At 40.5% G+C, this 67,888-nt stretch overlaps 12 protein-coding genes across 20 annotated transcripts in view; 5 read left to right on the forward strand and 7 right to left on the reverse strand.

Moving 5' to 3' along the window:
* Positions 1-1,401, forward strand: part of LOC104442352 (cyclin-dependent kinase F-4) — an 8,372-nt gene extending 6,971 nt beyond the window's left edge. Inside the window, exons 17-19 of the mRNA XM_010055755.3 lie at positions 216-247; positions 653-728; positions 1,021-1,401. Coding sequence (XP_010054057.1) covers positions 216-247; positions 653-728; positions 1,021-1,235 — 323 coding nt within the window. The 3' untranslated portion in view covers positions 1,236-1,401. The remainder of the gene's footprint in view (positions 1-215; positions 248-652; positions 729-1,020) is intronic.
* A 3,553-nt stretch (positions 1,402-4,954) lies between these two features.
* On the reverse strand, positions 4,955-9,984 carry LOC104442351 (probable methyltransferase PMT21). Of its 4 annotated transcripts, none has more exons than XM_010055753.3 (8): positions 9,658-9,984; positions 8,002-8,309; positions 7,761-7,909; positions 7,469-7,664; positions 7,033-7,243; positions 6,127-6,799; positions 5,957-6,034; positions 4,955-5,679 (listed from the first exon to the last, which is right to left on the reverse strand). In XM_010055753.3, exons 2-8 carry the CDS (start codon positions 8,284-8,286, stop codon positions 5,457-5,459), a joined length of 1,815 nt encoding a protein of 604 aa, XP_010054055.2. In that variant the 5' UTR covers positions 8,287-8,309; positions 9,658-9,984; the 3' UTR covers positions 4,955-5,456. The 4 variants fall into 4 exon arrangements, with proteins under 4 accessions (XP_010054055.2, XP_039163290.1, XP_039163289.1 ...); XM_039307356.1 differs by lacking the exon at positions 9,658-9,984 and adding an exon at positions 8,890-9,068; XM_039307355.1 differs by lacking the exon at positions 9,658-9,984 and adding an exon at positions 8,612-8,852.
* A 6,558-nt stretch (positions 9,985-16,542) lies between these two features.
* LOC104442348 lies at positions 16,543-18,830 on the forward strand. 2 transcript variants are annotated; one of them, XM_010055751.3, is made up of 4 exons: positions 16,543-16,666; positions 17,248-17,412; positions 17,524-17,817; positions 18,108-18,830. In XM_010055751.3, exons 2-4 carry the CDS (start codon positions 17,272-17,274, stop codon positions 18,741-18,743), a joined length of 1,071 nt encoding a protein of 356 aa, XP_010054053.2. In that variant the 5' UTR covers positions 16,543-16,666; positions 17,248-17,271; the 3' UTR covers positions 18,744-18,830. The 2 variants fall into 2 exon arrangements, with proteins under 2 accessions (XP_010054053.2, XP_039161796.1); XM_039305862.1 differs by lacking the exon at positions 16,543-16,666 and adding an exon at positions 16,673-17,075.
* A 123-nt stretch (positions 18,831-18,953) lies between these two features.
* LOC104442349 (replication protein A 70 kDa DNA-binding subunit A) lies at positions 18,954-23,192 on the reverse strand. Its single transcript, XM_010055752.3, has 2 exons — positions 22,692-23,192; positions 18,954-21,822 (listed from the first exon to the last, which is right to left on the reverse strand). Exons 1-2 carry the CDS (start codon positions 23,021-23,023, stop codon positions 19,440-19,442), a joined length of 2,715 nt encoding a protein of 904 aa, XP_010054054.2. The 5' UTR covers positions 23,024-23,192; the 3' UTR covers positions 18,954-19,439.
* A 1,356-nt stretch (positions 23,193-24,548) lies between these two features.
* Positions 24,549-25,594, forward strand: LOC104442347 (ylmG homolog protein 1-2, chloroplastic). Its single transcript, XM_010055750.3, has one exon. It carries the CDS (start codon positions 24,611-24,613, stop codon positions 25,355-25,357), a length of 747 nt encoding a protein of 248 aa, XP_010054052.2. The 5' UTR covers positions 24,549-24,610; the 3' UTR covers positions 25,358-25,594.
* Positions 25,595-28,175: 2,581 nt separating this feature from the next.
* On the reverse strand, positions 28,176-35,778 carry LOC104442346 (protein CYCLOPS). Of its 3 annotated transcripts, none has more exons than XM_010055749.3 (11): positions 34,701-35,778; positions 33,240-33,295; positions 32,661-32,798; positions 32,408-32,456; positions 32,281-32,333; positions 31,454-31,995; positions 30,576-30,625; positions 30,454-30,499; positions 30,137-30,185; positions 29,013-29,141; positions 28,176-28,615 (listed from the first exon to the last, which is right to left on the reverse strand). In XM_010055749.3, the coding sequence occupies exons 1-11, from the start codon at positions 34,884-34,886 to the stop codon at positions 28,504-28,506; spliced, it is 1,410 nt and encodes a 469-aa protein (XP_010054051.2). In that variant the 5' UTR covers positions 34,887-35,778; the 3' UTR covers positions 28,176-28,503. The 3 variants fall into 3 exon arrangements, with proteins under 3 accessions (XP_010054051.2, XP_039160375.1, XP_010054049.2); XM_039304441.1 differs by having other exon boundaries at positions 30,576-30,619; positions 31,304-31,995; XM_010055747.3 differs by having other exon boundaries at positions 31,304-31,995; positions 34,701-35,777.
* Positions 35,779-39,277: 3,499 nt separating this feature from the next.
* On the reverse strand, positions 39,278-41,825 carry LOC104442345 (putative ankyrin repeat protein RF_0381). Its single transcript, XM_010055746.3, has 2 exons — positions 41,590-41,825; positions 39,278-40,201 (listed from the first exon to the last, which is right to left on the reverse strand). Exons 1-2 carry the CDS (start codon positions 41,736-41,738, stop codon positions 39,601-39,603), a joined length of 750 nt encoding a protein of 249 aa, XP_010054048.1. The 5' UTR covers positions 41,739-41,825; the 3' UTR covers positions 39,278-39,600.
* A 191-nt stretch (positions 41,826-42,016) lies between these two features.
* On the forward strand, positions 42,017-43,634 carry LOC104442344 (probable ribosomal protein S11, mitochondrial). The gene is given in 3 exon segments (XM_010055743.3): positions 42,017-42,234; positions 42,704-43,132; positions 43,135-43,634. Coding segments are annotated over 3 exon segments (777 nt in total). The 5' UTR covers positions 42,017-42,095; the 3' UTR covers positions 43,344-43,634.
* Positions 43,635-44,596: 962 nt separating this feature from the next.
* On the reverse strand, positions 44,597-49,869 carry LOC104442343 (probable polyamine transporter At1g31830). Of its 2 annotated transcripts, none has more exons than XM_010055741.3 (2): positions 49,515-49,869; positions 44,597-46,516 (listed from the first exon to the last, which is right to left on the reverse strand). In XM_010055741.3, the coding sequence occupies exons 1-2, from the start codon at positions 49,671-49,673 to the stop codon at positions 45,053-45,055; spliced, it is 1,623 nt and encodes a 540-aa protein (XP_010054043.2). In that variant the 5' UTR covers positions 49,674-49,869; the 3' UTR covers positions 44,597-45,052. The 2 variants fall into 2 exon arrangements, with proteins under 2 accessions (XP_010054043.2, XP_010054044.2); XM_010055742.3 differs by lacking the exon at positions 49,515-49,869 and adding an exon at positions 47,135-47,335.
* Positions 49,870-54,829: 4,960 nt separating this feature from the next.
* On the forward strand, positions 54,830-57,213 carry LOC104442341 (60S ribosomal protein L13-2). Its single transcript, XM_010055740.3, has 5 exons — positions 54,830-54,917; positions 55,689-55,804; positions 55,919-56,052; positions 56,532-56,690; positions 56,792-57,213. Exons 2-5 carry the CDS (start codon positions 55,699-55,701, stop codon positions 57,011-57,013), a joined length of 621 nt encoding a protein of 206 aa, XP_010054042.1. The 5' UTR covers positions 54,830-54,917; positions 55,689-55,698; the 3' UTR covers positions 57,014-57,213.
* Positions 57,214-57,869: 656 nt separating this feature from the next.
* LOC120290276 (wall-associated receptor kinase-like 10) lies at positions 57,870-58,564 on the reverse strand. Its single transcript, XM_039306147.1, has 2 exons — positions 58,435-58,564; positions 57,870-58,306 (listed from the first exon to the last, which is right to left on the reverse strand). Exons 1-2 carry the CDS (start codon positions 58,562-58,564, stop codon positions 57,870-57,872), a joined length of 567 nt encoding a protein of 188 aa, XP_039162081.1.
* Positions 58,565-64,738: 6,174 nt separating this feature from the next.
* Positions 64,739-67,888, reverse strand: part of LOC104442340 — a 5,009-nt gene continuing 1,859 nt past the window's right edge. Inside the window, exons 2-4 of one of the 2 annotated variants that reach the window (XM_010055739.3) lie at positions 66,671-66,726; positions 66,388-66,577; positions 64,739-65,648 (exon numbers count right to left, since the gene is read on the reverse strand). In XM_010055739.3, the coding sequence (XP_010054041.1) occupies positions 65,295-65,648; positions 66,388-66,577; positions 66,671-66,726 (600 nt within the window). In that variant the 3' untranslated portion in view covers positions 64,739-65,294. Of the gene's footprint in view, positions 65,649-66,387; positions 66,581-66,670; positions 66,727-67,888 lie in introns of both variants that reach the window. The other variant, XM_010055738.3, reaches the window with a different exon arrangement.

The following is a 67,888-nucleotide window of genomic DNA, read 5'->3' on the forward strand; positions in this document are numbered from 1 at the left end:
CAGTTTCATCTATTTTTTCCTTTGCATCTGCGTAATTGTTTAATGTCTTAACATAGAAGATATCAAAAGTTGGTTGCCTGGAGGATTATTCTCTGAATTTTTGCTCGTAAGAGTATTGAATAAACGATTTTTTATGGAGATGAATATGCACATCTGTTTTAGTTTAGATTTGACACGGTATATATTACCTCACTTCATTCCCTTTGCTATTGCAGGTGTAGAAAGGAAGCTAAATATGGGCAGTGAGGTGCGAATCTATTACCTGTTTTAATTTTTATGTAGAATTTCGGTGTCCTCGGTTGAGAGTTCCTTAAGTGGAAAGGCAGTCATCTCCTGTGGGGTTTATTCATGGTTTCTGCTTGTCCTTTCCAGTCTACACGTGACAGACAACCTTCAAGAGACCACTAAGACTTGCTTCATTTAGCTAGGCCCGATCACTGAAATTATAGAGAAGAAGTAGCACTTGTTCATTCATTATATTTAAGTAAATTTTGAACCATGCTCTCTCTCTCTCTCTCTCACTCGCGCACACACACATGAGATAGGATACATGTACAATAATTAGGATATCAAAAATACATTGTCCCAAGAATATTAGCCAGTCGGATTCATCTGTACTTAGATCTGAGCATCTGTTATTTTCTTTGTTTAGAAGGATGCAAATCACAAGTTATCAAGTACCTCCATCAAACAACCAAAATATCGCCCACCAGGGAAGAACAGCCCATGTAAGTATTTTTCTAGGTGCCCTTTCCTTCTATGGTTTTTTTTCACTTATGCATTTTTCAGAAGCAAGCTTGATTAATTTGCTAGTCCTGTAAGGAGTGAGCGTGAGTTCTGTCAATTCAGGCGGACATACTATTGAGAATGCATGGTGTTGTATGTTCAATATTCACAGTTAAATTAGTAAATGCTGATGGTTTCTTTGACATACTGTCTATGATGACATGGATGTGAGGTTGCCTTGTCATAAGCGGGTGTTTCTTGAGTCTTGACTTTGGATGCTACATGAATTGTCAGCCTCCATAAACAAGGGTGGAACAGCAAGTGCAGTCACGGGTGCAGCACAAAAGATGGGAAACTTGTCTCTCAGTTCCCGAAAGGATTGTGCCATACCACGTGTGCCCCACCCTATGAAGGCCGGAGGATGGCGTGGCGAGCCTGGGGACATGTTGCGCAGGAAGCCAAACGAGATTCCACCTGGCCGTGCCTTTTCGCGGAAAGTCACAGGATAAGATGGTTAGCTTCTTTAAGGGTGTTCCAGTATCCAAATAACTAAAGATGTTTTGATGGCTGTACCGTGTGAGGTTGATAAATGATTTGGCCAAATGCTTCTCTGGTTATATATATATGTGAATTGACTGCGCTTTGCTTTTATTTTAGTGTGTTCTCTCTCCTGGACGTGTATCTTAACCGCCCGTGTTTATTGTCGAGTTTCCATTATGTTTCTAACAACGTGGGGTGATAAACTGTTCGTATCTAGACCAACTTAATTCCAATATATACCGATCCAATGATAGCGGTGGCCAGTTTCAGGCGACTTGGGTTTTCTGATCTAGAACTTGGAACTGATCCTCTCGTAATGTGGCTGATCGGTTCTAGGATGAGTCGATTCTCACTGGCTATTAACACGTGGCTTCTACATGTACAAGCTTTCAAAATGAATTACGCCTTTGCTTTTGGGAACGAATAGTTTTAGTCATTGGCTGTGACGAAACTAGTCGCTGTATTATTTTCAACAGAACCTTGACTATTTCCGTCGCATTTTTTCTGAAATCACAATGGGACCAACTATTAATCAGTGATTCCTACATTTATAGGGTGCCCAACTAGAGTCGCCTCCCATTGAGATTAACTGCACTTATTCGATAATGTCATCTAGGGCATCCTCATTGTTACTTCACGGACGTATCTTGGGCTACTTACTAAAAAACTTCACGGACGTCTCTAGGGCTACTTACTACAAAACGTCAAAAATAGTTAAAATAATTTTATTCATGACCTTAACCAATCATCTAAACGGCGAAATGTTATAGCAGTTCATGGGAATTCTTCCCATCTCAACCCTTGAATTTCTAGTGGCTCTAAAATAAGCTTCTCCAACTTTTTCTGATAAACCTTTCAAAATTAACTATAAAGACTTATACACGGACTTATAATGTATCAAAAAGAGAAAATTGTCAAAAAAAAATTCAACTTATTATATAGTGGTCAATTTAGTTTTAAACATTTTAATTTTACTAATTCAGTCCTAAGTTTTTTAACTATGCAAATTTAATTTTAAACCTTTTAGCGAATTGCCAAATAATCCTAAACCTTTTAATAAATTGTTCAATTTAGTCATTTTGACTAATTTTGGCCAAACAATGCTAACATTATAGCCCACTTAGCGCTGACCTTTTATGCCAACCTTTTTACATGGTGCAGTTGGCGTTAATGTAATTTTTTTTTTAATTTTTAAAAAATATCCCAAATATATTTTTTTCTTTTCTTTTTCTTCTCTTTGGTTTCCTCTTTTTACATAGGGTCGGAGGGACCGTCTCTTCGGCCCCTAGGCAAAGCCTGCGAAGTCCTCAACAGTCATGGGTGAGAGTCACAGCTCTCATTGTGGTTGATGAAGGCATGGCAAGCCCTTGTTGCGGAGGCAAGGGTCGCTACGCCCTTGCCTCACCAAATCTGGCAAGGGCATTGCAAGCCCTCGCCCAAGTCGTCACAAGCCATGAGAAGAGTGTAGTGGCCCTCACCTACCCTTGTTGTGGGCTTGTGGCAAACAAGGGCCTAGGCAAGGGTTGCTAACTCCTTCACCTTGTGTAAAAAGAGAAAAAGAAATGAAAAGAAAAAAAAAAAATTAATAAAAAGATTGATTTTCTAAAGAAAATTAAAAGAATATCTACGTCTACACTAGTTGTGCCTCATAAGATGGCTAGCATTAATTGGACCACCACTTCAGCTATATCCAGCCAAAATTAGCCGGAATAACTAAATTGACAATTTATTAAAAGATTTAGAATTAGTTTGGCAAATTGTACTAAATTGGCACAATCAACGGGTTTAGGGCTGAAATGGCAAGTTATCAAAATGTTTGTGATTAAATTAGCAAAGTTAAAAAGTTTAGTACTTAATTGAATATCAAACAATAAGTTTAACACTTTTTGGGCAATTTTCCCTCTTTGATACACATTATAAGTAAGTGGGGACGTGAACCCTTGGAGTGCCAAAAGTTGGCACTTAAGTGACAAAAGTTACAAAATGTACATTTAAGTGCCAAAATGGAGCAAAATGGATCATTTGAGTGCCAATTCGGTCAAAATCTAGCCAAAATGCCGACGTGGCATTTTTCCAACGAACCGAGCCCAAAATGATGCTGTTTTGCGCACGTGTGGCCAAATAATGCAAAAACGTCGTTTTGGGCTGAGGTAATAAAAAATAATATAAAATTAAATAAATTTAATTTAAAATTAGATTTAGTTAAAATATTAAAAAATAATAAATTTAAAATTAAATTTAGTTAAAATATTAATTTTTTTAAATTAATAAAATTTAAAAAATTATTAAAAAATTAATTTTAGCTTTTTAATATTTTAACTAAATTTAATTTTAAAATTTTAAAATTAAAATTTAATTTTAAAATTTTAATTTTAATATTTTAACTAAATCTAATTTTAAATTTAATTTATTTAATTTTTATATTATTTTTTACCACGTCAGCCCAAAGCAACGCCGTTTTTGCATTATTTGGCCACGTCGGCGCACAAAAACGCGTCGTTTTGGTTCACTTCACCGGAAATTCGTCGGAAAAATGTCACATCGGCCTTTTGGTCGAATTTTGGTCGGAGTGGTACTTAAGTGATCCGTTTTTCTTCGAATGTGTCACTTAAGTGTACTTTATAACTTTTGGCACTTAAGTATTCATTTGTGCCAACTTTTGACATTTAAAGCGTTCTTTTGCCTAAGTACGTGTTACACAAGTCTTTATAGTTAATATTGATGGTTTTATCAGGAAAAAAATTGGAGAAGCTTGTTTTATAGCCACTTGAAATTCAAGGGTTGAGATGAATGGGAAGAATTCCCTAAATATTTTGCCATTTAGAAAATTGGAGAAGCTTGTTTTCGCCATTTAGGTGAATGGGAAGAATTCCCATAAATTGCTATAATATTCGATTTAGATTAGAATTCAAACAACATTTATATGTAAAAGTTGATCTCATTGAATTCATTCCACTAACAATTTGGTGAGATTTTCGCACAAGTCGTGATGATGTCAAATTTACGAAAATCAAGAGAGACGCATCATCGCCGAGCTAGAACAATGCCAGCTTCTTCTTAAGATAAAGACACTCCCTACCACGCATCAACTCCGAGGGCTTTCGTATGCGAGTCCCCTCGTTATATTGCGTATTTAATGGCAAAGCCAAAATGCAATGAATTTTAGAATCATGATCGATTCCCTCCACAGGTGGAATGGGCAAACCTTATTACCCTATGACAAAACGTTCTATTGGAGTTATCAAACTTCTATGTATCAAATTACCAATTGGTTTGGAGTTACTCATTAGCATTTTTCTCTCGACAAGATTATTAACTGCTTTCTAGCCGTCCACGGCCGTCAGCAAGTAGAGCTCAATAATCTGGAGGTGGCGGCCATGGTTGAGCTTGAAGCAACTGAAAGCGGCCATGGCTATCGGCATCAAGGCCACGACTCGGCTAGATTTGGAGGCTCAGCCTCCGGCGCGGTGGTGTTCAAGGGTGGCAAGCAGCTAGCGCATTGAATGGCATATCAAAGGATGGGAAAGAGGAGATAGGAAGAATATTAAGGCATGTAAAGAAGCGGTGCATGTTTCGAAGGAGAGTAGAATTATCTCAAACAAAAGGGGAGAAAAAAGGGGGCAGGAAATTAACTAGCCAGGAGATGCATTACAATAAAGAAGAGCATAGCAAAATAAACATGCAGCACTGAACATCAACACAAGTCATTAAAGAATATAAATTCTAATGACTGATTGAACTGGAGAGATACAAGCTATGAGGTTGAATTTCTCAACCTTTACACATCTTTAAACATCCTCCGATTTCGGACAGTATTTATTTGCCAGCGAATCGAAGGATGGGGAAAAGAAAAGGGAGCAAAATTAGCAGGACGAGAAACGAAAAACGAAGAATACAAGCTGAAATTTCTCTTAAATATATAATCCCCCATATTAAAGGGCCAACTATAGATTAACAAAATCACAAATATTGATTTGTTGACTATTATTGGACTTTAGAATTTGACTGTTAAGGGTTTCTTCACCGGTGAGAAGAATAATCTAAATCTCTCTGTACTGTGTACTGTGTATGGCATTGAATCATATCCTAAACACTTCAACCTTGAGAGAATGCTCAGGCCCTCTTAATGGAAGTCCTGCCAATTTGCTTCAAATCGAACTTCATAATACTTTCCTTCTCTTTTTGGTCTTTTACCTTGAATTGGAGCCAGAAGAATACCAGAGTTTCTTTTGGCATATCAGTAGTTTCTCTTTCTGGACTCTGTCTTCAGTGTCTTCTTTGCGGCAACTCCATCTCATTCCCTTCGCTAGTGTCGCAATACCATCCACGAAGTAGCTGGATTCCCGGATGATCGCATACCCCTCCGGACGCAGGATCCGATCCATCTCCAGAAGGACGTACTTCATCTCACATCTGCAAATGTATGCGGTGTAAGTGCATGAAATACAAACGGTGCTCATCAGCTCTCTACATAGCTTTGGCAGCAGGAGCTATGTCATCTTGAGTTAAATGTCACAACGTTCGACTGACTCTCAAGACTGTGAAATGACAAGATCCTACAGATCACTTGTTCATCATATTTTGCAGGCCATTTTAAATGTTGATAGATTAAATTGTTGTAGTTATAGCCAATCAGCCTGGTCAAGCAAATGAACAACAAAAACTTACTAATTTCCGACAGAGGGCATACCTGTGGCTTTCTGCAGTAAAAAGACCATCAAGGTGAAGAAGATCATAGGTTCGAGGGTATGTCGAAAAGGCTTCACACCTGTCAAATAAAACACAAAACTGATTAACGTTTGAAAGCTAATATGCGATTTAAGTATGGGTTGCAAAGAACGTCTCAGCTTCATAACATACCAGTCGTGGTAAGCTCCAATTAGCCCTCGATCATAAACCACAGCAAGTGTGTTTGCTGAATATGATGAGACCACATTCATGACCCACAATGGATCATCAGTCAGAGCAGCCGCAAAACCTCCATAGCCAGCATTCATGTCCATGACATTTCTTACCTTGTCGGTGCCAATAGCTGGAAGCAACTTCTTGTAATGCTTTACCCCCACCTTCCATTTGCTATCATCATGTTTGAAACTACTGCTCATTCCATGAACGTCTGAAACACGTTCTGGTGCAGCCTGTAACCTCTCAGGCCATTTAGGTAACGATCCCAAAGCTGACTTCTTTAGCTTCGGGTTCGGGACCACGACACAACTTCGAAGTGGAGTGTACCAAGCCGCATCAGGCTCAAGGCTGTCATCACATTTTGGTGGGTATGCATCTGGATCAGCAAGCTTATCGTAGCAACTGTTGTCTGAAGCTTTCTGCCACACGGCAATGTCGTCCTTTTTGCTGTACAATTTGAAGCACATCGAAGACAGCAAATCCTGCAATTTCTCGTAATCTGATTTCTGCTCTTCCACTGTCGTGTTCCATCCTCTCCACCTGTGTTCATAGTTGACAGGGGGACCAGACAGGACCCAGAATCCTCCAGGACGTAGTATCCGGTGCACTTCTAGGAGGTAAATTCCACCTGAAAGTTCTCATGATGGTGAGAAATGCAGTGACAATGAACACAATGAGTTAAAGGATGCTTGGCATCTGGATATGAAGTTTTCAAGCTTGCAGTCCAAAGTTGGGTTTAGCGATGTCAGCTAGCAATCGCACTTCCTAACAATTCCACTGATTCTATGGCCAAGGCTCAACAAAAGGGGAAGTACTCTCAAGCTATACATTCTGAAATACAATCTAAGATATGGAGTTTACCAAATTCTGTCCATGGAATAAGGCATCTCGAGCAATGAGCCATATCAAATGAGTTTGAAGGGAAAGGAAGACGTTGAGTAGATATGATGCCAAGTATAGCTGGAATTCCACGTTCCAGTGCAAACTGGACTTGAGCTTCATGATTATCTCTCGGCGCAAGAGAAACGGTAAGAATGCCACGATCTAACAGATCACCTCCCCAGCTTGCAACCTAGGAAGCACAACCATATATATTAAGATAAACAGAACGAGAATGTAAGTCTACCATTTGTATAATCAAGGACACAAATCTCTGAGGAACCACTATTTAGGTAATCATTTCTCTTATGGTGCAGAATTGAATGATTATTGCACTCAAATAGTCAATGAGGGACTAATGATCCATCAATGAACAACTTATTCCACTTTGAAACAAGAAAAAACAGTGCAGACTTACCCCACACCCAGTATCTATGGCAGTTCGGATGGTCCCGTCCGTCATTTCGGGGATCAGATCTTGCATCAAGTCAACGTATGCACTGACCCCCCTCGGGAACATAGTACCCCCGCCAGGAAAAAAGAACTTGTCCCCTTGTTTCCTCAACCAGTTCTGGTTGGATTTTTGCTTGTTGATCCAGTCGTATGGTACATTTCTTCAGCCATATCCAGAGAGGAAAATTAGACAATGCAGATTCTCATTTGGACCAAATTATTTCCTTCCCTAATCATAGAATGGAAAATCGCAGTACCTGTACCAACACACATCTCTGCTCTTCGGCCATCTGATGGGGGGCTTGTAACCATCTGGTGGTGGAACCAAACACTCCTTCCTTTCAAAAATTGGAGGGCAGTGGCGTTCCATGAAAGTAAGGCGATGAGTGCCGTACTTCTTCCACCTCTGCAATATATATATATATATATCATAAGCTATCAATTTGACGAGAAGACAATGCGACAAAATGTCACCATGATCCAAAGACTAATCGATACCCTTGGATCGGTGCACGGAGTATAATCTTGGTAGTCACTGCTGCATTCAGGGAACGAAACAGATTTAATCTGTAGAGGGGAAGCTAATGACCCCTTAGGAGATGCATCTGACTTCGCAACATCTTGGACTTCAACGGACTCGAACCTGTCCTTCCCAGAGCAAAAAATTCCCCCTAAATAAAAGGAAAGACCACATAGCACAACGAGCAAAATCGTCAAGGGAACGACCCTGGTCTTCTTGTCCGATGGCGTCCATGGTTTCCCATCCTTATCCTTGTACTTCATGGCCACAGACGTCTAAAAATTACCTGCACAAATGCAAACATTACTTGCATGCCAAGTAGGTCTTTTTTATTCAAACAGAATCTCAGTTCCAATGCTTCATCCCAAACTATACTGAATGCACTTTCTTCTATATAAGCTCAGTCTTAGTTCCCAAGTACGAGCTTCAGGCCAAATAGATCCAGCTTCTTAACTAAATGTTACTGCTTGAAACTTGAATACGGCCGGCATAAATTCGACTATTATCGAAATTTCATTTTCGAATAACTTACCATCAGAAAACTAGATATTGAACAGTACAAGAACTAGTTTAAGTTGCCAAAATTACAGTGCAGAGGATTGGAAGCCAGAAATTTGCTGGCAGACATTTTAGACACTGCGCAATCACTAATCCAATGTGGGCAAAAGTTACAAGCTTGCATCATCCAGCCAGAGAAAAGAACATCAACAAACCCAGAGAAAAACGCGTATTTCACTGCAGATCTCACAGTTAACATCATCGATCACTCAACACACCGCAAAAAGAAAGAAAGTAGAAAAGGACTGTGCTTGCAAGATCTGAGAGCACCATCTAACAAGAGATGTCGTTACTTTCCATGTCAGTACCTTTACGTCTCTATCAACATTCTCTTTTGGCTCTCTTTTCACACCTACCATGTAAAGCAAAAGAGAGATGGGAATATGGAAATTTGCTATGCAACTCATTCATTGCTTGAAACTCAAGATAAGTTCGATGCCATCAGGCAACTCCAATAGTCTTTTGTCGACTACCTAGTTCATTATCGCCCTGAACATCAGTGGCCAAATGACCCATCAATCAAGGCAAGAAAAGCAAACGCATGGAAAAAAAGGCGCACATAATTCCAAGCCGTCCCCATCAAACACGCCCCGGAATTCAACGAAGCTTCAGCGTGAAGACGAGAAATTAGCGGAGGAGAACTATAAACGAACATAAAGGAAAGAAAAACAAGAACATAAAAAAAAAAAAAAAAAAAAAAAGTAAAAATCAAGAAATGAGATGCAATCCAAGGCCAATGTACCGCGAGCTAATTCGGGCTACACGTGAATTCGACAATGTCTTCCCAGTTTGCTAATATTCGGAGGGACAATGTGTCCTGACGATGACAAGCTATATGCTAAGCCCTCGGGCAAATCTGAATTCTTTGGATGTTCTTGGGATCAGATCCGACAGTCAACCGGCACGCGAACGGGATTGCGAGGGACGCGGGAACCATGTCGAGGGGGAAATCACGTAACCGCAAAGCGGCAGGGCGCGACGCAGGAAGCACGGCGGAAAAAGAGAGTGCAGAACAGAACAGAACAAGACGATGTAGTCGGATAAACGAACGAAAGAGAGGGAGAATGAGATCGCACCTCCCGCCGAATCCTCTTCCCGTATCGGGCCGGTAAAATTCCCAAGATCTCGCAACGGACGTTAGTCGGAAGAGAGAAAGAAGAAGAAGAAGCAGAGCAGCTAAGGAAGAAGACGAAGGACGTGCATGAAAATGAAAATGGAATGGAACGGAACTGATCTCTCTCCCTCCCTCTCTCCCTCTCTCCCTCTCACTCACTGGCTCTCTCTATACGGTCGACCTTAGAGCTAAAAAAAATGCTTAAATAAACTCCATCTCGCCATGTCTCTTTTCGCTTAGCTGTCTCCCTCTGTGTCTCTGCAACAGTTGAGGGTGGGTGGGTAAGTTCCTGTGGAAATCCAGGGATCCGACGTTATAACGGGGACGACCCTCCTCCACTCCTCCCCATTCAATTCCGCAGCCGACACCGGTTCGCGTTTCGCATTTGTCTCTCTCTGCCCCCAGCCAATCCGCGGCCGCCGCGTAAGGGGGCCCTGAATTAATTGATTTTCTTGTTTATTTATACGTTCGCCATTGCATATTGAGCAGCATCTCATTTACGGCGCAAAATATACTTTGGACTCTAGAAATTCAACGGGGGATGGCGAAGTTTGGCACCGATAATCGTGCATCTTCTCTCCCTTTTCTCCACTGTCGAATTTGCATATTACGGTATTCTGGATAATTCAATTGGAGCTGTCGTTGACCTGGAGTAATTAGCATTTAAAAAAGGAAAATACGGTGTGGTATATATGTGGTTTGATGGAGTCAAAGCGGATGAAATGGTCGTAACTCTCGTTCCGATTCTCTGGGGGTACTTTCAGATCTTGAAATCTCCATTCGATGGAACGAGATCTCCTTTTTTTTTCAAGTTTTGGAATTTGCCATTCATAACGAATTTAGAGATATCATCACTTATTTATTTATGAATTTTGGTAGTAACAAAATTTTCAATAGGCATGCGGCCCTTCCGGTAAAGGGCTTCGGGGGTGGGGCCGGAAAGTACTAGGTTTGGAGTTCAATCTACCGTACCAAATGCACTATTAATGTAGTTGCACCGTCCCCATCAATTTTATTATCGTCCGATCCATCAAAATTTGCAGATACATAAGAGGTATTATTCCATAATCAAGCAATTTTGGACATCGTTTGGGTTTGTTATTGTCTTAGAAAGGTTTGTGTTTTTTATGGTATACTAGATGAAGTTGTGAACTTGCTATGCTTAACCATCACGAATTGTTTGTGCATATGATGGATATCTTCTCTTAATGATTAAGTTGGTAGTCGTTTAGCCTACTCAATGTAAAATGTTTTGAATCATTCATTACCCATGGCATGACATAAATAGTCTACCCGAAATTGTAAACTCTCTTTATTGTGTTTCTCCACGAGTATCCAAAAATAATCGTTATAATGTTACATTAATTATGGCTGTTCTTCTTGTTGTTTATGGACTGAGAGCTCCTTTTGATTGCTCTATCGAAATCTCATGATCACTGCCTAAGGCTGGTTGATGCAAGCTATTATTTCCTAGGACTGACATGAATTGATGATGGATGGGGGCATGAAGTGAAAGGAAAGCAATGATCAAAGAATCCCCCCGCCGACAAAGGGATTGCGCACTGAACGTGGTAGCACGATAATGGCCTCCTATTCAACATAAAAAACCAATTTAAATATGATTATCCATCATGTCTTACCCAGCTCACGAAAATAATTCAATCTTTTACCTATGGACTTATATTTTACCAACGTAGGACGTGAATTTTCTCGTAAAATCAAAGGGGCGAGATAAACTATTGATCTTAACTTTCGTCACTAACGAGCTTATAGTAGGTAAAGATATGGATTCATGACATCATTAATCGACCGGTGACAAGCAAAATACTATAGTATCTATTGGCTTACCCGGCCAAAGACGACAAAGGAATAATCAGACCGGAGGGCAAGTTGTGGGGTGGAGGATGCATGCCACTAATCACGGAGCTGTCTTGGTGTTTACTTTTCAACATTTTATATAATTGCTTCGTGTGAAAAGACATTGGAGGAACGACAACGCCATGCACGTCCTCGTCTCCCATTAAATTATCAATTTTTCCGGCCGTCGGCTATTAAAATATTGAATTCAGGAAAATCCACTTCACCGACATGCGTCTGTTTTTTGACTCTTCTTTTTACCAGGTAAAAGCGATCAATTTCGACCGGCGAAATCTTTTTTTTTTTAAATTTAAGTATTTCATCCACATACTCGCGTTTTAGAGATTTCAAAGGCGAAAATAGTGTTTCTGGGGTCAATTTTACTATTTGAAATGGGCGCCTGCCGTTGAAAATATGGACACAATTAGGGTCAAGCCGACAAGAGAGAATGATATTTCTTTATGTGCAGATTTGTCCCGAATTTTGCGTATATTAGAGGGTTAGGAATTTCTACAATTTCACATTCTTCATCCATTTGGCTAATCACCCTTCAATCGCTTTAATTTTAATTTTTTATTTTTTGTCAGGGTGGTCTGATTTTTTATAGGATTTTTAGCCGGCAATCTCTCCTCTGAGTGAACTTCTATTTTCCTTTTTGTAAAACATATAAATCAATTACATCTTAATTTGCATCCCCCTAGTGAAGCGATTTCCATTCCAGACTCAACGATTTTTTTTTAATTTTTTTTTATAAATTAGTTTAATGCGGATATGTCTGGTTGCGAGCTGTCGGTTATCTCCAATCAAGAGTTTGAGATATGAAGTGAAGCTTAAGGGAGAGGAAAGAAGAGATGCTTTATTTGGAAGTCTCGGAAAAGAGGGGTTTGACAATGATGACTTAGTTTGTGCAGAGTTTATCTCGATCTAGAGTTAGCTAATTTGGCATAAACAATGTAGACTTTGACTTTCATTTGATGGTTTCAAGATATTCAAATATTGATCAGCAAAGTTGCATATAATTTCTTTTCTTTTTATTTTAGAAATAGAAGTTAATAGCAAGAAAAGATCTCCACCAAAGAGATCCGGCACAACACAATAGACGTCAATAGTACATATCCAAACATAAAAACTTTTAAATCCGAAAAATAATAACTCGGATTTATGATATTTATGTGAAAAAATTCATATGCTCTTGGAAAAAGTGACCAAATTTATTTCCTCTCCATGTACAATTTCATTTATTTCGAGTGTCATTTTAGATGAGCAATGAATTGATGGTGACTTTTTCTCTTTACTTAGAGTCAGACAATTTGGCAAAGACGACACAGACTTTGGTTTTCATTTGATGCGAAGCACACTAGAACTTTCAAGTTATTCAGATATTGACAGATAAAGTTGCATGTAATTTCCCTTTTGATCTTTGAAATAGAAGTTAATAGCAAGAAAATATCTTCACCAAATAGATCCGGCGCAACAAAATAGACACTGACAAAAGATATCCAAACTAAAAAACTTTGTATTTTCAAAAAATAATAACTCGACTTTAATCTTATGAAATCTATGGGAAAGAATTCATATGCTCTTGAAAAAGGTCACCAGATTTATTCCTCTGCACGTACAAAGTGTCATTTTAGTCGAGCAATGAATTGATGGCGGCCTTTTCCCGTTAGTCGTCCGATTCATTTAATTCCGCAAAGAACTCGATTCAGAAAATGCATTAAAAAGGCGGGGAACCGTCAGCATGGACCGACAAATTCTCAATTATGGAACATCAAAATCATTCAAGCATGCAAAAGGACAACGCGGTGGAAGAGCGATCGAGATTGATAATTTCGTCGAAATTGGTACACAATTACGACCCAAAAGAAAACGTGGAAAAAAAAATTCGAAAAATCAAAAGGTGGGGGGCAAAAGAAAAGGGGTACTAGGGGGGCAGATCTTAACGCGTTATGAAGATGCATTACGTGAAGTCACGTAGTGAAGGATCGCGGGGATAACATGCATCGGGTCCTTGAAAAGGAGAAGCGCACATGGCCTGCGCCTTCCATGTGATGGAGATGAAGATGGGAAGAAGGAAGGAAGGACGGGTCTCTTCAATAATTGAATCGGCGTGCCGACTGTGACCTCTGCCTACTTCCTGCATTCCTTGATCCAAAGGAGACGACCGCCAACATGCATGCCAGCCTCCCGGTAAAGCGATCGAAGGAATAGGGCTGAAAAAACTTGGTTCGGGGTTCGTTTTTTACGAGCATCGCCTATACATGTACATAAAAGAGAGGAGTGAGACCAAAAAAAAAAAAAAAAAAATTAACTTTTTCTGACTGTGTTAGAATGAAATTTATGGGACAATTATCGAGCATGTGGTTTGTGTGCTCGAGAGTCGTGCGGTGTAGTTTAATAAGAATAATGGAGTCGGCTATGTGGGATCAGTTGTGAGTTAAGGACTTGATTGCACGATTTTCATTTTAACATTGAGGACTTGATTGTCCGATGGGTCAATTCTTTGGGAATTTCGCCGTACTTATTTTGACTTTAGAATAACAAATTGGACTTTATCTCTCAAGGCATATGTTACATAGTTTTGTCTCGGTAGTTTTCTTTCTTTCTCTCTTTCTTTCTTTCTCAGAAATTGGGATTGCTTGCTGTTCCTTCCTTGAACTTGTGCTTTTTTTGGTTTTGGTCAAAAGTACCTTTAGCATTCATTTACTTAGGCAAGTTTGGAGAAATTTCATCAAAAGCATCGGCGCATAATAAATCAAACCGAGCTATCGGGAGGGTTTGTTACCCAATTCCTAGGAAGATACTTCTCTCTTTGGGCTTTTGCGAGCCAGTCGGCAGACCGGTTGGCCTCTCTGCTGCAATGGGCCAAAGAAAGGCCCTGGAAGTGTTTTATTTTCCCCTTGATTCGGTCCACGATCGGTGCCACTTCCCAACTGAAGTCTGTCGCATTCAACACTCCTTGCACGAGCATCTTGCAGTCAGAAAGTATTTGAAGTCTTCGGTTAGATCTGGTGGAGAAGTAGTCTAGGGTTTCCAAAAGAGCGAGGGCCTCTGCCTGTTCCGCCGAGGATGCCGCAACCGTCTTTGTGCTTTTGCTGGATCAAAATGAGCCTCCAATAATCCGCATCGAAGCCCATTTACGTCAAAGCAATGATCGGGAGCACGTTTTGGGCCGTGTGTTGGGCTTGAACTTGGCCCATTTGAACCCCCTAGCTGACGAGGAATCTTATCCGTCTTTGATTCGAATATTAGATGAGTGTCACTTCATATCATCGATCATTGATGTGATGAATAGCATAATCGACACAATTTTGACGCGCGAAGCAATTGCCTTTCCCGTTAACGAGCGTTGAGAGCATAGGTTTAACTTAAATTTTGACTATTTTTTACCTATTGATTGGAAAACAATTATAATTGAAACGCACGGAGTATATATAATGAACAACAATTCCGAAATCAAATTGTTTTAGCATGATCAACCTGTGCTACAAGATTGTGATTATGACACTCATCGAGATTTTGTAAATGCATTTTTGTAAATTTTATAGTGTTTCCATTATGAAATGATATGGCGGACTCATTTCTAATTTTCTTAATTATAGCATGATGCGAGGTAGATTATGATTATTCAGCTAGGATATATTTATGCATCAATATTTTTTTATGAACAAAAAAATGTCCACTACAACATATTTTAGGGTTAATACCCTCAAAAACCCCAAACTAATACACTTGTAATAAATTTATCTCAAACTATTTTTTGGACCACCAAAAACCCAAAATTGGTATACTTTTGATAAATTTATCCCAAACTGATACACTTGTGACAAATTTACCCTATATTAGTTTTCATTAAATTTTACCGCTAAATTACTAAATTAAATTACACGTGACAGTTGATTGGTATATCAATTTGAGATTCTACACTTCGTTTGTCACAGTTTACAATTTTTTTGATTTTTTTGTGGTATTAAGATGGTATATTTGTCACAAATTTACTAGTTTGAGGTTTTTTAACGATTGAATAAATTAGTTTGTGATAAACTTGTCATAAATGTACCAGTTTATGGTTTTTTATGATCAGTCGGAGTAAACTTATCACAAGTATACCGGTTTGGGATTTTTCATGGTCAAAAAAATAAATTGGGATAAATTTGTCACGGATGTATCAGTTTAAAGTTTTTCAGGGTATTAATCCTATATTTTATGCATGATTATTTTTTTAGTTTTTCTTCTGTTTACGGTGCAACAAATGGTGACGTGCAAAACCGCCACTAATGGTATTTGATATTTTCCTTGGGAGCAAGTGGCTCAAATTCATTTCCCCGTTTTTGGATCATAACATGTCGCACAAAACAAAACAAAAATTCGAGGAAATAATAATAATAAATGCCTGTGATATGCATGCAACATTATAGGGGAAAAAAAAAACCAAACCTCATGTTCGGTGTACAATTTCCACTGTGAAATTAGCATAAAAAGAATCACCATTCCTTTCACTTTTATAATTCCATTTTGGTATTTAATTTTAATTGAATCGTTACTTTCTTATTTATAAGTAAAAGAGGGCTCACTTAAACATGTAGAGAAAAATAAGAATAAATCAATGTAATGTATATGAGAAAGATCAAAAATTAAAATTTTATTTCACCGAAAATTTCATAATAAAAAAATATTTTTCATAAAATTATTTTGAAGGAAAATTGTTAATTTTTATGTGTCGGATGAGCTAGGTAACATGATTTCCTTCTATAAAATAATTGATTTTTCATTATCCAAATATGGAAAGGATGGATAATAATTTCTCAGGAATAATTTTCCTTATAAAAAAAGGGTCGAAGAAACTTTGTGGTAATCGATGTGAGATATCTTTCCCTCCAAAGAATTATGATTATTGAATTAAAAGGACTATAATAAATTAAAGTAGTAGGTGTTGGGTGATCCACGTGTCCCTCAGCAGTTGACTGACTGACTGAAAATTCCAATAAGACCCCTCGGGGCCTTTCGCCCTCCTCCTCCTCCGTCCGTGTCGCCCACACGTTCTTTCCGGCTCTTTCTCGGGATTCTCGGAATTTTCCCGGCCGCGCGAGAAAATTCTCCTCCCCTTTTTCCAGGTAAAATTCTCTCTCCCCCGATCGCTTGCCTGAATTGCGATTCCGCTTCGATCCGACCGTGCCCTCGCTTCGTATCGAACCGTCCGTCCGTCTTCAGAGCCGAAAGCAATCATTTTTATGTCTCATTCGGCATCGAGAGCTGGGACTTTTGCTCGAGCTCTGTTCAAATTCCCACGCGCGGATGTGTGATAGGAGGGATTGACATTAGATGGCAAGTTCACAGGATTGAAAGCTGGCTGGCTATTGTGGGGGAGAGGGAGGGAGGGACTTGCTGTGGATACATGGGGTTCCTTGGCTTTATGTACAATGGGAGGTCGAAGCCATTTGGAGTCAGCGAAGCATTGCTTATGTTATTTCTTGATGTGCTGATGCTAATTCCCAGCATACATGCAGTTTGAATTTTGCTGCTGTAATTTGTTCCGATGTCCTTAGTTGGCTTGACTTGTGAAACTTGCTTCGTTCGGCTGCTCTGACTGTGCTAAACGTTGCCTAATAATCGATTGAAGTGGCCGCAGTTTCATGCCCCGAATGTGATTGATTATATTTCTTAACGACAGCCCAGTCTTATTTTCCTTCTGCAGGCGAGTTTGCTGGTGTGAGCAGGGATGGAACTCTTGTTTAAGGGTCTCGATGAGCGCGCGCCTGATTGTGCCTTTGATGAGAAGGCCTTTCAGAGATGCCCCTTTCTGAGGAACATAAACAAACCGACGTGCTTTTCCTTTTCATTTCTAGATCCCCCTCAACCTGTAAGCCGTTCATCTTCTGTCTGGATATCATGCACTAACATCCTTGGTTTTCTCTATCTGACAATTGCGCCGTAGAGTGACGGCTTTTCTTATGTTTGGCTATATACTCAGGTACAGGGTGCCAAAGGTCCAATTTTTGAAGATGGTCCAGGTTTCGACATGGCTTTTAAGCTCTTCCATGGAAAGAATGGAGTTGTCCCGCTCACCGAGAGTCCTCACTTTCCTAACGCCCAACCTATTGCTGAGCCCACACCTCAATTCAATCCCTTAGCAGCAAAAGCAGCGACCATCAGTCTGTCTGCTTTTGGCCCAGGGGGCCCGTTCAGCTTCGGTTCCTTTTCTGATAAATGGAAGAAACAGAAGAAGCGGGTTGATTCGTCCGACAAGAAAGGACCCTCTTCTGAGGTAGTATACCTTTCTCTGTTAAGCTTCTATTTCAAGCATCGGAAGTTTAACCTGATGATAATATTCAACATATTGGTAAAGAGTTGTAGAATTAAAAAGTGAGTTACAACTCTGTTAATAGACAACTTTTGAAAGATACCGATAGTCTCTGTATGTTAAAACTGTGGTCTTAATTTTTCTTCAGAGCTCACGGGCATTTCTCCATTATTTTGAACCTCAGAAACATGTGAAAGTATCATGTTTCATTGTTGTTATTAAAGGCTTGCTCATGCTTCGAGTTTCTTTTCCAGAAAGGAAATCCAACCAATCACGAGGCACATGGAAACGAATGGCTGCAGACAGGCAATTGCCCAATAGCTAAGTCATTCAGAGCCGTCAGTGGTGTCCTTCCACTGGTTGCAAAGGCACTTCAGCCACCGCCAGGTATAAAGTTCAAATGCCCCCCGGCAGTAGTCGCTGCAAGAGCGGCCCTTGCTCGGACAGCCTTGGTTAAGACATTACGTCCTCAACCCCTGCCTTCAAAGATGCTAGTAATTGCACTCTTGGGCATGGCAGCCAACGTGCCTTTAGGTGTGTGGAGGGAGCACACAGAGAAGTTTTCTCTATCATGGTTTGCAGCAGTTCATGCGGCTGTACCCTTCATCGCCATGTTGAGAAAATCAGTCGTGATGCCAAAATCAGCTATGGCATTAACGATTGCGGCCTCCATTTTAGGCCAAGTTATTGGGTCTAGAGCTGAACGGATCAGGATGAAAGCTGCTGCTCAAAGGGTGGTGGCTCCGTGTGTAACAGTTGATGGCATTGCTCACTGCGGTACAAACCAGGCAGATGTTTCCAGCATCAACTGTAGTACACAAGGAATGATGAGAAACTCACCTCCGGCAGAAGCTCGTGGTACAGCTTCGGCATCTAGTGTTTGTTACTAGTAGTTTCTGTTCATTATAAAGATCTGTGAAGAACAGCTAAGAATAATCATCCATGCAGCATTTTAATATAGATTTATTTGGGTACCCTATGGTAGACGATCACAATTATCCTGCTATCTTTCGGTTGCTGCAATCAGCGATCGGTACGTTTCTTCTTCTGGAATAAATAATAACAGTACGTGTAATTCTACTGAGTCAAGCATTTTGGTATATTACTTAACAGATCATTCATATGCTTTAGCTTGGCTTGATGATGGTACCAATTTTTTAAAAGCCAAGAAACGTCGGACACGAATATAAACAGAACCCAACAATATCTGATGAAAATACTGGGGGAAAGTATAAAAAGAAAAATAGACGAGCCGACACTTTACAACGTACACCAGTACGGTTATCAAACAAAAGTCCGCGAAAGGTAGCACCTATGCATCATGATAAAGGCGAAGCACTCATACCGCTCCTTTATAGACTTGAGAATCTGGAAAGGGCAGAACTTCTCATGAAATGAAACGAGAGTTGCTTATTCCAACCCTTCCCCCAAAATATTTCTCATCACCACCGCACGGGGCATCCTCCTGCATCATATTCTCTCCACGAAACATGGGGAACTGTGAAGAACGCTTTCCCCATCCGCTCACATCCAAAAGAACAGGATAAGAAATGTTTTAAGCAAGAGCTGACTCCTTTACATTACTCTCAAAACCCACCAACCCTTTCCCTGGAAACCATGCCGTACCTCCCAGGTGTTGCGGCACTGCTTCCGTAGGCAGGTGGAACCCCACTTAGCCCAGGACAGTCTCTCGCCCAGTGACCAGTTTGATTGCACTTGTAGCATGTATCACCAGAACCTCCAGGTGTTGCGGCACTGCTTCCATAGGCAGGTGGAACCCCACTTAGCCCAGGACAGTCTCTCGCCCAGTGCCCAGTTTGATTGCACTTATAGCATGTATCACCAGAACCTCCAGGTGCTCTATTCATGTATGCCCCTCCTCCCATCGTCTGAGAAGGGCCGCTCATGATGCTTGGGCAATTTCCGGAGCTATGGCCACTTCTCCCACAGCTGGTGCAGCTTGAATTCATATCAAGTGGGCCAGTCGTGGAAAGTCTAGCACCATTATACTGGTTTCCATTTTGAACCGCCGAAGTATAGCTCACCGGTGACCTATAACCTCCCGTACCAGCATTATTTCCCATGGAATGGTTTCCCACAAAAGATGAAGATTGCATACTCTCAGCATTCCCTGTTAAAGTACTTTTCATCCCGGAGTTTGAAACTATGTTCTCCGACCTGACGTCGGAAGAACCAGACCCATCTGCTCTGTTCTTCTCCAATAAATCCAGAAGAAACCTGGCCTCTGATGAGAAATTTACCTTGTCTGCTTTGACAACAGTCGACTTCACGCGTTGTTCATCACTAAAGATCTCCTCCTTCACTTTCAACTTGAATATGAATTTGGTGAAGAAAACCTTGCGAATGATTTCTCCAAACCTCTCATCTTCATTCTCAGTTCTCAGATAGAACAACTCCTTTGCAGACACACCCATTATTTCCTCACCACACTCCTGGAATGCGGTCACCCATGCTTGCCCAGTGTGGTCCTGAATCTGGATCTGGAGAATGTACCTGTAGTCGCATTCATCAACACAGCGGTCGCATCTATCACACCGCCATTTCCCATCGCCATTGTTTGTAACTTTCTTGTTGCATTGGCGATCTCCAATTACAATGGGACAGGCTGTGTAACAGAAATTATCCAACTTTATATATGCAATATTGGCAGAAATTGTAATCCAATCTGGCTTCTCAGAAGTCCCTAGCTTTTCATCTTTGATCTGACATACAGTTTTTCTTGCATCTGTCCTGCCCATGCTTGTCATTTCTCTTGATATGGATACTGTAGGGGCAGTTTTACCTTCCCGCTCAAACCACTCCTTGAGCCTGCGAGCCTCTTCGATGTCAGGCTCTATAAATAACTGGCTAGTAGAAATGGTACCCACTGCCTTCCCATTAAATTCACTGATTCTACCAGATTTCACCGCCAGTACGGGATACTGTCCAGAGTCGCACAGAATTTGCAGCCTTTGTCCTTCTGCATTACAAAAGCTCCCCCACAAAGTCAATTCAACACTTCGGCCAGACTCATCTTTCAAATGAAGGGTTCTTTTCTGAGTTTCAGAACCATTTTTCTTCATTATGGAAGTGACGGGATTTATAGAGTGAACAACACCAATCACGTCAACGATACTGTTGCTTTCCATGCCTTCAACATCACTAATGGGATGAAAATGAAACTGCTGCCTCGGAATTTGGTTATCATCCTCAATACATGGCTGTACGATCGAGGTGGTCTCCAGATATATCTCATGATCATTTCGGAGGTGATTGAAATTCTTCTGAGCAGGTTTCAAAGTACCTCTGGAAATTAAGTACACCTTGCCTGTTTCAATCTGGTTGTAGAACTGGTCAGCAACAGCATTAAAGCACGTCACACGAATCTCCCCACCATCCGAATCAAGAAGATCAAAAGAAAACACTTTTCCATCACCACGTGGATTGTTGTAATGCCTAAGCTCACCCTTTGCAGTCACTCTGGCCTTAACTGTCCACCTGTTCTGGTAAGGGTTGAGGGCAGCTATTGGAATTATCCTAGGAGGAGCTTCATTCTTTGCTATAGGTCCTCGATTCATGTACATTGGTGGTGGTTGCTGATATGATGGCCGAGGCTGGTGGGCATAGGTATTCACAGGTGAACGTTGAAATTCATTGGTATTATTGTGGAAACCCATGTTCTGATTAGTATAGGACCCACCAAACTGAGCTGACCTAGGGACACCAGGTTCTGTGTTTGAGTACACCGGCGCAATGGGAGCAGCATTGCCATAAGAAGGAGCAGCGCTTGTTGCAGGATACCTTCCCTGATCAATATTACTCGAGTAAGAACCAACATGCGTGTTTTGTAAAGAGGGCGTGGGCAAACTTGGTTTTGCCGCTTCACTTCCAGGAACTTTCGCCATTACAGGTTCTCCAATAAGATCTTGCTTGTCGAGTACGACGTCCAAGTCAACAATAACAATAATCCTGCTTGCACAAATCAGAGTGAACGTGAGGACTAATTTAACAAAAATGAAATACAGCTGAAGAACTCACGTACACCAAAAGCAAATAAACTTTTGTCACTTGAATAAAGTGATAATAGCAGCAATGTGGATGAAGACAGTGACAACAACCACAGCAATTAATTGCCCAATTTCCTTCAAACAATACTCTAAGGGCACAAACACTTAAGCTCCCCCCATTTTTCTTCATCTCTCTGCAACATCTAAAAAAAAACACATGCAAAAGGCTTCAAGGGGATCAACTTAAGTTGCTACTACATCCAGACAGAGCATTCAATCACAATAACTCATAGCGTACCTTGTTTATCTACTAAATATCTGATCTTCCAAATTTATCATCGATAATTTTTCTAATCCATAATCAATAACTTCCCTTGCCCTAGACCAATTGCCATGAAAACAAAGTAATCCGCATACCAAAACACCCTGTAAGTACAGTTGAGAATTCAATGGATAGCAGACCAGTTGAAATTCCAACACCTATCGATTCAAAATAAGGTAATGAAAAGGCCCCTAATAACTTAATTAACCATTAGATGCCCGATCACACCAACCTCAAAAACGTATTTAACCCAGAAAAGCCATCGCTTCAACGATCAATGGCAAATGATATGCCCTTTTTGCACCTGCGACAACTGAAAACTCATTTTTCTTCTCTTCCCTACATATCCGGAGACAAAATAGTCTATCCAAACAACGAAGTCGAACCAATTCCAACCCACAGTAACCCCCAAAAAATTGAAAAAAAAGAACAAGAGAATTAGATAAACAAACAGCAAAAGCACGCGACTCCATCGGAGGGGGAAAGAAAGAAACGTTCGCATGACGTACAGTCGATCCTTGACGGGACTGCAGACGAAGTGATTCATCCTGATAATAGAGCCCTTCTGCAGCCGCCCCGAGTCGACGAGGTGGTTGTGCTGCGTCGCGAGCATGCCCTGCTGCATGTGGGTCCCGTCGGACAGCACCATCCGGAACCTCTGCCGCTCCCTCTCCACGGCGCCGGCGCCGCCCGGGTTCTGGTTCTGGTTGCCGGGGGTCTTCACCATCTTCATGTCCACCACCTGCACGATCGGCTTCACCTCGCTCTCCCCGACGAGCTCGCGCTCGCAGATCTTCCATATCGCGCCCTCCGTCAGCTTCACCGCCGCCGCCGCCGACATCTCTCCGAACCGGCGAGAAGGGGACGCCGCCGTCGCTAGGGTTATGGGAGAGGAGAAGAGATGGGCGAGAGGAAATCGATCGCGACGGATCGAAAATCGAGAGCTCGGGAGAGAAAGAGTGAGGGGAAATTTTTTCAAAAACCCTAAAGAAGAGGGACGGAAAGCGCCATTTTCTGGGTTTGAGAGGGAAAACTGAAATGCGATGCCTTCTTTTGAGGGAATTCGCGCCGTCGCGTCCGCACGTGCGAGTGGCGTGGGGTCCCCTGGAATTCCAATTTTGTCCTTTGGAATGTTCGGGATGCCACCATCTCGAGGGTAAAAAAGGTTTCGTCTCGAGGGTCGTTTGGACTTCGGGATCCTCAGAAATGTGAAACACGTATGGGGAATTTCTTCCCCATGAAGAGACTCCTACTATTCGCCGATAGAGATGGTAATAGCTAAGGAATTGAGGATGCATAATTTAAAAGACAAATGAGAGATTTGAAAACCTTGCGCTTAGTTATCATACAAAAAAAAAAAAACTCATTAAAATTTAAAATTAAATTAGTAAATTATTATATTTATTTTATATTCGTATGTTAAATTAGTGGACAATAAGTTTTGGATCATCTCCTGATGTAACCTTTTAATGTTATTTTATATTTTTATGAAACACGATTACAAATTAGTCAATGACAAGATGTTAATTGCTTTCTCAAACCTTTCAACTTTTTAGTGTTAGTTACAGCATGTAGAGAGAATGCCAAGGATGGGGCTGGCATTGTTCTATTTAATTTCTTTAAAAACCTGTAAAATTTATAATAAAATGCATTTCCTTGTTTTAATATCAATTTGATATTATGTCAAGAGTTGTGAGTATTAGTTCAAATAAATATTGGGTGCGTTTGTTTGAGGGAAAGTATTTTTCATAAATTGTTTTTTTTCATGAAAAATAATTATTCAATAGAAAAAAATTTATTTGATAAAAACATTCATGTATAAATTTTGAAATGTGAATTCATAAATCTAAAAAGATGAAAACATTTTTAGAATTACTCATCTAAAATATTTGAATAATTAGGAAAATGAATTCCTAAGGCATACATAAACGTTTTCGATCATACATTACCAAATAAAGGAAAATTAACCTTATTTCTGAAAAATACTTTTCCAGAGTAAAATTTATAATGTGTATTCTATCCACTTAATAGTTAATATCACCATTAACATTACTACCGAAATCAGGATCATCACCATCACTTCATTTAAAAAGAAAAAAATCTGCCACCTGCCCGCCCCCCATTGCTGCCATCCTTGTTGCCACCGTCACAGTCGCCGCCGCCGCCATGCCACGCCCTCCACCGTCACCACCGCTGCCACTGGCTCCCGTCCACGCATCGCTGGCTCGCTGCTTCCAAAAACAATTCTAATGGGCCGACCCGGTCGACGGCCGATGGGATGCCGGTTATGTAATTTGGGCCGGATAGAGCGCGTCGTTGTATAAATGGCGCATCGCTCCAGCATCGTTCCAGCTCTTTCATACGTTTTCTCGGGCAAAAATATATACTCCCGTTACCTCGTAGGAATCAACGGGAAAATCAACCAGCAATGGCTTCTTCCACCCTCCTCCTCCACCACTCTCGAACCCTCCTCCCACCCAGACAAAACCCTAACCCTCTCGCCGCTCGCGCCCCCAAACCCCCGTTCGTCCCTCTCCTCCGCCTCGACTCTCTCCCCAAGCCCCGCACGCTCTCTCTCTCCCCCTCCTCGAGACTTAGCCTCGCCGCCAGAGCCGCCGCTTCCTCGCCGCCGGCAACCGCTCCCGCTCCGTCGCCGCACGCAAAGCTCGGCGAATCGATCCGCACCGTGAGCTCCGTGCTTGCCCTCGCGGTAGGAGTGTCGGTTTCGATTGCGAAGCTGGTCCAGACGCTTCCGTTCGATAAAGCCCTCGCCTTGCTGTCAAAATTGGTCCCCGGCCCGCAGGAGCTCGCCGCGGCTCGAGAGCTCGGAGGGAGCCTGTCGCATGCGGCGGGGCCGCTGTTCTTCGCGGCGCTCCGCGACCGCCCCAGCGGGCACCTGAACACGCCCCTGACGGTGGTCGCCGCCGGCCTGGCGAAGTGGCTCGATATCTACAGCGGGGTTCTGATGGTCAGGGTTCTGCTCAGTTGGTTCCCGAACATCCCGTGGGAGCGGCAGCCGTTGTCGGCGATTAGGGACTTGTGCGACCCCTATTTGAATTTGTTTAGGAATATCATTCCCCCGATTTTCGATACTTTGGACGTGAGCCCGCTTTTGGCTTTCGCAGTGTTGGGGACTCTCGGTTCGTTCCTGAATAACAGCAGGGGAATGTATTGAATAACCAGAGGAGAGTGGTGTGGATAGTATGGTGGGAAATGGGGTCGGTGGACGGTTGTTATAGTGAGCGAAAACGTTATTGTTTTTTGTTGAATTTAGATTTCATAAGCTGCTTTGTATGATTGTACACTGAGTATTAGTTGTTGTAATCCATAGTGGTTATATGGGTTTTGCCGAGCTAATAAAAATATTGGAAATTTTGAAGTTTTGATGGTATGTTGAGGTATAGTTATTGAAGAATTTTTGGTACATGCTGTGGTCTGCTATAGTTTCTATTCTTCTTGGTTAGTCTGGAGGGACTGCTTTATCTTGTACTTGAGCATTTATATGTGCATATTCATTGTGTAGCAAAAATGGTGAAGTTGATTGGACTTTAAAATTGGGTCGAGGACTTTTAATGGTGTAGAACATGGAGTGAGGTCAAAGTTTCTGATGCTAATTGCTGGACGTTCTTTCAGTTTTATTTTCTAGATGCCTTCTTAAGAGAACGTTTATTGGGACTATCATGTAGAAACTGGTAATCATAGGCCTCTCTGTTGACTTTAAAGTACCAACTAGTTGAACTTCTCCTATCACCGTGGATATCCTAGCTTTCACTTGATGCCCTACATAGTGGATCCATGTGTGATCTTTGCAAGGCCAAGTCCAACCCTATGTCTTTACTGACCCCAAAAATTTGGGGAAAATGCCTATGCATTTGCATGTGCATGCAGTCCAGTGAGTTAGGCAACTGCTGTATAAGTGTTGATGTATGTTATCACTTGCGGTTTCTTCATAGTTTCCAATGTCAAAATTTTTCTGTGTCCGAGTACCTTTGTTTTAAGTGTAATTAGTACTAGGGAAATAAAGCCTTGGAGACGATTTTACAGGTGCTGGCCTTTTTGGGAAACTGTTTGTAGATATCCCCCGTGTTGCTACTTTTGCCTTCTGGTTGCACATTGAAAATAGGAAATTTTCTTGCTGCTCTAGCATTTCCTGTTCTAGAGTATGCACTAGACATGCATTTTTAGCTGGCAAATGATATTTCTGTAACGTGTGTAGCCTTTTTGTTCATCATCTTTACTTTGTCAGCTTTCACTACCACATTAGATGACACTATAGGATCAGACCTTTGTAGCCACTTTTGATGTTGTATAAAGTTGGAACGAAGGAATTTGTCTGCTTGATGGCATTGACGGTCAATCTTGGGAAGAAATGCTTAGTTGCATCATATGATGGGAAGATGTTTCAGCAGTACAGAGAGCCTCGGCATCCAATGACGATTAACTTTACAGAAGATTTTTTGGCTGACAACCCTGTCATTTGCTTTCATTTACTCAAGATTCTTTATTTGTACTTTGAGGAATGTATGGCTAGAACAAGCAACTACTTGAGTCTGATTTGGAGGTATGGAGCATTACGATTAGGTTGTGCACTGATGAATTGATAGGAAGCAAGGGCGAAAGTCCTTTTTGGGTGATACTGGAAATTGCCCTAGTTCTAATAACTGGAAAGAAGAGCAAAGTGCCTCGCGCCAGATGGTTTAGCAGTGAAAGCACACATCCATCTATATATATCACAAGTTCAAAGTGGAGGAATACCATGAGTCAATTTTCATGTAAAACCATGCTATTCGTGCTGGAATGTCAGTGGAGCTATGGCGACGAGCTCGCCCATCTAGATGTCTTGACTCTTGGGGGTTGAGAATTGGTTAATAGTAGTTACGGCTCAATTGAACGTTCTGCTCTGGGTTTGAAACTCTTGTCGTAACCCTCTTAAGAGGGTTGCTATGATTATTGGACCTCGTCATTTTGTCTCCTATCTCCATGGGAGTTTTCCTATATATGGTCGTTTAATTGGTCTTAAAGGTCCTGAACGAACAGTGGTTATCTCGTATGTTTCTAGAAAACAAAGATAAGCGTGTGAATTTCAACAGATGTATCATCTGGCGTGGTTTGTTCAACCCACGGGTTATGTGAGCAATAGATGCCAACCCCATTTGCTGGAAGAATTAATAGAGGTTATCAAATATTTTGCCTTATACTTATTTCGTGATTTAATTTTGGAGTTACACTCTTAGATGGCCTTTCTTTCAATTCTACATGGTCCGAAGTTGCCCTTGACGTTCGGCATTGGTCACTGATTTGTCATGTATATCCTTTCAAGATGACTAGTTAGCTTCAAGAAATGGTCGTGTTCTTTTCGTTTTTTGGATGAGGGATGTATTTTGACCATCTTTCGCAGTAATAATCCTTGTCTTTGGCCATTGTCCCCTTCGGCTACTTGGTATTCGGTGGAGAGATCGCATAACATATGCTACAATCCACGAGATTTCGTATGAACTGTCTGTATTTTCGGCCCCTTATGCTAGATACTGCAAATTTTTCTTATCTTGCTCCTCCCGAGTTAAGAGTACTGCATTCAGCATCGGTCAAATGCCCCTGGTGCGCATGTATACTAATTCTGTAGATCACTAGATCAGGTGGATCTCATGCAATATCCATGAGATTCATGGATCCACACAGAACAACTGTGTATTTGGTTTGTACTTCTAGCTAGAAACGGGTAAAGTAACCCCAAAAAAAAAAAAAAAGCCAGTTGTCCTACTCCTCAATTTGTTACCGTTGTGCATGATTTTTACTTTTCCAACAAAATGTCGACCTCAAGGTTCATTTTATGCATGACACCATGACACCACAGAATTGCAGGACATAAAGAGAGAAAAGGCAAAACTGAAAATGCAAGGGGCAGCTAGATTGCCTTCAAAACTTTGATGAAAAACTAAGGTAGGACAAGTTTCATCATCCAACTTATTTGCCCTTCACAAAATTACCAAGACTTTGCGATGAGAAAGCAAGACTCCTTTTCATTTGTACCAACAAAGAAGAAATGGTTCCCCGTGATTCAGAGTCTTTCAATTGACAAAAATGGCAAGTAATTCACCGTTAGATTCCTGCCGACTAAAGAGAGCATTAAGGAACATAGTATTAGCATCTGCGTTGCCTGTGCAACGTTTTAGTCGCTAAACAGTCACTACAGGGCATCCCAGCAGGTAAGAGGGCTTGGTGTGAGTTTCTCACGGGACTCCTGCTTGTGCCTGATCGAGTTAAAATTGATATGAGATGGACAAGCCTTACAAAGGCAAAAGGGAATATTCACATATTTCCTCAGTCCGGATGGATTCTCTCAATAACTTCTAGGAGCCGCTCTTTTTCTTCAGTCAGCTCTTCATTCTGCTTTTGCAGCTCTTCTATCTGCTTGGTCTGTTCAGAATCCTTTCTGAAGGAAGGTTCGAGGAGAGTATCCAATGTTAATAAATCAAAGAAACAAAAGACTGATTCACAAGATAACTTGAGAATGAAGGAGCATCAATTTATCAAGATCTTCCACCGAAAGAGCCCTCTAAGCATGATTGTTAATTTGATTTGACTTGAGCACACTATCCACTAACTCTATCCTTGCTTGATTTGTGCACATATAGGTTCCCCCTACATGTATTGCATTTAAGAAAAATTGAGAAAAATCTTATCAACCAATGCTCACAACAATTATAAGTTTAATTCAAGTTCAATTTGGGAGAATTTCTTGACGTGTCCTTAAGTAATGCATGAAAAGCAGAAAGCATAATGGTTCTACCAACTTCTGTAAGTATACAGAAAAGGTTCTGATCTTTTACCTATTCATGAAAGACAAATTAAGTTTGAGGGACCTCACTTCCTTCTCAAGATTTTCGCACCGCTTCAAGATAGATTGAACATCTGATGGAATTGCTGATGTTGAGTTTCTCTCCTTTGCCTCTGCCATTCTACGAAAAGCAAAACTATAAGTTATACAGCCCTCGCACTTCTATATAGTATGGTGATTATCTGAACGTCCCTGGGCAGATTTGATCTATTAAAATCTTATGCTCATGCTTTTGTGATGCAACTAACTTTCACCTTCTAAACACAGAGAGAGAGAGAGAGAGAGAGAGAGAGAGAGAGAGAGGACGTTATACAACGACAGGAAAGAACAAAAGGTGTATACAGATGGACAAAACTCTTCTTGTAGCCCCTTCCAGCAGACATAAAAAGTTTATGTTTATAAAGTTCTTTGTCTAACAGTCTAAGTGACTAAGGCTGCATTCCACTTTGTCTCCCTTCCAGGCCTCAGGAAAATTCGAGGCTTAATTTGTTCAGTGATCTCTCGCTTTATTAGTATTTCTTATTTCCATAACATCTGCATCACAAAAGGCACGATTATGCCCTTCACATCATTCTTTGAATTTCTGAAACTACTAAGGAAGACCAAGAAAACTATTGAGGCCTTGGTGGTAGTGTAACCATGACGGTATCTTCTCGTGAGTCTACATTTATGCCACTGACTGTATTTCTACCATTCTGCTCCATTTTTGTTTTAATTAAAGTATTGATAACGTGCAGTAAAAGTTTACAGTCATACCCAACTGATGCCCTAGGAAGAGAGAGAGAGGAGAGAGAGAGAGAGAACTTGAGACGAGTCTAACTGCTACAACCTTTTTGTTGAATACATTTTGCAAGTTTTTGTTTCCAACTGCTCTAAATAGAAGTTGTTAGCTATTTTTCAATGTTCAATCAAGGAAAAAAAGCCATGTGAGAGAGAAGACTACTTTACATTTCTACTCAATACTTGCACCTTCTTTAGAAAAATTAATGTTTTAAGAAGACTACCGCAAAATAGAGGCCACCACTATGTTACTAATATCTTCCGATGTTCAATGGAACATAAAACCACAGTCAATTCTCTACAAAAAAGAATTTATTGACAATGCAGTCTACTTACTTTCTTGATCGTTCCACTCTACGCTTTTTCGTTGGATCCCCTTTATCCCCTGCAGCAACGACAACATCATTAAAAGACTTCCATATTGATGAATTTGCACACTGAAAATGTTTAACCAATGCTTAAAAATGAAAAGACAGATTTTGCAGGGTCTATGATAGACCAATAAGAGAAAAAAACAACCAAAACCCTAGAAACCATATTTGACTACTGACTACTAACTACTGACTAATTCAACTAAAAATGCTTCAACAGCATGAAAGACGTCATTATGGAAATTAAGCTTTGATAGTTTGCTGTAATTTCTGGAATGTTACCTGAACCAGTAGATGAGACAGATCCATAACGCACCAGATTTCCCCTCTGTTAAACTCAACCAGATGAGAGAGGGAGATAATTGTGAGCGTAAAATTTGTTCAATTCGAAATCAAAGATATACCTTTTTATCATCTTTCAAATTGTCGATTATCCGTTCTCTGAAATCTGCACCTGGATTTATGAAAAGATCAGAACAAATATCTTAACTTTGAGAAATGACAAGTTGCCTTTGATAATCCAAAGACCAGACAGATATGAATATTCAATTTGCAGATCTTAATCAGAGAGAAATTACAATATATCCAGAACATTTTTTAATTTCACGCTGCACCAATAAAACCAATGGATTTACTTTTCTACAAAGATACATATCAGTTTATGTTCCAGTGAGATACACATACTTATTCTTGTGCAGCCACTAGGTATACAAGCCGACTAGAGTTGCCAGAAAGATTTGCTGTATATTTAGTAATAAGTCACTGGGCTGGTAGGGAGGGAAATCTTGACTGGACATGGAACATTCTAAAAATTCTGTAGTGGAAATTTCACTCCTTTCAGCCGTATTGGGACAACACTGATGATGACAATTGAATAACCACGTTTCTGCTCCTTTCGAAAGAAGCGGGAACATTGGATTCTGCTCCTTGGGTACATAAAAAGAGGAGCATTATTGGGCAATCCAATTGTCATGTACACTAACCACATTTGGACACTTCTCTAATTCTTAAAGTGAAGAGCATCAGGGCAATTTTTTCCGTGCACAATATTAGTCCAGAATCGGGGTTAATCAGGATATGATAACTTGAACCACTCGATGACTTAGACTAAAAAATGACATCAGTCCTCTACCTTTGGCCTTTGAACCATTTTCTGGACTTATAGTGTCTCCAACATTCTTCCTGGAGCTCTCACAAACGCTTAGAGTTTGGCTTGAGTTGCTGGGACCATCAAATGCATCAAATCCAGAGGAAACTATAGGAGCAGCAGCAGAAGACTCACTCTGGGAAGGTTCTTGGGAAACTGCTCTCACATTAATTGGATTTCTGGTGTTTATCAATTGTTCAAAGTCGAGGTCCATAGATCTTTCAACATTTGGTAGGAGAGCTAGACCTTCGGCCTGTCCTTGAGAGGCTTCATGGAACATCAATGACAGTTCATGAATATGATCTCCATGTCCTTGTTGGAAGCTAGTATTGGCAAGAATATCTTGAGCTTGAAAGGACCCCTGAGAGCAATCCTCAAAAGTTTCTCTCTCAATTTGATTAGCAAGCTTCTTGCGTTCTAGTGTACCCTTTAGCATGCTGACCACAGAGGAAACTCTATCCAAATTTTTGACTGGTTGTGCATTCATGCTGGATGAGGATGAATTGGATGGAGAAACAAATGCTCCCAACTGCTCGGGAATCTCACTCATTGAGAGATCACCGAAGCCACTATTGTTGTTGGGCTCTTGTTTCATTTCAACACCATGCACAGATCCACTGTTTGTCACTTCTATTGGGACTGAGCCTTGAGTGCTCTGCATGGCAGCATACCTCCTTCTGCAAAAAGGGCACATTTGTCTTGTCAAGGACAAGGAGCACATCGAGATGAAATTTTTTGCAACTTAATATATTTAAAAGAAAATTTCGAGATGCAGACTCTTTTAATGACCCACTGAATTTAAAAAATCATGGCCCAGCGCTTTAAGTGTTTTGAAGAATAAAAAAGGCAGGAAGCTCTAACGTGCTTTCAGTAATATGCAACAGGAGACTCTTCAGAACCAACTTTTGTCCCCAGATCTCTATTGCTTGTTACTTTAAAAGTTACATTAGGAAGCACAATACCGTAATTCAGAAGATCGGCTTCTCGTCATTGGTTGTGAACTATGAAACCAAGCCTGCATGCAGGGTGGATAACAAGAATCAATCACTGCTGAAGTAAAAATTGTCAAATCACTTTAGGCTCACTTACCTTGGCAAGATACAAATTATTCGCAGGCCATCCTCTTTCAGCAGCATTCCTGATGCGTTGTTCAAATCATGGTGAGTCAAGGAGACAATTGATTACACATTGACAGAATGACTTCTCCTTTTAGAGGAAAGTTCTGAGACACTTTTAATGGACACTCTGTTGTTTATGTCAAAAATAATATCCTATATCAGGATTAACCATTGAAAGCAAGAGCTTATTTATGAGAGCTGCTACAGGAGATTTATGGTTCAACCTGCTTGGAGTTTGGCTGAGATCCTCTGGAATTTCTTCAGCGATGGAGCAAGTTTGTGAAAGCAAGTCATTGCTTCTTTTCTTTTGCAGAATGTCCCCTTGCTCTTGATTTGATACATTTGCTAGTTCTGTGGATATCCTGAAGGTAGAAACACATACACAGTCTTTAGGGAAATTACAGATCACATAAGAAACACATTAAAAGTTCATGGACAACAAATGCAAGAATTTTATACTACAAGTCAAAATCCTCAGATACTCGACTGGACAATGCCACAGTCCTAAATGAATAAAGCATTCCCTTTTCTAGGGCCCATCTGTGACTTCAAGAATACACCCTGACGAGAAGTTCTGACTATCCACTAACTGTTTATGCAGCCGCACCAACTACCGCTCTCCAGAATTGTACATAAAATTCTCACCTCATATGGCTTCCATTCTATTCTCTCAAAGTCATTGGGTCTTATGGAGAAGAAACATGAAAGTAGCTAAACTTTACCCTTGAAATAACATATTTGCATTGAGAGGTAAAATGAGGGGAAAGAGGAGAGTGAAAGGTCAAGAAATTTTGTAGAATCACCTCCTTGATGCCTGCCATGTACGATGTGCTGCACCTGGTGAATTGTAGCCATGATTCTGTAAATAAAGGAAAGTCAGTGCAGTCTGGGAAAAAAGAGTTTTCTTAAAAAAACAAACTTCAGGCTTAAAACTTTTCAAGAATCACTCATGTATTTTCATTACATATCAGGTACATCTGCATGCATAAGAGTCATCTTAGTTCAATCAGCATAACAATTCTCAGCTTGGTATGAGTTCTAAGTTTTTAAGTTGCTTTGTCTTTCTGTCTTTGTTTTCTTTCTGTGTTTGGGTTCTGACCTAATATTTTCAGAGTGAATGAGAGAAAATTGAGCAAGAGCTTTTCCTCTTCTCACAATGTATGAATAGATGGCACACAAACTGCAATGTAGTCTTGAATGAAAGTCTATAGTATGAGTCATACAAATTACTCTGTTGCCTAAACACAGACAACTGGAAGAAAATGCCTTCTGCACTTACGGGAGGTGGAGAATTTAAGAAGTACGATTGCAAACCAGACTTTAATTTTTTCCAACCTACTATCGCGAGAGCATTTCTCCGACAAAGGTCAAATTTAATGGGAGTAAAGAAAAAGCACATTTAATTATCTAGTTTGTTGTTTTCGAATGGCAAAAAAGTGGTGCATTAAGACAGGCTCATGTCAACTTAGGAACAAAACCATCAATATGCAAATTAATGGCCTAGATATAAAAAGAGGAAACCAATTTCACTAATGCAGTCCCCTCTGATGCCTCAATTATCCTGCTCTTACTGGACCATAATTCTTGCTATACTTGTCGATGATCTGTTGCACACATTAAACTAGTTACCACGATAAACTACATTAAGCCACTTTTGTTGCTACCAAAGAGTGAAAATTCCAGCTTTCATGGTGTTCAATTTGAAATGAGGATAAGGCTCATGCTCGCCTAATTGATAACCCAACTTCCCACTTAGGTAATGCATCCAGTAAGTACTACTACTCACACTCCTTTAAATTGCCCAATGGAAAAAGAGAACGGCACTGATAATGTCATACTTCTACAAAAACATTGCTGAAAGACTCTTAATGATCTTGAGGAAGTGAGTGACATACTTCAGAAGCAGAATATCTGAATCAGAGATCACCTCATGACCATATTCATAGCAATTTGGAAAGGAATCAAATTCTCCTACAAACCACTATTTATTAACTCTCTGAAAAAAATCCAAGTGTCGTCAAAGATTTTTTGTGAAGAAAGATCAGAAAACAAGTGGTGATTGTTGTGCATTTATCAACAAAACTACTGTGCATGGTTGAATACTGATGATGAGACCGTGGTTTGATTGGTAAAATCTTGAAAAGCTTCAAGAAACTCCCCATCTGAATGGATCTCTAAAACCCTATGTACACATACTTCCATCTTGAACAGTAGATGCAAGTGTAAAGTCAAAAGCTGCTAAGTGAAGATAGGCAAACTCTTGCCTCTGCATTCGTGAGCCAGCTTTTGAAGAGCTCCTCGCTGTCTGTGCGAAAGTTTTGGGATAAATTCTTGAATCCCAACATCTCCATTGTCGGTATCGGCATTCCAACTGAGCTCTCCATCAGGGCTTTGAGGAACATCTCCTCACTGGAATTTCTGTAAAATCCCAAAAACCCTCTTCCCTCCATGCCAGGAAAGCCTTTTTCTCCTTCACTCCTCCAAACTCAACTGAAAGCAATAAAATCCTTCCAGCTTCGTGAAGGATCTATTGCTGGCGTTTCCCTTTTTTCCCTCTCATGCCAATTCTCCCCTACCCCTGACAGCTTGTATCCACTCAGACAACAAGTAAACTGCCCACGAATCGAGCTCAAGCAACCCAATTCGTGACGGATCGAAACTTTGCAATCATGCAATCAAAGTTTCTGCAAAGTGCATTCAAACGAAGCAGCCAAACCAAGCGCCGAACTAACTGCACATCTACTGATCCAGGACTTCAATTCAGGCTTAAAATCCGAAATAACCCTCTCCAATAAACAAGCTCGTATAATTGGCAGACCAATTCGCACCCGACAGAAGAAAAAACCAATGTGCTCTCCGCTAAAGAAGCCAAGAATATGATGACTGCCAATTCAACTAATTCAACCCGAGCACGACGCACACGCAATAACATAGGTCAGCAGCAGGCTGCCACGGCAACGCAATAACACCTAGACGAGAAGCTATCGCACTCGAATTTTATATTACCCCGAAAACCGAGTATTGTTAAGCATTTCTGACCGTCTCCACCGCTCAAGTGTCAATAAAATAATCAGGACACAGAGAGAGAGAGAGAGAGAGAGATATGGCGGAATCTGGATGGTCTTCGAGTTCGACAAGATTCCGGCACGACCTTGTCATCTTCCTCCGGATCAAAAACCAGCCGCGGGTTTCGAAACGGCAGTAAATAGAGCCGGGAATCGACCGCGGAAGACGTGATTTGCTGGCGGGATTTATCGCGCTGATGACGTGCATTTCGACAAGGGCGGTTGCAGAAGTTACTCTTTGCCGGAGAGCTGAAGAAGCGAGGTCAGCCATGAAAGAGACCTTCCAGCTCGGTTTTTCAGTTATTTTAAGGAAGGCAGCGCGGCCGTTGGGAAGGCGCCTTTGCGGAGAGGGGAGATGTTTCGGTGAGGTGCGCGTGTACCGGAATTAATGGTGCTTCGGGTGCAACGTGCCGACACGTGGGCTGAGATTGATTCTCCGGTCAATTTGGGAATATAGAAAGTTTTCTTCTTCTTCTTCTTCTTCCTTTTTTAAGAAGGTTGGGAAGAATGAATCGGGGTTACTTACCCTGTAATCTCAATATGGAACATGGAGCAAATAATTGCCGAAAGTTTCTAAGTAGTAAGAGTGCTATCCTATTCGGACTTTCTCGGAGCCTGCAATAACACAATTGAGAAAGCTATGAATTGTATACTCTTGAGGAGATGAAGCAATCGAAATTTTAAGGATTCAAAAGAAATCACAATGAGATGAGTCGTTTACCATTACAACAAATGTCAAGAGAAAGTGTAGTGAATGTGGTGTATGTAGTTGAGGCATCATAACAGACTAGTAGACTTCTACTTTGTTCCTACATGAGCCAATCGATTTGATTAGGCCTTTGCCATCTGTTTTCATATATCAATTATATAAAGAAAGTTGCAATTTTCAATGCACCGATTTCATATTATCTTAACCTAGGCGATGGAGGTATTCGTTAATAAGACTCTCTTGACAATAATAAACAATTCTCCGATTGTGAACAAGTTCAATTGTATTACACTGGTACACCTTTCACGGTCAACCTAAAAGTAAGTCTTGTCTGATACATAGGAGTCATGCTCATGACCCTACCATTAAAACAATTAATGATTTTAGACTCTTCAATTCTACTCGAGGCTTGCAAGGCCTCCGAGTTGAAAACCTATCCTTCTCGTAATAATATTGTAAAAGTACCATAGGGAGAAGTCTTTTCATGCAAAGGAAGGTAAATTAATTGGTCAAATCTAACTAGAAAAGGGTCTACTGGCGGATGACTCAATGATATTGCCGTCTAAAAGTTACTCCATTTCCTTATTGAATGGATAGATCTTGACATGGGGTTGACCCTCTAAAAAAAACCAAATTGGGATGTTCATAGAACTTTTCCTTCCCATCTTTTATTACTCCCACTCAAGATACAATACTATATTAACGAAATCTAGATTTGAATAGGCATGATGTAACCATACCACCTAGTCCCATTAAAAAGTTTTCGTAATGTATCAATGAGATCCGTCGTAATTTCTCAGTTATTGAAATCGAAAGGCAAGAAAAGCGATGCAGGAAGTTGTGATTAAGACTCACCCCGCCATTTACTATCATTTCTTAATGTTGGTGATTTACGAATGATGTCCTAATTATGTAAATGAGCGAAGCCATAAATTGAAATCGCAGTCGAAATTTCATACCCTCTTAATCAAATGCCAATTAACACCGAGTCGCCTTGATTGCAACCCATTCTCCCCCACCTAGAACGAGAAGGTCCCAGGGTCAATTCCTAGGCAACGTTGTGACCGGAAAAAGAAGCCTCGAGTGCGTGGAATTTTCTTGCCTCTGCATTGTTTTATTAACCCGGCACCGGCATTGAAAGAGAACGGGGGAGAAAGAGGAAAACTCCGGTCCAATGAAAAGCATCCGTAATGCTGGGCCGGAGTTCGCTATCAATATCAGTATAAATAAATAACTTCGGACCTCAATAATATTTCTTTGACCAGAAAACAAAATTTTTAATCTCTCTTCTTCTCCAATTATATTATGATGCTGAAAAGGGCATTTTGTTGGCCGAGGGGAGAAAGCAGTCCTTCACGTATGGACAGTCACGACGGCTAGGGCTATAGATTAGAGAGAGCCTCACGTTCCGGTCCAATTTATAATTCGATTCGTTTTCTTTAATATATAAAAGGAAAGCTTCTCAGAAAAAGGGCTTACATATATAATCGCAATAGGATTATAATTTAATCGGAATAGAGTAATAGCGTGGCATTGCCTAGAGTAGAGTTGACAAACCAATTTCCAATCGTAGGATAATCGATATGACCTCGTTATTACGTATTTTACGCGGCTTTTGTGGCTTGCAGATATGATGATGGCACTAGTGATTTGGTATGTAAATTTTGAGTTTATTATGTTATTTAGCCGTTGTCTTCCATTTGGTATGTAAAGATTGTTTTGTAGAGATCGAGTCAAACTTGAGCATGAAAGAACCGTGTTGAACTCAAACCGGTATCCGGTTTCTATTCTAATCTGAGTTTAACTGAGCACTTGCGAATATAATCTCTAGGAAGTCCAAAAAATTCATGCATTATAATGCATAACTTACTAAGCATCACCATCGCCATATGCACAAATGTTATATTATCCAAGATTATCGAAATGAATGCAGTTTAATATTCAACTATGCCGTAGAAATCATGCAAAAGCAACAAACGTTTTTACAAGGACAAATAGTGTGGCGTAACAGGAATTCTGATGACAGCAACCTCTGATCTAACATCGATCCTCATATAATACACATGAGCAGGTAGAGACTCGCGCGCTAGATCTATTCGCCGGAACAAGGCGGCATGCATAATTATTGTCCTAATCAGAAGCATTAGCGGAAACATAAAAGAAAACTAAATTCTCCGTTTGACCATAATCCTGAACGCATGTGGCGATTAACAGCACCCCAAAACATCATTTCATGTTTAGGTACCTTGCGGCAATTGGGATTGAGGTCAAAACCACTGCCAAGATTGCTGATGAGAGGGCTGGAGCACTAGGTGGAGCCCATGATGGTGCTTTCTAATTTTGCTAATCTTAGTTCCTCAATAATTAAATTATGAGCATCGAGTATAATTCCTTCGAATAAGATTGGCAATTATCAGACCTCGTTTTCTTTTGCATTTCCTATCTCTGAGTGAGAGAGGCGGCATCTTTCTTGCATTCTCCTCCTCTCCTCTTTCCTCTTTCTGGCCCGTTTGAGTTTGACCTGTTCTTCATGCATTCCTGGACCCTAGTCCTCTTCTTCACTGGCGTTGAACGAGTACCAAACCAGAAGACTCCAAGGTAATGTAAACAGCATGCCCCTGGAACCGTATTTGACCTACGATGCACCTAACTTAAATGGAAGTATGAATAACCCATTCACGCCAGGTATACACGGATTCAGACGACGTTACATCAATATAACAGAATTCAACCACAGTGCCGCCACCCACATCACCTCCATAACCGCCCTTGCCAATGCCGATAACTGTCACCACCTATGTCTTCAATATCTTTCCCATTTACGCATGATTACTGTTTTCTATTAATAGAAAGAAAAATGGAAATACAAGCACAGATTTTGCCAACATAGTTGGTCCCCTACTCCTGTTGTCCGCAAAACAAAACCAACGACAACATTCCATGACGAAGCTAATGTGACTGAGACTGATAAAGGAAATCACAATTCATGACATTGCTCATCTTTCCCAGTCAGACCAACAACTAAGAAGCTGATAATTCAGACACCGAGCCAAACATGGCGCGAAAGTACCATAAATAGATCAATGTCTTCAACTTTCAGAGGAAGATGAGATACAGATCAACTAAATGATGCCACGCTACACCCTGCACTGAACTGACCAGTTGCTGCATTTAAGCCTTAAATCATTATAAGAAGCCATCCCAACTGGCACCCGCATTACAAATGAAACAAGGACCAAAAATTGAAAGCGTAAACTTAACGAACCTCTATTCTTTTAATCAGTGAAACCTTACAATAACATTAACATCCAAGAACGAGCCCCTAAGTTAGTGCAATTTCGTCAGTTACAAAATATATAAAGTGAATTGATCAAACTCTGCACAACAGCCTCAAAAGTTCTCTTCATCATCTTGTGCATCATCTGAACTTGTAAGATGATTAAGCCTGACCTTCGCCTTTTTGGGTTGAGAGACTTCCCTGATTTCCTCGTCATCACCCTTTCTCTTCGCATTTCCATCCTCCTCTTCAGAATTCCCGGATGATTCATGACTATTTTCTGATTTCTCATCAGAAGATAACTTTGTACTAGAGGCTTCAGCTTGCTTCCCAGGATCAGGATGTTCGCCTTTTTTAGATGATTCTTCAGATTCTACCAAAAAGGAGCGAATTTCTTCACTGCTTGCAAGATCAACAGGGGTTTTCCCAGCTTTAGTCTTGGTACTCAGGCTAGCACCTTTCTTTACCAAGTACTTCACAAGCTCCAAATGGGACCCTTGAACCGCATAGTGTAGTGGAGTGAAGCCCTTGCGATTGGAAGCTTTAATGGAGACACCAGATGAAAGAAGCGTGCGTACAACTTCCAAATGCCCCTTTTGGGCAGCAAAGTGAATTGCCCCCATATCATCCATGGCAGCAGCCCCGACATCAGCCTTGTTCTGGCAGAGGTAAGCGACCACTTGTGCCTGACCAGACCATGCTGCTAGATGGAGTCTAATAGATTATGTCAGGTCAAGGAAAAAAATGGCAGTATAAACAACCCCCGAAACAGAAAGTAATCACAGTTTGAAAAAGAAATGGAAGGCAATAGCAGGCAATATAAATAACATTCCTATGCTGGAAGCTCGAAGTTGGTATTCAGATTAACATTGTAGATTAAGTAAATATAGCCTAATCTCCATTGAATGACTGATTAAAGACATTGATATTGAAACTCAGTCATAGCTGAAGCTTGTGAAAGAGTATTAACAAGGAAAATGTTAGTATGATACAACATGGAAGAGGGAATGTACAGGATTTGCAAAGATTGCCCTTCTCAAACAAGCAATTGTTAAAAAATAATCAATTACAGTAATCTTTCTGTGCAGATGCTGATCTGTACAGCAGGAAAAGATTTACCAATGCCAAAGAATACCATAGCTCAATGGACTCTCTTGTTACTAGTGGAAAAGATTTAACTTGCAAACCTTAGTTTCAAAGGAATCCGTATCAGGGATAGGAACAAGAATGAAGCAACAAGAAAAGCAACAGATGAAGATGGCCTTTGGGCCTCGGGACCATTTAATCCTTATCATGGCTTGTTGTAGAGACACCATTCCAGATAAATTCTCTAAGTTGTTCATAATCCATCAAGACCATCTTCAACATCAAGTGACTTGGAATCAGCAATCAAGTATTTCACAAGCATGGCAGCAGCAACCTAACTAAGAACTGCCCAGACAGCAGGTGGCACCTAGTCTCACGCGGTTCATGTCTCTCTCCTCACGAGTTCATATTTTCAGTTCATTGAATGGAAATTTTCAACCTAAATGAGAAGATAGTGTCACCACTATGTGGAGAAAAAAGGACAAGGAGCTGTTTTTGTTAAGCAAGTCACAGAGCACGCCAGTCGACATAAATGCACCAACACCGTGGAACCTCATATAATCTCCCACACACAAGCATTCACAGCAGAGCACTGTTTAACTCGATCAACACCCCTTCTCATCAAGAACTTACTTTCGCACAAACTCCAGCATCAGCAGCCTCTCTCCCCCTCCCCACATATTGCGTAACAGTCAAGAACCGGAAGATGCCAATTTACCAAGTCAATCGCGGGTACGCCACGCCAATCCGGCGATGCCGATTCCAATCATCAACGAGGATCAAGCAATCGCGAAAATTTTCACCAGTTCAAAAGGAAATAAACAGACGTGGCAGAAAGATAACCAATAAACCGCGCGAAAAGAAAGAAAAATATGGAACGTGATATTCAAGTAAGCTAGAGCTATTCGCAGTATTCCCGAAGGATAGGAATGTTTTCTATTCACTTGCATCGATCAGAAACTGTGAGAAGCAGAAGCAGAAGCAGAAGAGGGCGCGATCAATTAAGGGGAGGATACGGAGTCCTGGAGTGCTTATCTCTGGAATTGACGGCCAGAGGGTTCGCGGCGAGCATCGACTGGACGGCCCTCAGGTCGCCGGATCTCGCCGCCGCGTGGAGGTCCTCGCCGGAGCGTGCGGCAGCTGAACTCCGAGGCGGCTTCCCCATTCTTCTTCTTCTTCTTCTTCTTCTTCTTCTTCTTCTGGTCGTTAGGTTGTATCCAATCCGACCAAAAACGGCTTCGATCTCACTCTACCCCCTCCGAGGTTTTACAGCAGAAGATGAAGAGGAACAGGAAGATGACGAAAATGCCGCTAGCATTGGGGGCCCAGGCCCATTGAAAATCTTCTCGGCCCAACATTCACAGCCCACTTTTTCCAGGCCTGGACTCTTATAGATCCGACTCGACTTGATTCGGTCGGGTTCGATTCGGAACTTCGTCTTCCTCACTCTAGAGTTTCACTTTCACAGAGCAAATTTTGGGTGAAGAAAAACGAAACCCTAGTAGAGAGGGAGAAGCTAGAAATGAGTTCGTTCTCTTCGATGAATCGCCATGCCCGTTCCTTGATCTCCAAATTCTTGGATTCGAATCAGAGGCTTGCGTCTCCTTCGTCTTCTCTTCTTCAACCTCGCCATGGTCTCGCCGCGAGATCGCATTCCTCAGGCAAGTGGCCTTTTCTTTTCCCTTTTTTTTCTTTTTTTTTTTTTTTCTTATTTTTGGGTTCCGCCGTGGTGCTTGATTTGCGAGATTCGCTAGGTGCATCGGTTTGCCTCGTTCAAAGTTGTTTCTTGACACTTGCAATTTGGATTTTCGGATTGGCATGTCGTCATAGCGCATCTGCCGCGATTAGGAACTCTCGTGGGACGTCAAGGATGATCGGATGCTCGGCGGTTTATGTTAGATTTTTCATCGCGCTGCGTCATGCTTTTCGTGCTTGTTTTGCTGAATTCGCCATCAACTGTTCGTTGTTTATTCGGATTTTTAGATTCGTGTCTCCGTTTCTTCATTGTGCTCTGATCATTTGGAGAAAAATTGCTGAATGTTGTTTGCAACTAGATATTTCGATGAACAAATTTATGTTTGGAGGCCATGGTTATTGGGCAAGGAATGATGCACTGATTCATTTTAGCAGGATCTACTGCGACAGGTGAAGTCATATCTCCCCGTGTGAATGATGTTTCGGCGACGAGAATGTTTGGAAATGTATGTCGAGCTTCCAAAGTTACACATATGGTTAATCCTTCCCGTTTGAGCTTGACGAGATTCATCCACTCTTCAACTCAAAAGGATGTTGAGAACATCAGTAGCCCCAGGTCCATGGATTATGTTAGGGGAATCATAGAGGAAGAAGGGAAAGCCCTTGGTGGTTTTCAATTTCCTCGCTACAACAACATGGAGCAAGATGTCGATTTCGTCCACATAAAGCTTATGCGCAACAATACTTTTGTTACCGTGACCGATTCTAAAGGTAACAAGAAGATTGGCGCGTCGGCTGGGTGTCTGCCGGAAATGAAGGGAGGCCCGAAGATATCTAGATACGCCGCGGAGGCGACTGCTGAACACGTGGGCGACAGTCTAGGAGTTTGGGGTTGAAGTCTGTTGTGATGAAAGTGAAAGGGTTTACCTTCTTCAAGAAGAAACGGCAAGCAATCATGAGCTGGAGAGAGGGCTTTACAAACGCTCGAGGGAACCAGAACCCGATCGTGTACATTGAGGACTCAACTCGTCGTCCCCATAACGGTTGCCGACTTCCTAAGAGGCGTCGTGTATAAGCCGTACTCATAATGTTGTTAGAGTGTTAGATCGTTTAAATGTCAAAGAGGAAACCATACACTTCTTGGTCTTGGGACGGGCTAAGTGGTGTTCATTTTGGAAAATAATCTGGAGCTGTTGCTTTACGGATTTTAAAGTATTAGTTGAGTACAATGACATTAATTTTCTGGGCATCGTTCTGATAATTTTGAGGGCTTTATGGTGTAGTTTGTTGACCATTCGCGTCATGTGGACATACTGCATTCCTTTGTTTTTCCAGTTTACATTAGAATTATAAGTTGCTATTGTCATCTGTCTGAATGAATATATTCTTTAGATGTCGGCTGAGTCCCATTGCCACGATGTCATTAAATTGAAAACTATTAATAATGTGAGGAGGGGCATGAGCATTTGCTCTTAGTCCTGATTGCGCACATATCCTGCCTCGATGGTGATAGTCATGGGATGGCAGCAGAGTTAAATTAAGTTAGAAAGCGCTCTATTTTCGTTCTTTAAATGTGTGCGTAGATTGTAATGCATGTATGTGAACGGTTTTGCTTTAACGGATGGTATCAGATTCCAGTGCCTTAATTTAACATTTGTAGGGAAAGTACATTGCTATCGCATTTGTCCTATGATTCGAATGTCTAGATCTGCCCTCGCATCCAAAGGGATTTGACAGACATTTACTTTTGTTTCCAACATTCTGTCCTGGCTGATCTGGGCTGATTAGTTGCTGATCCATCCGGTTTCACAAAGCTTTATCCAAAGTGAAATGCAGTGTCTGTGGTTTCTCGGTGGTATTCTTGATGACATCGAAATGAATTTTCAACAGTTCATAGCCTAGAGCTCCTCAATTATTATAATTATTATTCATTCTCCTCGTTTGACTAACAATAAATGTTCGTCGATGACTGGCCCTATCTTGAACTTCGCCATTCTCTTGTCACCATCTTCTTCGAAAGGATTATCGATGGATCAACTTGCCAAATCCTCCATCGGACTTCTTGTTAATGAAGGAATGGGGGACAAGGAACTTCTTCACAAGACGATCCTTTACGTAGTTCCGAAATGGCAAACCATTTAGATTATGGAGTCTCGAAGGTTGGCGTCTGCATTTCAAATTAGACCAGATGATTCTTCCTAGGTTCTGGTTACTCTTATTTTGCCTCGATGGGCTGCTCCCTCGGCATGTGACATCATCAGACCAAGAGCATGCAAACTCTTGTTTAGGTTGTTGGTTAAGATTGGGCTTGGGCAATACTATCATTGCTTCACTTCAATGAGTATTTGCACTGGAAAACCATCACAAGTGGCGTAAGCTGAACACAACCCACCATGATGATCTCTACATGATATTTATAAAACTACATCAATAATTCTCAAATATTTCTTCTGATGCTGCATTGAGATGGATGCTTAGGCTACAAAATTACAAATACAAACTAAACAAGCTTAGCCTATTCTTCTTTTGGCAACCAATTTTTCCCTCATCTATCATCACTCTAAAACTCAAGCGATAAAATAGATTCTGCCACGGCTGGCAGAGCTTTGCCATGCAAAGCCAGTTTGAGATAAAAGAGCTTTTGAGCATGTTTGCTCTCCATCAATATTTTCTCCAAATGCATGAACTCGCAAGTGAAGCATTTAGATTGAAGTGTGTCTTTGCATCAAACTGATGAAACTGCCTTGTTGGACTTTCGCATATGATGAAATGATGACCAGTGATCTAATCCACCAACGAAACAGTGCTCTCCTGACTAGTGTCATTATTGAGATCTATAAGATTGGAATTGACTGAGAATTTCAACCACCTCTTCTTCTCAACGTACTTGAGAGCTGGTTCCATTATGAAACCAATTACCACAGCCACGAGGCTCACAATTGCAACCTTGAGGGTAGAAAGAGCAAGGACAATGCCTATTAGTATAGTTGGAGGAATGCACATAGCGATTGCTCCAATTGTCCCAACCGGTATCTTGAAAGGCCTAGATGCATTAGGATACTTAATCCTCAACTTCACAAATGCTATGAACTCCAAGATCATCCCGAAACAGTACAAGAAGTTCTCTGCAGCAACGATCTCTTGGAAACTCAGCCATGAAAGCAGAATCACGCCAGAAGCCGAGAACAGAATTCCAATCAAAGGGGTTCCGTGTTTAGACCTCTTGGCGAAAAATTCAGGCAACATGCCCCGCTCAGCCATGCCCAATAGCTGGAAAGAGTCGCTGCTCATCTCAGCGACAAACATTCCCATATTGGCCATGGCCGCGGCTGCTTGGACCCACCACCTTAACCAAACACCCCCAATGATTTTGGCAATATCGGAGAAGTACCCATCTGTCCAAAGCTCACGGTCAAGTGGAACAGCACCAGTTCCAATTAAAAGTGGAAAAAAGTATCCGAGAACAACCAAGATCAGAGCATAGAAGAGAGCCCTTGGAAGAGTTTTCTTCGGGTTCTTGACCTCTCCAGCCAGTGTGCTTATCGAATCCCAGTAGTTTAGATTCCAAAACAGTGTGTTCAAGTACAAATTCCAGTCTACATCATGTAGATTGACCACCAACCATCTAGACGGCTCCAACTTGGGTATCGACAGAAACCCCATAACCACAAAGGGGAGAAGCGAGAAAACCCCTAGTGTAATCGCGACCCATCCGACAATGGTCAGACCCCTATAATTCATGTATGTAAGAAGCACCGTCAAAGCTAATGCTGCAACTACCCGAGGCCACCCGCCACCCAAAGCAGGGATCCCCGATTTCAAGTAGTCAAGGAATAGCACTGGGTACAAGGCGTTATCTATGACCCCACTAAGCCACTTCATCCAGCCCTGCTGAAATCCCCAGAAGGGACCGAGCGCAGACAAAACCCATACCACGTAACCACCATTCTCGGGGAACATGGTGCCCATTTCAGCTGTGATTAACGCCTCAGGGACACTCCATATGAACGGAAAGACCAAGAATCCCAGAAGGGCTAAGAGAGGACCAGCAGCTCCAACGCTATCCTCAACCCCAAAAGGACCACCGGAGACCTCATAAAAGATGAGGAAAATAAGAGGAAGGACCGATACCTTTCGAAAGTTATCCACCCTAGGCGAAGAAGGCACTTCTTGGATGGTCACATAACTTGCGCCATTGGACTCCCCCATAGGAATAGAAGCTTGCCTACCAGCTGAATTCCTCAATTTCTGCATTCCATATAAGCACCCCAAAAAAACCAGAAAGAATGATTCTTTTGTCATTGCAAAAACATTCCCCGATTAAAGACGACAAACGTAAGGACATGCAGGAAATTCCCCCCCGATAAGCAGAGCAGAACATCGAGAATCGACACGCCCCAAATTGCAAACACCCGTCGAAGCAAGAGCTGCATGCGAATTCCGACAATTGAAGAAGCAATTCGACTCCAAACTAGCGAACAGATTACAGGAGGTCACATCTCACTCGCCCCACAGAGAGACAGAATCTGAAGGCAAACAACTCAAATTGGGAGTAAAGTTAAACCCAAGAGGCCGACGATATCCCCAATCCCGCAGCCAAACTAAGGACCCCAGAAACGACCCAATAGTCCTATTAAACAACAGCGCCATGGCAGAGATCTGAAACACCGGCCGGCGACGCAATCGTGAGCGAAATCTCTCGAACCCAGACAGGAGCAACAACGATAACGCCCGAACCGGATTACCCAGAAACGAAAGCCCAACGAACGAAAGGCAAAACCAGCAATAAGCAAAAGGAAGAACAAAAGGGGAAATCAGAGGGAGTCAAGATAGAGAGAGAGAGAGAGAGAGTGCATGAAAACGAACCATGAGAGGAAGGAGAATCGAAGAGGCGGGATCGAGGACGAAGAAATGATGGGTTCCGCCATCGTAGAGCCGCAGCGATGAAGCTCCCGCATCCCCGACTCCGTCCCCCGCCCTCTCTCCCTCCCTCTCCGCGCCCTCTTCTGCTCTCTCTCTCTCTCTCTCCCTGAACTTTTCTCAGTGCGTGACCCTCAAGTTTTGTTCTTTTCTTTCACCTTCTTCCTCTCCTCCTCCTCCTCCTCCTCCTCCTCCTTGTCCTTTCGGTTTCGGTGGAAGCCTTTTCTTTTTCCTTTTCGAATTTTTAGTTGCTAGTTTAAGAATATTATTGTTATTTCCTGTATGGATCCATTATCCACTTTTTTTAGATTCTCTTTCGCTTTCCTCATCACGGCTCACGCATTTTATTTATTTATTTTGTAAATTCGCGATGTCTAATAATACTTTGATGAGACTCAAACGACATGTAAAATATCCATATAACATTTTGATTCTTTTTTTAAAGATTTGAATAACTTTCTAAATGCTGGCCAAAAAAGTAAGCGTATATTTTTGCTTTTATGCATATGCAAATAGATATCGTGATCTCATATCGTCTAGTCGGCTTTGTTTTCGTCATTTCCTTTTAATGATTCAATAATATTTGCATTAGTTTTCACATATCTTACCATGTCTTGACGGACAATCTTAGGAGCGCACTTCCCAGTATCAACTCGATGCATTCCAAAGACTAATCTCGAAATGCTCTCGAGACTTGAACCTAAACCTGGATAGATCGAGATATCCTATGGTTGAGAGGATCAAGGTTTCTTACTAAAGTCCATAATTGTAATTAATTGTTTCCTTAAAGCAATGCATTCCGTAGTAAACTAGATGGAATCTCTAAGATTATATTAAAATGAATTTGTAATTTATTTCACTAAAACAAGTAACCTTAAATTAAATAAAAAAACAGATGCCGTGTGAATCCACACAAAATCCATATAATAATGCATCACTAGGACCAACTAATTCATCCCCCGATCCAACCTTAAATCCAAGATCACGAAGGAGGAACAAATTTCATTACCATATAAGTTAACACCTTATTAATAGCCAACTCTCTTTTCCTCACATGTCGTTGTTTTTTATGATTAATTTGAAGGCAAGAACGATGCAATAATATCAATTATTTTCGTAAGCATTTAAAATATACAAGTCATGTCTAAGCACGTAAGACATTTTTATCTGTTTATTTTATGAATTTTACCTATCCATCTTTTTCTCCTCCATAGGGTTTGTCTCGACACACTTCGTATAAAACGAGGCGAGCTAAGCTGGCGAGGCCTCATCTAAAGGATAAGGCGTAGAATTAAGACCAGAATTATGGGAGTCAGCTCGATTTTGCTTACGAGTTTGGTCGTCTCTCCAATTTTCAACTCTCGAAAGAAGCATCAAATCAAACGTCGTACGATCCTCCTTTCAAATAATCAATCGTCACCTCCATCGCGTGGTCCAATAAAATAACTCGAGTGTCAGGCCAGAAAGGACGAAGAACCAAAAAATCAAAGCTTCAAAATGAGAGTTTGAATGTGGACTTTTCCTTTTGGTAGTTAGTACAGTATCGAACTGCTGATTGCTCTAAGTTTGACTATTCTGGCATTTAGATTCCGAGTTCTACATCAAGCTCAGGGGCACTGAATGTGACCTGATAATGAAACAATTTAGATACCATTTTCAGAGTAAAGATGGTGTCCAATTTGACAATTTTAATTTTATGAACTCTTATAGTTCTAGGTAGATCATACAGACCAAGAACCACAACCAAACATGCCCGTTCTAAATTTCCCATCAAATAAAAAAAGAAAAGTTTAGATATCGAAGAATTTTAAGAAAATTTATGGTTATGTTATTTCCATATCTTTGAATGGTTAGGGAATATTCTGCCGTAAATGATAGCGTGATCTCATGATCTGGAATTTGGCCTGTGCAGTATGTTCAGAATATATACTTTTTTGGACATGGATGACTGTTTTTTTTCCTATTGCGAATTAAAAAGTTTTACCCCATGTTACGCACGAGCGATATTTATGTCAAGACCATGTGCAGGATGCAATGTAATGCAAGCAAGTCAAATTTGCCCGAAAAGTCTTCCTGATGAATCTGCATCTCTAAACCAGCCGGCCCTTCCCCATCCCTTTCTCCTATCTCTTTCAATGTAACAGCATAAAACTGGAAATGATGAACACACATCATGAAGATGCAAATGAAAACTCATCACCCTCACCATCATCATCATCCCTTCTGCGTTTGCACTTGCCTATGCTCGATAGATCGATATATGGAGACGCGGTCGTTATGTCATGAAGCTGTAAAAGAGATCGAGAGGCTCGGGTGATGCCATTACCTCGATGTCTTGATCGGTGTTGCCGTTCGGGGCGGCTCCAGCTGGACGAGGCGGCGACGAGCGCCGAACGGCCTCAGTGGCGGTGGTGGTATTGGTGCTCTGCCGTGATTCGGCTGCTTCTTGTGGGCCCGAACCCGAAGCTTCTGCATCTGCCTTCATCTCCTGTACTTACTCCCGGGACTCAGTGATGGGTCGTATTCTTCTTCGCCTTTCGGTTCCTTCTCACCATATCAGGAAGGGAAGAAGGCCAGATGAAGCAAACCCAGCAAAGGCCATCTTCACTCCACACGCATACCCAGAGAGAGAAAGAGAGAGAAAAAGAGAGATATTTTACTTTAGGAGGATAAGGATAGTGAGAGAGGGAGGAGGGAGGGAGGGATATATGTTTATTTATGTATATGTCCATGATGCATATGGGCATCTGTTCATGACGAAACAAGTCAGAAAATGGTTTTGACCTCTAATATTTAACAATAAAGTTCCTGAAAGCTGGTGCACGATATCAATGAGAATCATTATTGTATAATGTCATGTTAGGAATAAAGTGGTCATTCAAAAGAAGTTAACGTGACAATTATGTAATTTTGTCAACTCTGTCATTTTTATATGTTTTTTAGATTATAATAGTTCCATCGTTTGAGTTTCTACGCATATCAAATTTTTGAAATATCTATTTTTTGTTGCCACGAGGGGTTCTATTCGCCTTTTTCTTTTCGTATGTAATGCGTATTTTTTTCCCCTCGTGTACATGGAGGGGAGTTTCGTTGAAATTTCGGGTGCACAGTGAAATAGAAAGAAAACGATCGCATAACGTGACATTTTCGTATTGGATGTGCTAAGCACCCGAGTTGGTCGGTGATTGGTGCATAAAGATTTCCAGGGATCACTCTTTAAAATCCCACAAATTATGCGGAAATTATCAGACATCGGGGCCACTTATTCATGCCAAAAGTATCTTCTTAACCAATTCATATGGTTAGTAGCGTGATTCACAGGAATCTAAGCAACCGGATCTCTTTGCCCGTGCTCGAATTTAAAAAAGAAAAACATGCCAAAAATCGTCGCCGCTCCACTTCAAAACCCTTTCACCATTCTCTGCTATTGAAAACATCGAGTTGCATCTTATCATTTTAACTGCAATTCCAAAACCAACCGATTCGATGGTATTTTTAATCATTTTGCCATCCGTTTCTGCTCATAACTCTCTTGTTCCTCTCATCAAATTATGTACGTTTGCATTTTCCTTTCTCATGAAGTCGTCGATCGCTAGCTAGCGCTTGGTGGCCCGGCCGCACCCCATTGTGCTGGATTGCCATGGCAGGAGCTTGAATGTGATGGTTGGCTTTGGATTTTACTTGCCAGGCTTTGATATGCAGCAGATGCGAATGCATTATGATGAGCGTCGGCACAGTTTTGACTGCTGATTTTGGAAATGGCGATTTTCTTAATCGGATTCCTCCATTTAGATAAAGCAAATTCATCATGCCGAGTAGGAACAGTTGATAGTAGCTTCTCACCAACCCTTTGATCTTTGTGTGGATATAAGTTGATCTTTGTGTGGATATAAGTTGCCATTATTGAATAGAGTCCAGCACAACTTTGGCATTATTATCTGGGTGTTTGATACCGATCGAATATTTCCAAACTCCATCGCCTTAAACAACCAAAGATAACAATTCTTTTACCAAGCAGCCCCCTAGATGTTGTTGTAAAAACCGCAGTTGTTATGGAATTTTACTATACCCTCTAGTCTGATCTAGTTATCCTTGTGTTGAAAACTATTGAAATTTGCTTGAATACACTATTTCCGTTTAAGAACTCCCCCTTTTTTTCTTTTCTTATTGACTCAAAAATAAGTCACGCCCATCTGTGGATTATTGACACATGAAAGAATTCAATTGTGCAGCGAAGTTCAAGCACGCACGAATGGATATTGGTATGGGTCGGTCGAATTGATCTGACTTCATTAAATGATGGGAGACGCCAATAAATGAAGTTTTAACACAGCCATAGCTCAGTGTCTCTCTCACCCGAGCGAGCCTTGTGGTAAAATTTTAAAGTCAATCGATCATAATGAAAATCAACATATACACTTGTATGAATCCCAAGATCCAATGACTAGTGCGTGTGACAAATTTTCCAATGTCTCTTGTGGGCCATTGGATCTAGGCATTTTAATTGGCAGCCACTCGACTGGTGTCTATTGTCAGCTGTCTAATCAAATATTTGTCAGCATCAACCGTTGGATTGGCTATGACAAAATTGTCGTCATCAAAATATCTGAAATAGACACATCTTATTGTGAAACTCTCTTTATAATGAGGATACGTAGATCACAAGTTAAAAAAATCATACCCAGTTTGCAATCCAGTTTAGCCACTCGATTGGTGTTTATTGTCAACCGTTTAATCAAATATTCGTCAGCATCAACCGTTGGATTGATTATGACAAAATTGTTGTCGTCAAGATATCTAAAATAGACACGTCTTATTGTGAAACTCTTTTTATAATGAGGATACGTAGATCACAGGTTAAAAAAATTATACCCAGTTTGCAATCAAGTCCCGAAATTTAACGTATTATCGTAAACTTCTAGAAATTACAAAAATGGTACAACCAAGTACTTCAATTAAATTTCATTTGTTTAATTAATGGAAAATCAAATGCTGACTTCTATTTAACGCTTTTGAGAACACTCATTGCTCTTCTAGCTTCAATTAGGTGACGCATCAATAAGATAAAACGACATTCACTAGTGCCTCTCCGGAAAACCTTGCCGAACTTGGGCCTCCTCACCTACTGTACTTCATCTTCCTTCATTCATTCATTAATCTTCGCCATTGCTCGGTAGCGCCTTTAGCTGCTACCCTGCTACCCTTCCATCATCCTCTTGTCATTGCTCTCTCGCCTTGAACATTGTGCATGTCGAGTCCAAGAATCGCCACAAGCATTCAATCCAACCCCGTTTCAATCCTTAAACACTGCTGCCTGCATCTATCTTCTACTATTCTCAATCTTTTTTTTAAAGAAAAGTAACCGGAAAGAAGATGATCCCGTTTTGGCAGATTTCATACCTTCTCAAAAAGGAGAGCTGAGGACCTAAGCAAGTCCTTTTTGGTAAAATAGGGATATCCCCACGGGATTTGGCCAAGTAACCCGATCCCGTTTTGGCAGATTTCATACCTTCTAAAAAAGGAGAGTTGAACTTTCACTTAACTAAAAAGACTAGGTGAAATTAGGCGAGATTAAATGGATAAGTACCTATTGCTTGTATGCCAATTCTAACCTAACATTTTATTGTACCAATTTAATTATAAAATTTTCATAATTTGCCAATTGAGTCATTCTAACCAACCTTAATTGGAAATCGCTGATATGAATATCAGCCACCCTATGTGGCAATTGGTAGACTAATCTACGTTGGTCAAGTGCTTACTACTTGCTTTGGTTGACTTGAGCAATTTTTACAATTTCCTTCATTATTTTCCTTTCATTTTGGCCGGTGAGGGTCGTAGTGTTTGCCATATGGACCAATTCACAAAATGTGAATAGGTTTAGAACCAAACTAAAATAATTGAAAGATTTATGACTTAATTAAGACAATTACAATGACTTTACAACTCTTTTGGAAAATTTTCCTAGCAGCTGCCAGGTGAAATGTGAATTGATGGAGGAAATGAACGTGTCAAAAGATAGAGAGGATCTTCGTGCAAACGATATAGAGTCTGCTGCCTCGTGTGAATAAATTAAGGGACACTCATTATGATGGTTGGTTTTATAACTATATCCTATTTTTGATCCGACGGTCCAAGTTTGCTAAAGTCAATGAACCCATATTGCACCACGTCTTAGGGTCAATGGGCCGACACCCAACACTAAGCGCTCGCATGTGACAAAATTTGGGTTGACATGAAGCCCACTACATACCCACCAGTCTTGACCGACCAATATCTACTTGTGAAATCTTTGGGCCGAACACCTCCGGTTAGTAATTCAAAAAATTATAAAAAAAGAGACGATCTTATTTGTTCATTATAAAGATAAATGAAAAAAGGCAACAGTCCCTAAATGAAAATACACTATCGATGATGTTGGTTAACATGTGGAGCTTGTCTTATCTTTTCATTTGGTCCTTTTAACCTGCGTTTTCCTCTCTGGGATTTTTCTCGAGTCTAAAACGAGCTGCATAATTTCAGCACCAACTTAATGGATTACTCAGACTTTATATTTAATAACAAACATTGTTCTCGCTTTGGATTGACCTCCTCTTTTCCACTGAATTCATTACGTGCAAAGTTTTGAAGCATTCATGGCGGAGAGTGCTCTTCTTATCACGTTAGTTGAAAACATGAAATAGGATACAAGTTTATAGGGAAACTACTGAAAAAGGTTATAAACCTATTATATTGTGTTAATTCAGTCATAAACATTTTAATTTATTAATGTAATCATAAACATTTTGACAATTCGCCAATATAGTTCATTTGACCAATTTCAATTGGAAATCGTTAACATGAATGTTGGGTATTCTATGTGGCATAGTTTGTGCTAATATAGATAAATTTAATTTTTTTTTATACCTTTTTGCTTTTTTCTTTAATTTCCCTTCCTTTCTTTCCCCTCAAGTGTGGGCTCGTGAGGTCATTGACCATAGACCCTCATTGGCCAACAAGGGTGAGGGTGGTGACGCCCTCGCTTGGTCTAGGTGAGAGCCATGATGCTCTTGTTGGCCATAGGCAAGGGCATTGCCTAGCAATGGTCTGTGGGTGAGGTTGTAAGAAAAATAGAGAAAGAAAAGAAAAGAGAAAAAAAAAAAAAAAAATCAAAAAGTTCTTATTTAGTCACATGATAGTAATAATGCGATGTAATTGACCTATAGTCAATGAATATCATTTTAATTGGCATCTTATGTACGTGCATTTCATCTTTGATTGGTCGATTACACCACGTGTCACTGTCACGTGATGTATACGTCACGTCTTTAAAAATATATTTTTCTCATTCCAATCATCACTATACAGTCGCACAGCATTAATGCATCATACAAAATTAAACAAAGCATTGCCTAAGATTATGTTTTTCGAACCCACTATTCAGATTAAGGAAGCTGAAGTGAGAATTGTCGAAGGTTGCAGCGGGGAAGTCTTGACTCTGAAAAAGAAAATCGACAAAATGGGCTACTGAAAGATCCGGGCTAACCGAAACTGGTGGGGCACATTGGATGCCCAATTCGAGAGAGCGACCTGGCCCGGCCCATATTACATAGCGGGGACATTTCGGTAATTTGGCACACTCTTGAGGACTAGGGTTTCAGTACATAATGGCGTGCTCCTGCGGGGAGGCGGCCGAGTCCAGACATAGAGCCAGCTCTTCCTTTCGACCTTCGCCTCCGTCTCCTCCCAGGTAAGCTTTCCGGGCGGCTCCGCCGCGGTCAGATTCTCGTTCTTGCGTTCCTCCGTTTAGTTGTTCGTCGTCGTCTTCGAATGCTTAACCATGCCCAGTATGCTCTTGTGTTTTTTGTGGGGGCGTTTCGACGCTCGTTATCGGATCACGGGTGAATGCGCATGTTTTGTCGTGGGTATAGATTAAGCTCGTGGGTTTGTGCATTTTGCTTGGAATTACGGTGGCTCGCTTTGTTTTCTTTTCCGAGTCGTGGGTGTTGAATCTGGTGATTTGAAAGTTTGTAAGTTATGGGAGAATCCGTTGGACTCGGGCTGTTATTCGCATGGCGAGCACTGGACGGTGACGTGTTGATGCTGCTTGGGTTTTGGTGACTGACCGAGAAATGGTGTGATGGGTGTGGCCTGTTATGTGTCTCAAGTCTCATCTACTTAATATGCAAAAGGTTCGATCTTTTGGGTACGAGAGTTGTGTTCTGTCATTCTCATTGGGTCACTTTGCTTGAGGTGCGAGCTGTTCGTAGGCTCGGTGTGGTTTCTAAAGTTTTTCTTTTGTTCATCAAGAGGCATGTCTGACTCGATCTGGGGTTGTTCCGATGTTTTATTTTTCTCTGGAGAAAGTGTTGTGTGGACGTTTGAGCTCGCCGACTATTGATCCCCTGTGAAATACCCATTCCTCTTGAGACTTAAATATTCCTCGTAGATATTTGGGCGTCTTTTACCCTTTATATTTTTCTTGCTGAATACCATTTTCATGTGATTTTTTGTTTTGCAGGTAAGCCATCATGAAGCATAACAACGTTGTGCCAAGTGGGCACTTCAGGAAGCACTGGCAGAACTATGTCAAGACCTGGTTCAACCAGCCTGCAAGGAAATCGAGGAGACGCCAAGGTAAATTAGTTGCTGAGATGTTGATTGGAAACCTGGCTTTAGTTCTTAGCATTTAATTTCTCTGGTGGATCTTTTTCTGCCTTTATAATTTACATAGTCTGTTATTATCTCCAGCGAGGCAACAGAAGGCTGTGAAGATTTTCCCAAGGCCTACAGCTGGACCTCTTAGACCTGTTGTTCATGGTCAAACTCTGAAGTACAACATGAAAGTTAGGGCTGGAAAAGGGTTCTCTTTGGAAGAACTGAAGGTCGAGTTTATTGTCTTGTGATGGATTCCATTTGTTTGTTGAATTTTTATATGTTTATCCTTTAACCTGTGCTAATTTGTTGTGGAGGAAGCTTTTCTTTTCTACTACTCATTTTACACTGCAAAGTTGGTAGTTACATAGGGATGCAATTGAAAGTTAATTATTTTTGTGGTGAAAGTCGGAGAAGGAGCAATCTTGTATTTTGATTTTATGATCCATGTTGATGGAATATTGTTGAGTCATGACCACCTGGAAAAGTAGGGCATGTTAAAGCGAAGCAAACATCTTGTTGATTTGTTTTCTTGACTGATCTTTGTCAGTCCTGGGGCTCTGCATGTGTCTTTTTTGGGTGATTGGATGCTTATTACTTTAAATATTTGAGCTTGTTTAGCTGAGACTCTATCTATTTATGTGCGTTTGTGGAAGAAATCCGAATACTTTTTGCTTTTACTTACACAGGAACTTCTTTGGTATTTCAGTCAGCAGGTATCCCCAAGAAATTGGCTCCAACCATTGGAATTGCTGTGGATCACCGAAGGAAGAACCGATCCCTAGAAGGCCTTCAAGCTAATGTGCAGAGGCTGAAGACCTACAAGGCTAAGTTGGTTGTCTTCCCAAGAAGAGCTCGCAAATTCAAGGTAAACCTGGTCTGCCAATTACTTTCATCAAATCATTATAGTACTTTGTCGAGTCCAACCTCTATGGTTGCTGAATACTAATTTGCCATTTATTTCTACAGGCTGGTGACTCCACTGCAGAAGAGTTGGCATCTGCAACTCAAGTCCAAGGTAGCTACATGCCGATTGTGAGGGAGAAGCCAGCAGTTGAGCTTGTGAAGGTTACTGAGGAGATGAAATCCTTCAATGCTTATGCCAAGCTCCGTGTGGAGCGGATGAACACACGCCATGTCGGTGCGAGGATGAAGAAGGCGGCCGAAGCTGAGAAGGAAGATAAGAAGTAGAGCGTTTTGTCAGTTTACCAGCTCGCTGATAGAAAGGTGCTTAGGATTATCCTACTTTGGAGAATTTGTATTTTGCTGTCGTTTTCTGAGACGTCTTTTGTTTCATTACATTGGAAAGACCTGATTGATGAATCTGGAATTTTGAGCGTATCTATTTTAAACTCTTGAATGGAATGATGCATATGCCTACACTTTCATTTTTTAATCGCTCAAACCTAACTGGTGACTTGCGATTTTGAGACATGCATACCTTTTTCAACACTTTGGCTATGGCCTAGCTCTTTCAGTTGCAAAATTTCATGTAATTTTTGTGGGGCTCTAGTGCTGCTGGATGAAAATAGTTTTCAGAGAGATGCTATGGTCTGCTATAGCTGTTAGAACCGCCCTTGCAATTAGGGACGATTCATGGTAACTGGATCTCATGGGAGTAGGGAAGAATTATTCTAGGGGAACTGTTTTCCTCAAAGATCGGTATCTGTTCAAAGTTTATGAACTTCAGGCTTTAATATGGCAGATTGACCTGATGCAAACCGTAATGTGATTTTAATGTCATGAAGTGTGCTTTGTAAAACTTAGCCAGGATCGGCCTCTATGTTCTGTAAAACTTAGCCTGGATCGGCCTTTATACGCGTACTTGCTTCACTTCGTTAGGCAACTCTTACGACTCTTACAAAATATATCGAAGACAATGAAGAAGATGTTCTTGATTTCAAGCAAAAGACCGGAAACGTAAGAAAGCGGAGATGGCGAAGCTCCTGCTGTTAAGTGCGTTCATGCCGGTAAACCGCGAACTCAACGTAGGTGGGAGTCCTTCGACGTGATCATAGCTCCCTCCATACTATTTCGCTCATCATCCTTAATCCCAACCATCAACATGCTGGCCTGGTGGCGGAGGGTAGAGGTCCGAGGATGTTCCTTCAAGCAAGCATTCGCGACCATCCTTGCTGTTAACATCTTCGTGCAGCCATGGATGCATCGAAGGCTTCCTCAAACCCTCCAATTCAGTCGCGACTTCCTTCATCGTCGGCCTCTCCTCACCTCTCGAGCTGACGCACTTCTTAATTATCTCGGCAACCCCCTTTATCTGATCCGAAGTCGACTCTACCAATTGAGGGTCGAGGACATCGCTTAGCCGGTCTTCCTCCATGTTGAGAACAAAGTACGTGCCCAAGTTCCTTGCTTCCTGCGGTCTCTGCAGATCCACGACCTTCTTGCTCATCAAGAGCTCTGCGAGGACCACCCCGAAGCTGTAGACATCGCTCTTCTCCGTGAGGTGACCGCTCTCAAAGTACTCTGGATCCGTGTGAGCATGACCCCTTCGTTGATGAATTGCTCTATGTTCGACCTATCGACGCCGGCTGTTCTGGATTTCTTGATGGCAACGACGCGATTGCTGGGTAAGATTTCTTTATACACCGTACCGAAACCGCCTTGGCCGAGAGTCCTCTCTTCGTCGTAGCTGTTGGTCGCAGATATGAGCTCTTCAGCTGAGAAAACTCTGGTTGAATCCACATCACCCTCGGTTGTAGCAAGCCGTTGCTTCAGTAGCATTCCTCCCTTTTGTCGGAAATATCTTTCCCTCGTTTTGAGGATGTTCCTCTTCTTCATGCAAAGATACAGCCATCCTGCAACGATTATCAAGGACAAGACGCCAAAGCTCGTCCCTGAAAAGTTAATTCGTGAATTTTAGATGGAGGGTAAGGAATGAGGACCTACTTAATGAGAAATTATTGGATAACAATTTTTGATCAATTGTGAGAATAACAATTTATTCCTAAAAGTAAATTTCAATTCAAAGAGGAAGGAAGAGGAAGGAAAAAGCATCCAGCTAATCCCATTTTTAATTTTGGAAAGAATAAATAGACTCAAATTAGGTGGTGATGTGCCGTGAGTAGAGAGAGAGAGATGAGTTAATTAGTGAGAGAATTCCATGTTAGAAAAACTATCCTAAAAATCCTACACATATTGTATGACGGTTATTCGATTCTAATTTTTTTTAATTTGGCTAATTTAATTCTAAATATTTTAATTATTTTTTAATATTGTCCATCCAACTAATTTAGACCAAAAATCAATGACATGGATATTAACTAACCTACATGGCATAGGCAATGTTGATAGGAAAGATTTTTGCAAGCTTTTAAGTCTCTGAATTTTTTCTATTTTTCTTTTCTTTCTCTTTATTTACTTTCTTTCTTTTTTTCCTATCTACTGTTCATCTTCTTCCTCCACCAGCCATAGCCGAGTCTGAGCGATCGGTAGAGGAAGAAGATGAACAATAAAATAGGAAAAAAAAGAAAATAGAAAGAAAAGAAAAAAGGACAAAATTTTTATTTTTATTTTTAAAAATACAAAAATTCATATAAGTGATTTATGACCCAAATTGGTTTGATGTTCCACATTCAAATATTGTAAAAAATATTAAAACTAAATTGACTAAAATAGAAAGTTTAGTACTAGATTATTCGTAATACAATAGATTTAAAACTTTTCATACAATTCTCCTCATCCTTGTCACCTACTTTCCAATATTGCATCAATAAAAACTTTCGAAATAGCAAGTCCAATGAAAAAGTGTCAACCTCCCTAAAGTATTGATAAGTGGAGTCATATACTTTTTGTAAATTGTCCAAAAGGCAATAATTCAGTCATAAAATTTTAAATTGTGACAATTGAGTTCTAAAATTTTTCAAATTTTGTAAGTTTATCGGACCAATTTTGATTCAAAATTACTATCGTGGATGTTGGCCATCCTACGTGATATAACCGATATTGACGTGAGATGCTGACTTGGATACTTTTTAATTATATTTTAGGGTTACTACCTTAAAAAACCCCAAACTGGTACATTTGTGACAAATTTACCCCAAACTATTTTTTTTACCATGAAAACCTCAAACTGGACACACTGTGACAAATTTACTCGACTAACTATAAAAAACCCTAAACCGGTATATTTATGACAAATTTACACCAAACTAATTTATTCGACCACAAAAAACCCCAAACCGATAAATTTGTGACTAATATACCCTCCAAAAAATTAGATTAATACCACAAAAAAATCATAAAAATTATAAACGTGACAAACAGTGTAAAATCCCAAATTGATATATCGGTCAATTGTCACGTGTTATTTAACTTTATAATTTAACAAGAAAATTTAACTAAAATTAACAAAAGGTAAATTTGTCACAAGTGTACTTGTTTAGGTAAATTTGTCAAAGGTATATCAGTTTGGGGTTTTGGTGGTCAAAAAATAGTTTGAGGTAAATTTGTCACGGGTATACCCGATTTAGGGTTTTTCAATGTATTAACCCTATATTTTAATATATATATTTTTATTTTTATTGAATTTTTTTTCTTCTCTTTTCCTTCTTTACCTTTTTTACTTTACTTTACTATTTTATTTTTAATAAAAATGGAAAATAAAAAAAAAAATAAAAATAAAATCGAAAAATATTAAAATATTATTTAAAATTATCTATATCAACACTTTGGTCATGTCATATAGGATTACTAATATTTGCGTTAGTAATTTTCAATCAAAATTGACTGGATGGATTCAATTACTAAAACGTGAAAATGTTTAAGACTTAATTTACACAATTAAAAAGTTTTGGTTATAAATTTGGCAATAATATTGAGACTTTTAGAACCCCATACTCTTTAGTATGATCGCTAGCCTGATGAGAAATTAACATTGTGTATCCTCAGTGGCGGTTAAGTTGTGCCTCACCACGACGTGAGAGCCCTAGAGCTCTATTGGAGGCCATCCTACCTGTCAGCTAACTCTTTGGGTTAAAATGATTACGTTATTTATTTAACATGTTAGTGTCGCATGGCCCAATCCTCCGATTGAGGAGAATTATTTTTCTTCCTTCCCCCCCGTATTTCACCTTTCAGTTTAAGAAACGGTCCAAACTAGTTTCATATATATGAGAGTTGTTTTCACATTAAAAAAAATTTGCTCACCTAGAGCGACTTTTTTCTTGGTCTGAAATAGTTCGTTCATTCACCTAGAGCGACTTTGATAACAGGGAATTCAGAATTTTAGCAATGCATTCACGCCCATCTTTCCGACCATCGCCGAAAAATCCTTCAAGGCACGAGTAATTATAACTTCCAATCGTGTTTGTGCATATCCCTTCGCGTGGATTGTTGTTGGGATCCACGCATTCGTCGACATCTGAAACACAAACTTCACAGAAATTAACCTACTTTGCATATCAATATCCAGCATAAGCAAAGTCCCGAGACCCTAAATTCTCTTATCTTTCCTATTATTAATAAGAAAACTCAAAACTTTTTGACTCGATTAACATGTGCATTGGATAAAACTTCACTCATATATATGATGGCGGGTGCGGTCCCTAGGACTAATTTGAGCGGAAGGCATGACTATTTGAGCATCACATCTGAATTACTCACTGACTTATCACACAAACGCACATGCCGCACGTGCCGGCATGCATTTGTTCATTCATACTTACTTTCATATGATTCAAGCATGTTTATATGCTTTTGAATGTTTGGAAACGGACCTTGGCAGCCGGGACTCAGGTAGGGATTTCCGTTAAAACCTTGATTGCATTGGCATCTGTATCTAGGGCCATTATCTGAATCATAACAATTACTATTCTCCTTACACGCATATGTACTCAAATCTTTTCAAGCCTCGATGCAAGTTTGATCTCCGATGACCCAATCGAGCATGATGGGCACGGACTAGGCAGTCCGATTGATGAATGTCGGGTCCGAAAAATAGGATAGCCCGCGGAAATGAAATTGCTCTTGTTCACCCAAGAAGGCATAGGTACATGGATTGAAGGACCAAACGTTCGTGTGATTGTTAAGGTTGAAAGGCTTGCGTAGAAGTACTTTAAGCCTTTAGGAATGGAGGTTGGACAACAACCGATTCCCTTGCTCGAACATAGAGCCGTACATCCACTAGTGAAATTAAGGGCATCGGAGCCTAGAATTAAGGCAAAGTCGTCGCATCCGATGACGGTGAACTTATTGGCGACATTGAAGAATGTGTGAGGAGAATTGGCTAATTGATACCGCGTCGATTTCTAGCGATGAGGGAACCTAAATCAGAATAGCAGTTAAATGCGATGAAGCTCTTAATACGCACCTGGGCATCAGATATGTGGACCACCTCCAAATTACTCGTGCTTATGAATGCTTTTGGAGGGTCATATAGCGCGGTGCAGTTAATATCTTGATAAGAGCCTGACGAGCAACCCGTTCCAATATGCCAAAAGGGTACGAAACAGTTAGGTTTCCGTATTGGCTCTGACATCTGGGCTTTGTGGTCGCCATGGCCGTCGTCGTTGTGGTCACAATTGAATGAACCAAAAGCCATGAAAGGGAGGGGAGAGCAAAGTGGATGGGAGAGATTGTATGCCTAAAAGTCATGACAGCAAAAGAGCTTGAAGTTAGATGTGACAAAATGTGGAAGGATGGATGCGCTTTTGTATTGGTCACTTGTCCTGCCAGGTCAACTTGTTAACAAATGGTGGGTCAATTGCAAGTTGGGCACTTATTTTGGATTTTCTGAACTTTCCCTTGGGGCAATTTGCTGTTTGTATCATTTGGCTTTCTCCACCAACCTTTAAAATGCTGGGGTCATTCTTTGGTGAGTTCCTCTCTCGTTGTGTACGATTGTTGTCCCACTGTCTGTCGGGTCATTGCTCGTGTCAAAAGAAATTTAAAACTCCTTTATCCTTATTGTTCTTTTCTTTTTTTGTATCGAATAAGTATCCATAACTCATGAGACATTGACTTATCTTTTATAAAGTGTGGTAGTCTCTCCCTCCAAACAATCTAAATAATTATTGGAGACATATAGGTCTGCACTCTTGCTAGTGGCTTTAAAACAATGATTGAATTCAGATGTTGAGCAAGATAGATAAAGACGCTTATTACTAAGCAACTTTTTTGTAAACTCCTTTATCTTATAATCAAGTTAGCCTGTTACATTTCGTGCCTATTTTATGTTATTCCACCGCTCACCATAAACTAAGCTCTAAAACGAGTTAATCTCTGACTTGTCAAAAGAAATCCATCTGTTTTCCGTTTCTGGTTTGCAAATTTCTGCAGGGTAAGTAATTTATTAAATAAGTTGGTAATTAATTTGCATTTTGGTAAGTAATAATTATACATTCTCCCATACCGACGATATCATTTTTGGAACTACTTAGTCAAGGTGATTTTCGGTTTTACCATAACCAATGAATAATTTTAAAAATTTGGGTGTTGTTTGATAGTTAGAAATTCATAAATTGTGATAATAAAAATGATTTTCTTCCCGACTTCTTTCGCCTTTTTGGCGTTTCCTGTAACACCTCTATAATATGTGATTATACAATCACTAGCATCTGACAGGACAATGGCATTTATGATATTCGCTACCTCAAAAAACACATATTGGATAAATAAGTTGGAACGCATGAATTACTCTGCTAAGCTCGTGAATCACACAACAACAAAAATAGGCAAAGTTCAAATAGATGACTCAAACGAAAAAATACATTAGATAATCAATCCCTATTTCTGACTTCTGCCTTTGGTTGATGGTTGGTACGTAAGATAAAATATGTATCGATATCTATTTTTTTTTTAAATAAAGCAACTATAAAAAAAAGTACAACTTCCAAACACAACAAATCATCATGAACAAAAATAATAATGATCGAACCCGTCTAGGCATGAGTAGCGATCCACTTGTAACCTTTCTGATCAAATTCTAATAAAGTTGACTTGGGATTTCCCCATTTGTTTGATTGGCTCAAACCATTATAACAAGCTGAAGACAAATCGACCGACCGACATACAAGTAACTTAGAAATGACTCCAGGAGAGCTTATCGATGACATCTTTTGGAAAAGGCTTGCTTTTAGAGGGTCACTTCATTCATCAGGGATTCCGCCACCTAAGGTGGAGTTCCTGATATGGAGTATTAGGGAAAACAAAGAATACGGACAAAAGTTTTATGCAACTCTTTTCATATCTTAAAATTGTTTTGGGTATAATGTCTCATTGCTAAAATACGTGATTAATAAAATGTGTCATATATACATATAGTCTCCATGCAATTAATGGTTTAAGTGTTTTTGTTAGACTAATTTAGTGTCATAGTACAAAGTCAAGATTTTAGATTCTATCATGGATTCTAACAACTGGCTCACACAAAGTAAAAGAGTATGCGCCGTGCCAAGCTCTCAACAGGAGCCACTTGTCCATGCTCGAGTACCTAAAAGTTGCGGTGACCAAGTTGCGCCGACAGTCATTTCCCAGCACGCCTGAATTGAACACTAAACCCAAGATTTCGTTTGGCTCGGTACGCATGCAAAGAACAATGTAATGTGGTATTTATCAGGGGTGTTATGGATTCAATCAGAATGAGGAGAAAGCTAGAAGCTTTGGTTACTTGTTTGTCTCAGTTTATAGCCCATTTTCGAATTTAAGGGGTCGTAATTCTTGTGATTCGACTTGGTAAAATCTCAACGTGTCGAAGGTTGATGAAATATATCGCCATCTTTGGCCGTAGGTCACACGGACAAACCATACCACTGCATGTGTATTCTAGTTTTGCTGCTGCTCTTCAATCTTACAAGAACAGCAATGGATGAGTATGGTCAATCGGGTAAACTCTTGAAGCTAGCTCCCGAGGAATTAGAGAGGACGGATTTTGAATCGAGAATGAAAGAAAAATCTGCATGAAACCCGAGCCAAGCCGAAGGTTAAATTCACAAGAGATGTTGCTCCAGGTTCTATTGCGGTCGATGCAATACAAAAACAAAGACACAGATCGAGCTTGATATTAAGCAAAAGGAACGATTACAGACGCTGAAAAGAAACAAAAAAGAAGACAGAAAACGCACACAAAATGCTCTAATCTTTTATACTGACCAGGAGCTGAATGACTGATAAATGCTCAATGCTCGGGATATTTCACAGCCTTCAGTTTCCGTTTAAGACAATTCAATCTCTGGGCTCTCCAGTGGATCTTCATCACAAAATTTCATGCTTGTTGGCTTGCATTCGACAGAGCCGAGACTTAAGAGTTGAAACTCTGTTTTCACTATCCAATCCTTTTGGTAACTACGGTTTTAATTACACAAGTCAGTTAATTCTGATGGTACCAAAAATAATCATGTACATCTTCCATTTCAGCGCCTTGCAGCCTAGGATAGCCACTTCATAGTTTCGGATCAGATTACCAAAAATTCACAACCGTTTCCCAGGATCAGATCTTCGTACGGCATTAGAGATTCTACTGCACAAAAGGATATCTAGCAGCATAATATTCTCTCACGCGAGACGCCCCGTCTCTGGCAAGAATCCCCTTCAAGTCCCCACTTATTCGAGCCAACCATATCTCCAGGTTTCTTTGGAGTTCCTTGAAGTTGTTCCTTATTGAGTCAATGGACCGTCTTGTGGTCACCCTGGCATGGCCCCCGAGCTCCTCTTCATAAAGGCTTTTCCCTACTTCAGCATGCAGTGCCGTCAGTTTTTGTCCTGTCTCGGATGCACGCTGTTGGAGCCGTAACGCTTCTAGTAAGAACTCGGTCTGCCTTTGACTCCTAAACTCCGAGCTCAACGTCAGTTCACAAGGATCGCTAGATTGCTGGGGCATATGAACAAAAGGGTATCTACTTCAGCAAACTACTTCCACATTGTACAGTGTTTTTTTTTTCAATTAAGAGAATGGGGAAAATAGCTATTTAACTGCAGTGACCATTAGTCATGGTAAATTATACATTCTATTGAAGTCGGTAACTCACTATCAAAAGTTAGGTTTGGTGTCACAAACAAACCGGGTTAGGGTTCGTGAAACTGTTTGTTTTTAGGGGCCTAAATGTAGATTTTGAAAATACTCAGGGCTCCAAGGAGTAATCACACTCAGATGGTCGTCATGCGATCAACCTAACAACTAGCAGAGGAATGTCGGACCAGAATCATAAAATAGACTTGAAATGCTTAAGATGACCTTTCATTACGTCTATTAGAGCTACTATTATGAGCATGACACGGAAGGTAAGTATATCAGATTCAATCTGACAAGGTACCCAACATCAGCTCGAGTAGGTTTTATAGATCACCCTACTGGAATAAGATCCAACATAAAGTCTTGAATTAAGCACAATCTAGGCCTAGCATTTTGTTAATATCTGGGTATTAGGTTCATTCTTATTTCTCCATATATAAGTCATCAACTGTACATGAGCTGTTGCTTCACTGATGCTGACAAGAAACTCTAATCAGCTTATCGGTGCCTCATGCGCAACAAAACTAGAATATATTATGCATCTCTAAATAGCAAGCAGCTCAAAAAGACTTGTAAGCAACAAATAAATTGCCAATACCATCTTTCTGCACAGATCGTCAATCTTTCCTGATAGAGCTTGATATCTTTTAGCCTGCTTCCTCATTAGTGAAGGAACCTTCGATGGATCACCATCCCCAACTTTTTCCAAATTCAACAATTCTTGTTCAAGTAACTTCAACTTAGAAGAGACACCAACCCCTTCACCATTCAGTTTCCAAGGAGACTCCCTTCTGAGCAGGAAGCAAATTGCCTCCAATCAATTGAAGGAAAATAGCATTATGAAAAGGGTCAAAGGAAGCATATAAACCATCTGCATATACCTTGTCACATAATGCTTTGAATGATGTACTGACTCAAGGGATTCATACTGTACATCCTGCTTATAAAGAAGACAGGTAAGGTATTAAAATCGTCACATTAGGAATACCGGTGTTATAACGCCATCTGAGAAACAAGAACAACAAATTCACTGATGAAACATTCATTTAACACTAAGAAATTGTTTCAATCTAATCACTACATGTTTTCAGTCTCCTTCCCCCTGTAAAAGTATCATACTGCTTTGAATGATGTACTGAGTCAAGGGATTCATACTGTACATCCTGCTTATAAATAAGACAGGTAAGGTATTAAAATCGTCACATTAGGAATACCGGTTTTTATAACGCCATCTGAGAAACAAGAACAACAAATTCGTTGATGAAACATTCATATAACACTAAGAAATTGTTTCAATCTAATCACTACATGTTTTCAGTCTCCTTCCCCCTGTAAAAGTATCATTTATCTGCTGTTAGCGCACCTAACCAACATTTCAATCTTCTGTGCAAACTCATAGTCTGAGCAAAGCTAAATGAACCTCAGAGTTGGGTTTGTTTAAGAGACCATCAAAATGACAGCTATAGTCCACTGGACCATAAATTCCAAGCTATATGCCAGTATTTAGCAGTTGCATACTCCATCAAGTTTCAAATTTCAACAAAAAAAGAATTTTTGAATGGAAATTAGAGTCAATAAGTGAGATTGTTAAATATAAGTCTTCTAATCTCACTTTCTCATATCTTTGGAGAAGAAAGTTTTCACCAGAAATACCAGATCACCCCATTTCCGACATGTAAATAACTAATCTCCCATCCAACAGTTATCTCAGAAGCTTCATTCCACAGTAGAAGTATAATAAGCTTCACATTTACCATAAGTTTAATAAGCTCAGGAAGCACATTATTAGAGCTATAAATTACATCAAGTTTGATCTTATTTCAGACATGGGTTAGGTATCCTACCACTCAAATCAAGTATCAATACAAACAACCAATATTACAATATCTAACTTTCAAGATCTGATGAACCATCAAAAGTTGTCCCTGTAGATTTTATTTTACACAAGTGGCTGGAAGAATTGATATGTTTGCTCTGCTTTCACAGCAAATTGGTTGCCCACACTAGGGACACGATATATTGGCATCTCTTCACACAATTACATCCTTCTGACCTTTTCCTTTCAATCATTGGCTTTATGGCTCTAAACTGATATCAGC

The sequence above is a fragment of the Eucalyptus grandis genome, chromosome 2, assembly GCF_016545825.1.
Source record: "Eucalyptus grandis isolate ANBG69807.140 chromosome 2, ASM1654582v1, whole genome shotgun sequence".
NCBI lineage: Eukaryota > Viridiplantae > Streptophyta > Magnoliopsida > Myrtales > Myrtaceae > Eucalyptus > Eucalyptus grandis.

Excerpts from the sequence above, each read along its gene's own strand:
- LOC104442346 (XM_010055747.3), bottom strand. The coding sequence starts at position 34,886 with ATGGAGGGAAGAGGGTTTTTGGGATTTTACAGAAATTCCAGTGAGGAG. Across the intron at positions 32,334-32,407 it reads ATAATTTGTATCTTGCCAAG|GCTTGGTTTCATAGTTCACA; the intron begins GTAAGTGAGCCT and ends CCCTGCATGCAG. Across the intron at positions 31,996-32,280 it reads AGCCGATCTTCTGAATTACG|AAGGAGGTATGCTGCCATGC; the intron begins GTATTGTGCTTC and ends CCCTTTTTGCAG.
- LOC104442349 (XM_010055752.3), bottom strand. The coding sequence starts at position 23,023 with ATGTCGGCGGCGGCGGCGGTGAAGCTGACGGAGGGCGCGATATGGAAG. Across the intron at positions 21,823-22,691 it reads AGTCCCGTCAAGGATCGACT|GATTATTGTTATTGTTGACT; the intron begins GTACGTCATGCG and ends TTGTGCAAGCAG.
- LOC104442345 (XM_010055746.3), bottom strand. The coding sequence starts at position 41,738 with ATGGGGAAGCCGCCTCGGAGTTCAGCTGCCGCACGCTCCGGCGAGGAC. Across the intron at positions 40,202-41,589 it reads GATAAGCACTCCAGGACTCC|ACTCCATCTAGCAGCATGGT; the intron begins GTATCCTCCCCT and ends ATAATCTATTAG.
- LOC104442343 (XM_010055741.3), bottom strand. The coding sequence starts at position 49,673 with ATGAAGGCAGATGCAGAAGCTTCGGGTTCGGGCCCACAAGAAGCAGCC. Across the intron at positions 46,517-49,514 it reads ACACCGATCAAGACATCGAG|AAATTGAGGAATTCAGCTGG; the intron begins GTAATGGCATCA and ends TATGGAATGCAG.
- LOC104442348 (XM_010055751.3), top strand. The coding sequence starts at position 17,272 with ATGGAACTCTTGTTTAAGGGTCTCGATGAGCGCGCGCCTGATTGTGCC. Across the intron at positions 17,413-17,523 it reads TTCTAGATCCCCCTCAACCT|GTACAGGGTGCCAAAGGTCC; the intron begins GTAAGCCGTTCA and ends CTATATACTCAG. Across the intron at positions 17,818-18,107 it reads AGAAAGGACCCTCTTCTGAG|AAAGGAAATCCAACCAATCA; the intron begins GTAGTATACCTT and ends TTTCTTTTCCAG.
- LOC104442347 (XM_010055750.3), top strand. The coding sequence starts at position 24,611 with ATGGCTTCTTCCACCCTCCTCCTCCACCACTCTCGAACCCTCCTCCCA.
- LOC120290276 (XM_039306147.1), bottom strand. The coding sequence starts at position 58,564 with ATGCTACTGAAGCAACGGCTTGCTACAACCGAGGGTGATGTGGATTCA. Across the intron at positions 58,307-58,434 it reads TCTCGGCCAAGGCGGTTTCG|AGTACTTTGAGAGCGGTCAC; the intron begins GTACGGTGTATA and ends ACACGGATCCAG.
- LOC104442341 (XM_010055740.3), top strand. The coding sequence starts at position 55,699 with ATGAAGCATAACAACGTTGTGCCAAGTGGGCACTTCAGGAAGCACTGG. Across the intron at positions 55,805-55,918 it reads GAAATCGAGGAGACGCCAAG|CGAGGCAACAGAAGGCTGTG; the intron begins GTAAATTAGTTG and ends TATTATCTCCAG. Across the intron at positions 56,691-56,791 it reads GAAGAGCTCGCAAATTCAAG|GCTGGTGACTCCACTGCAGA; the intron begins GTAAACCTGGTC and ends TTATTTCTACAG.
- LOC104442351 (XM_010055753.3), bottom strand. The coding sequence starts at position 8,286 with ATGAAGTACAAGGATAAGGATGGGAAACCATGGACGCCATCGGACAAG. Across the intron at positions 7,910-8,001 it reads CTCCGTGCACCGATCCAAGG|AGGTGGAAGAAGTACGGCAC; the intron begins GTATCGATTAGT and ends TATATATTGCAG. Across the intron at positions 6,035-6,126 it reads ATTGGAGCTTACCACGACTG|GTGTGAAGCCTTTTCGACAT; the intron begins GTATGTTATGAA and ends TTTATTTGACAG.